This window comes from Squalius cephalus (genome assembly GCF_949319135.1).
Source record: "Squalius cephalus genome assembly, chromosome: 12".
NCBI classification, from domain to species: Eukaryota; Metazoa; Chordata; class Actinopteri; order Cypriniformes; family Leuciscidae; genus Squalius; species Squalius cephalus.
Window position 1 is genome coordinate 13,123,419 of NC_137133.1, and position 69,144 is coordinate 13,192,562.

At 36.9% G+C, this 69,144-nt stretch overlaps 3 protein-coding genes and 2 long non-coding RNA genes across 7 annotated transcripts in view; 3 read left to right on the forward strand and 2 right to left on the reverse strand.

The window, feature by feature from the left end:
- b4galt6 (UDP-Gal:betaGlcNAc beta 1,4- galactosyltransferase, polypeptide 6) overlaps positions 1-16,804 on the reverse strand; it is a 20,393-nt gene extending 3,589 nt beyond the window's left edge. The window contains exons 1-8 of the mRNA XM_079888282.1: positions 15,354-16,804; positions 9,450-9,566; positions 8,560-8,673; positions 6,445-6,566; positions 6,250-6,366; positions 5,815-6,002; positions 3,978-4,100; positions 3,674-3,775 (exon numbers count right to left, since the gene is read on the reverse strand). Of these exons, the coding sequence (XP_079744408.1) occupies positions 3,674-3,775; positions 3,978-4,100; positions 5,815-6,002; positions 6,250-6,366; positions 6,445-6,566; positions 8,560-8,673; positions 9,450-9,566; positions 15,354-15,468 (998 nt within the window). The 5' untranslated portion in view covers positions 15,469-16,804. The remainder of the gene's footprint in view (positions 1-3,673; positions 3,776-3,977; positions 4,101-5,814; positions 6,003-6,249; positions 6,367-6,444; positions 6,567-8,559; positions 8,674-9,449; positions 9,567-15,353) is intronic.
- A 7,009-nt stretch (positions 16,805-23,813) lies between these two features.
- Positions 23,814-32,660, forward strand: ftr63 (finTRIM family, member 63). Its single transcript, XM_079889090.1, has 6 exons — positions 23,814-24,459; positions 30,805-30,900; positions 31,008-31,241; positions 31,331-31,490; positions 31,693-31,737; positions 32,016-32,660. Exons 1-6 carry the CDS (start codon positions 23,890-23,892, stop codon positions 32,144-32,146), a joined length of 1,236 nt encoding a protein of 411 aa, XP_079745216.1. The 5' UTR covers positions 23,814-23,889; the 3' UTR covers positions 32,147-32,660.
- Positions 24,937-29,626, forward strand: LOC307168834. The gene is made up of 5 exons (XR_013822993.1): positions 24,937-25,336; positions 25,566-25,597; positions 25,762-26,008; positions 26,419-26,583; positions 29,143-29,626. It is a non-coding gene; the product is annotated as an uncharacterized lncRNA (long non-coding RNA).
- Positions 32,661-42,518: 9,858 nt separating the features above from the next.
- LOC307168821 (desmoglein-2.1-like) lies at positions 42,519-52,736 on the reverse strand. 2 transcript variants are annotated; one of them, XM_079889085.1, is made up of 8 exons: positions 52,566-52,736; positions 50,248-50,433; positions 50,009-50,151; positions 49,216-49,437; positions 44,667-44,906; positions 44,456-44,583; positions 44,070-44,342; positions 42,519-43,918 (listed from the first exon to the last, which is right to left on the reverse strand). In XM_079889085.1, exons 3-8 carry the CDS (start codon positions 50,085-50,087, stop codon positions 43,019-43,021), a joined length of 1,842 nt encoding a protein of 613 aa, XP_079745211.1. In that variant the 5' UTR covers positions 50,088-50,151; positions 50,248-50,433; positions 52,566-52,736; the 3' UTR covers positions 42,519-43,018. The 2 variants fall into 2 exon arrangements, with proteins under 2 accessions (XP_079745211.1, XP_079745210.1); XM_079889084.1 differs by having other exon boundaries at positions 42,525-43,918; positions 50,248-50,417; positions 52,566-52,692.
- Positions 52,737-58,223: 5,487 nt separating this feature from the next.
- Positions 58,224-65,221, forward strand: LOC307168835. Of its 2 annotated transcripts, XR_013822994.1 has the most exons (4): positions 58,224-58,959; positions 59,061-59,116; positions 59,382-59,477; positions 65,195-65,221. It is a non-coding gene; the product is annotated as an uncharacterized lncRNA (long non-coding RNA). The 2 variants fall into 2 exon arrangements; XR_013822995.1 differs by lacking the exon at positions 59,061-59,116.
- Positions 65,222-69,144: the final 3,923 nt, after the last annotated feature.

Below are 69,144 nucleotides of genomic sequence, written 5' to 3' on the forward strand. Positions count from 1 at the left end.
CACACACACACACGCACGCACGAAAGCCAATGTGAATTAACGGCAAACACACACGCAACTTCTACGGAAGACTTTATTCTCGAAATATTTCGACTTTAATCTCAAAATGCTAGATTTTTTTTTTTTTTTTTTCACTTTTTTTTTTTTTTTACGTTGCGGTTCAGGGCTTCCGTACAATTCCTTAGTGTGCATTTTAACATGACTTTAAACCGTTCGCTATTTTCTGTGCTGCGGACATTCAAAACATGGACACAAAAAGCCACCTCTCATACTGTATAGCGTGCAATACTGAAGAGTTCTCTTCCACGTCTTTTTGCACTTGAACAGACAAAAACATCGTAAACACAGTCGGTTATGTCTTAAGTGAACATAAACAGTAGACAAAGAAAACGCATATGTAACAGTATTTTGGATCTGTGCAACTCTTAAAGTGACAGCAGCCTAATATTCTTGCTGCAGTCTCTAGAATAAAGTTAATCAAACAACAATAAACTGAGAAAATTCACTTGCTATTCTTGACTGAATAACTTGGAACCGTATTTGTAATGTATATTTTACATTTAATTACAGTTTCTGTACCTGAATACCTGAAAATCTTAAAACACTGTTTATCTCAATCGTATCTTTGTTCAATTGTATTTATTTGTAGGGATGTCCCGATACCACTTTTTGCCGAACGAGTCCGATACCGATACTTTCATTTTTGGTACTCGCCGATACCGATACCATAACCGATACCTGAATTTTCACTGCATTTGTAATTTTTAAATGTATTAGTAGATAAATCAAAATAATATAAATCATATTAGTTGGCTTAATTTGTTCATCAAATATATATTTCTTTCAGTTATTTTCATGCTTAATTAAGCCTGCTAAAATGCATTGTATGAGCTTCTGTTACTGTCACTGTTCATTCTATTGCTCTATCATATTTTATCTTCATTTAATAGCACAGCACATATTTAGAGCTGCTTCAGCAGGGCTCAGTGTTGAGGATAGGGTCAGCGGTTCAAATGTTTGTCAAAACCAGTGAAATATCAATTATTTAATCCAATTTTGATACTACAACAAAAACTACCTGCCTGATTAATGTGAATTTAAAACAAGCAGTCAGTCAGTAACAAAGTAAGAACAAACAATCGAATTACAAATAGGACAAATAAATACAATAGAACAAAGAAAGACTACAAATGAAATAAACAGTGTTTTTAGAGTTTTTCAGGTAGATCTAACAGGTACAGAAATTTTAATAAAGTAATCAAATGTGAAAAAAAGCATATTCATTACTGTATAAATTATATATAGATGGATATTTTTGTAAAATTGAAAAGGGTAGCCTATTTAGTCAAGAGCAGTGAGTATTTCTTTGTCCTTTGTTTGATTAACATTAAAACACAGAAGCAGGTTTATTAGACTGCTGCTGCCCCTTTAAGACCGAACGCACCGACCGCATTTGAACATGCTACGTTCATTTGAGATATAACCGACTTTGTTTACTATAGGATACTGGCCAAGACGGGCGTTTTTACATAATTTTGTGTGAATTCGTCAGTACAAGCGCAAGACGTGAAAGACAATAATTCAGTATTGGCGCGCTGAGAGACGCTGGTTTGCGGGGCGCGCGCTTTGGATGTTTGCATTCATGGAACTTCTTGACCTGCACACATCCTGTAATAATGTAGGGAACCACTCGTTATACTTAAATCAGGTAACAGTTTATGTTTTACTTTACTTACATACACGATTTTGTTTTCATCCAAATAACATGTGCTGAGTGAACGATCAGCAATCAAGAGCATTCAACATAAGTGCGCTCTCTCTCTCTCTCTCGTCAGTTAACGTTAATAATAAGCTACATGCCTCGTTTAATTCTCTTTGTCATTGACATCCGACTGAACAAACTTTCCACTGTTGTCTGTTTAAAGGGATGTGCTCGACCAGCTTGCGCGTCTATGCCTCAGTTCACCTCGACAAAGCACTCGCGGCGGCCAGTTTCGTTTCGCAAAATGTACGTGGTATCGGCGAATTTTTATGAGTACTCATAAAAACTCATATACTTTTATGAGTATATGAGGACAGTATCGGCCCGATCCCCGATGCCAGTATCGGTATCGGGCCATCCCTATTTATTTGTGTGATTGCTATTTTTTTTTTTTTTTTTTTTTTAATTACTGATTGTTACTTGTCTTTAAGAATGCTTGGAATTTATTATAGTTAGGCTAGTTGTTTTTGCTGTGGTATTTTTTTTAACTATAGACAAATGTTTATTGTAAGTGTTATTTAGCCTGTTGATTTTTGTGCATGGTATTCAGCTACAATGAAATGTTTTGCAGTAAGACTTAGAATAAATGTGAATGATATCTAAGTTTTTTTTTTTACCTGATTGGAATCGAAATTAGGAATTGATAAGAATCAGAACCGATAAGCAGAATCAGAATCGTGAAAATTCAAACGATACCCAACCCTCTACACAGTACACTTTTATATGGTTGTATTTGAGGTAGGGGTGTAACGGTACGTGTATTCGTACCGAACCGTTTCGGTACAGGGCTTTCGGTTCGGTGCACGTGTGTACCGAATGACTGAATGCAATATTTTGTGTGCGGAACATAGGTACATTTTCGTGTTTCCACACGAACATATTAAGTGGCGGAAGTCTCCGCGTTCAGCGCAAATCCCGCCCTGCAGCTGATTCTAATGTTTTTTCCTATTAGACATTCTCTGGTTTTACCCGTGTTTTACCCGTCGTCACTGTAACAATGAAATAGACAGCAGGGCGAAAAAAAGCTTTTCCGCTTCGTGTGCGCCGCCGCACTCTCCGTTCCGTGGCGTGCGCGCGTGTGTGTGTGTGTGTGTCGACGACCCGCTGCGCTCTCTGCTCAATGTTCGAGTCCGTGTTTGCGCTGCGCGTTCTGCTCTGTGGTTAACGGCCCAAACACTCCAATCATGTACCGATCACGCACTGGAAAAGCAAAGTCCGCTCAAATAAGGTGAAATTTCTCAGTAGTAACTTAGATTTCTGTTTGCTGAGCTGGTATAGTCATGCTGGCAACAATGGTAAAATGACCTGCTCTGATCACATGCTCTGGTAATAATAGCTTTGTACTATAGCTTTGGACTATATTTTATTTTGATAATTATTGAAAAAGTGGAAAAAATAAATCTTAAATTGATTATGTTGATTGATTATTGAAAAATAATAATAAATTAATATATTTGTTTAATATTATTTTAATATAGGGCTATTTTCTGTTCCTGCACTGTAATCATAGTTATTTATTTATATTTTTCATTATATTTTATTATGTGATATTGGTTTGAGACTGAGAGTGTTTTATTTAGTGGAGAACTTTGCAGCAGTATTTTATTTCTTATTCTTTTTTTATTTTATATCTATTTTATTATATTTTATTAAAAAGTGTTTAAAAAAGTGTAAACAACTTGTTAAAAAAAGTTTATAGTAATAAACAACCTGCAGTTTAATGTTTGCATTTCTTTCCCTTACTGTACCGAAAATAAACCGAACCGTGACTTTAAAACCGAGGTACGTACCGAACCGTGATTTTTGTGTACCGTTACACCCCTAATTTGAGGTGCTCTGTAGTGCACCTATTTACACCTACAGTGACCAAACTTCATAGACTAGTGTTTACATATGTGTGTGTGAACTGACCTCCCCAGGAACTGCACTTCTCCTCTGTGGTGATGGGGAATAGATTTGTATTTGCCAATATCACCTTCTGGCCTGGTCACATTGAAACCTGCGTAATGAACCCTGAATAAAAGAAACCCCCCCACACACACACACGTTTCTATTAAATATAAATCTATTTGTTTATGATAACATGACACGTACTTTAGTCACACAGAAATATGGTGAAGCAATAAATTGTTACACAAAAGTAACTGATAGTTATAAAATATGTGTTATGCTGCTCTTAGAAATATGCACATACGTCCAATTAAACATAACTGACCTGTTCCAGAGGTCATCGTCCTCTCCGCCCCAGCCCCAGAATGCATTGGGAAAGCCATTGATCTTGAGGAATTGTTCGACAGTAAGTCCACTTACTCCACCGAAAAACTCATTGTAGGGAAGACTGAAAAAAAACACACACACACACACACACACACACACACACACTTCAACACTCAGTAAACGAAAGTATCAATATGCAATCACTTGTACAAAAAAAAAAAAAAGTAAAAAAAAAATCTTAAAGTTCAAACAAACAAGAGAAGGAGCGGGAAAAAAATAAATAAAAAAGAAGAAACAGAAACCTTACCATCAGGAATCACTTGAAAGCAATAGGCAACAAAAAACAAGCCTTTTAATAGCACAGACTATCATGCTACTTCACAGGGTGATGAGGAGATACAGCACACTTAATTCCTTGCAATATCCCCACAAAGCATTTTGGTTTTAACCAGAATACGTTCACATGAACAACCGTCCTTAAAACTCAACCAAAGCAAAGCTGAACCACGGGATCTTAAATCAGTCTTTGGTCACATGGAAAATAAGGGTAAATTCTCCAACTACCCCAAATACTTTTGAGAGACAATTAGAGCTGCGCTTACACCTCATTACACAAATTACATAATCTGCATAACAAACAGTCCTAAAATCACCACGTCCCAAAACCATTTAAGTCTTACATTACATTAAAGTTATATGAGCTGCTGTGAAAATGCAAAAATATGAGGATGAACTGCTGCAGCCCTGCATTTATTTGACCAAATATGTGAGCTAGTCTCTTATAACAAGACACACATATGCAGAAACAATACACCAGGAAGTGAACTTAAGGATTAAGGGTTTTCAGGCCCTTCACATCTACATTACACAGGTTTCCGAAAGCCCATGAAAATTATTTGGACAGACATGGATCAGATGAATGAGGAAAAAGGAAAATGTTTCAACATTCCTTAATTTTTAAATAGATAAAAAGACTCTAAACCATGGCATGAAAGAATGGAGAAAATAATGGTTAAACAAGATTAATGACATTATTTAGGAAACGCAATAGCCCAAAAAAAATAAAACATTCAAATCAATGCAAATAGACCCGGAATATTGAATAGCCCAAATATAGTGTGAATTTGATGACCTCAAATTAAAGTTGAATTACAAATGCTAATGTTGAGGAAATCACAAATGTTTTCTTCATCTAGTTTTGTCTTAACACTAAGCCAATTAGTTTTGCAAGTAAAAAGGTAGTTCACATGTGATCAGGGAAGTGGCACAGCAAAATACGGCAAATCTAAAGAGGCAACAAATCACAAAAAGACACTTTTGTTAATAGTGAGAAACTGTATTGCTTTCAAACATTATTTTGTGGCATTCAAGATTAAGCTTTGAACATTCTTGAATAGGTTTTTGAAAATTTCCTGGTTTTGATTCCACGAATTAAAAAAAAAAAAAGAAAAAAAACATTTTTTTTCTTCGTTTCAGTGAAAAAGCTAATTTTAGATCTTAATCAGAAAGATAAAACCGCACAAACACAACCAACTAACTAAAATACATATCCTTTCAAATCTGCAAGGGTCTACAGGCGGTGGATAACATCACAACAGTTTATACACACACACTTAAACACGACAATGTGTGCTCTAAAACACTAGAATTGTCTAAAATACGCACTTTGAAAACAATCTGAACTCAACTTATCTGCATTAAAAACCTGGAACATCAAGAGCCGGGCAATAAAGAAAATAAACGTCAAACAATCACAAAAAAGCAGAAAAGGGAATTACCCAAAAGTAATGAAAAGAGAGAATAACTAAAGTAAATCTTTCAGACGGATCACTTACATGTACATGTACTTGTCGAGCTTGGCGGCGAAGTGACGAGGCATCTGACCACAGCCGTAGTAATTACGGTCGTTTTCTGGGATGTGATCGACGTCGTGAAACACCACACAGTCCCAGTCCAGGTCTTTCATGGCCTCTTTAAAGCCCACGTTAAACAGCATGGCACGGTTAAACGGCTGAGTACCCGCCTGAAAGCACATAAATGCATGACTGAAAAAATGCACAGACTAGACTAACTGAATTCCATCCCATTTACTTTCTCAATCATCAGTACATTACTTGTTTCCATATAAATGCCTCTGGAAGTCCACATGTTTATTAATTTTTATTTTTTTATGTTGTCTTATTGTATGTTATTATTATTGATGAGCTCACCAGGAAAAATCCAGACAAATATGTCATGGCAATAAAGTTTTGAAGTAATAGAGCGCATACCTGTTCAATGACATAAAAGGCAAACTGCAAGCGTTGGCGTTGGAGCATAGGGGCGAGATGCTGAAAGAGGATGGGAAGATGCTCATGTCGATTCCTAAAAGGGATTAGTATGGCCACCTGAGAGAAAGGAAGAGGGAAGTCATGCTGATGTCCTGATGACCTTTTTTGAATGATGTAACCACAACAGTGACACACCTTCCAGCGTGGTTTGCAATCTTTGGGCTTCCAGTGGCCTCCAAATTTAATGTCCAGACGTTTGAGCCTCACTTCAATCTCCTCCACAGGAACCTCCGTCATGTTGACTTCCATCTGACCCTCTGCAAGGAAATACAACAGCAAGCAAATAAGAAAACGAGATTTTTGAGAATAACATTTCTGCATGAGAAGAGTAAACACTAGGGGTGTGACGAGATTTCCTGCCACGAGATCTCGCGAGACTAAAATGTGATGAAATTTCTCGTCGAGAAAAAGCTGTCTCGTGATGTCACCATGACGAAGCATGAGGGTGAAATTAGCAGAGAATATGCCACCGCCACATTCACATTACATTATGGTGCCCACCGCGGGACCCCCTTCACTGTCGTTTTGCTGTTTTTATAAAAAATAAAAACCATTGTAAACTATTGCAAACGTCTGCTCACCCAGCACGAGTTGCAGTCGCACACAGTGCAGCAGGAATCACAGTCCACTGATCGTGTGACGATGGCGGACGATTTGTTGTGCAACAGAGCCTAAGTGTCTGATAAATGTCTTATTTTGTAGAATGCGAGCTCAGCACCGCTGCTCCCAATACACAGAGTATGTGCGATCGCGAATCCGAAAGTAAAACGCGAGCTCCCTGATGCTTGCAAATTAGGCTGCATACAAATGCCTGTCTCCCCCTATCAAACCTATCTCTGGACTGTAGTTGTGGTCTCGGTTTTGGTCTCTGTTTGCACTTTGAATATTGAGAGAGTACTTTGATTATGGTTGCACTTGCACTTATCGTTTGCAGTTAATAAGACTAAGAAAAAACTTATTTTTGTTGTTTATACTATTCTTATTTCTATGTTCAATTTGTGGAAAGGAGTTCAATTAGGAGGTCACACACAGCCTCAATCAGAAGTTCTGGAAGTTCATAATTCATGTACAGTAAAGTCTGAAGAGACTCGTGTGAAATCATACAGGAGAGAAGCCAGTCAGTTGAGTTTGTGGCCAAACCTTTTACAGCACTTACATATTGTTGTCTTCCAATGCATTTGTTAATTCATACTTAAAGTAGAATTGAAATGACATTCATTACAAGATTATTGGTTAAAACATTTCATAATGCACCTGCAGACTATTTTTCAAGTGATGAATTTTGTCATTGAGGATTTATCTAAAATATTGTGCAAAAATCTTATCTCGTTCTCGTGAACCCAATCTTGTGTCTCGTCTTGTGAGATAAGTGCGTCGTCACACCCCTAGTGAATACCAGTTAAAAGCTTCTGACAGCAAATTTGATGGGTGTTACTCACAGAGAGACGAATGAGATAGAGCGTACAACTGGGATATCTAGATTAAGAAGCTAACTGGCTAGAAAGTCACTCCTCAAACAGAGGCTGTTTTATGCTGCCTTCAAAGACCCTTTACGATGCATTCATTTGGCCAAAAGCAAATGGACCACCATGTGTATCCCTCACAGAGAAGGCAACCCCATAAACAACTGCACCAAGTTTGACACAAAAAAATAATAATTCCAAGAATGATCGCAGCAAGAAAAATGTCAATACTGAAAAGTAAGGCACAGGCTGTATCCAAAATCACATACTTTCTCAGAGTAGATGCTTAATTTGATTAAGTAATTACTTCATGACTGTTAAAAAAGTATGTTATACTATATAGTATGAATGTAATCCAGAGCCATGTTGTCATTGTGATGTGACCTACAGCATCAGTTGCGTCGCTACCATTCACAAATCCAGAAAAATGTGATTATCTATGTACTTTTTGCCAACTGTTTTATGAATAGGGACATACTTCTCTTTTCACAAACTGTTTTTCCATCCACTACATGGGCGATTTCAAATGCAGCCAAAAAAGTCAGCCTAATTAAAGCAAATAAGTTTACCCTATATGTGCACTTTAGTCAAAAGTATTTGTATGTATACAAACACTCTTGACTAAAGTGCACATATAAGGTAAACTTATTTGCTTTAATTAGGCTGACTTTTCGGGATTCGATACTCAAATAAGTATACTTATTTGAGTATCGCATATTTGGCTTAGCAACATCTAACTGTATTCAAATCATTTGAGTCAAGTAGACAAATTCAACTTTGAACTTACTCATAGAAGGTAACCGTTCAGGACAGGGCAGGTTCTGAGCATATGTGAAGTTCTCAGGGAGGTATGTGGTTGGTTGAGCTATATACTCGCTAGAATTATTTCCATCAGGATAATCTGTTAAAACAAAGACAGACGAAGACATATTAAAGTTACTGTGAATTGCCGATCCCATTTTATTTATATTCATGAGTGAAAAGGTATTCAACGAGAATAAAATGTGCGGCGGCACTTGGTTTTATCCATTGGGAATTGATTGGACAGTGAAAAGAATTGAGCCAGACTGAATGAGTGTCTAAATAGCTCTTTTGCTGTTGGTTAAGATCATTAAACAGCCTATGACACCAGATGATTTGAGTTTCAGAAGAAGAATTCTGACTTCTGAGATTACAAATACTTTTTTTGCCGTGGAACAACATAACGAACAGGCTAGTTCACAGTGAGACCAGGAACACTCATTAAGTGAGGAAATACAGTCAAATTGACTTCATGTTGACCTTGAAGCAAAGGAACAGGATCCACTAAGCCGAAAGTGTACTAAGTACCCATGTCAATGTTCCGCTGCAGCTTGTGGACAGTCTGTGTGATGTAAATTTCATTGTCAGTGCAGTTCTCTGATGTCCGTATAAACAATTTTTTTTGAGCACACGGACAACAACACATGAGCAAGTAATTTGAGCGCTCAAAAACAAAGGTCCAGGATGTAGTACAAACTCACTGAACACATCCATCCGCATTCAGGATCAGTGGAGTATATTTTGAAAGACTTGCATACTAAACTGTGCGCTACACAAAGCAAAATGCGGAACAGTATACCTGGGCCTTTGCAATTGGGTTCAGTTCAAAGATGAGCCTGGTCAATGTTATTATGAAGAGATGTCGTTGACTCTTACCTGTGCCGTTGAGAGTACTGTTCTTATTGGTGTATAGCCTGATCATGTGACCAATGGTCCGCACATTGTCTCGTAACATGATACCCTGAGCCTGTACCATGAAGAAATATGTGTTGACTGAAACAGAGAAAGAGAGAGAGCGTTTAAAGCATTTCCCAAATGATGTAAAGAGGAAACCGTGTGCATTACAGTGTGTTAACAGTGCAATGACCAAGTACCTCAGAGCTGCTCAATTACAAAATGTGTCATATCAGAAATGTGCAAATATCCATATTGTAAACCATTTGTAACTGGACAGCAAAAATGAAAGCTTTTTTCCCCTCCTCCTTGCACTGAGAAGCTCTTAAGAGCAGCATTATTAGAAAATGGCAAATGCTGAAACTATCAGCAGCTATCATTGTAAGCATCAATGGCTGTCTGTGGTTTAGCCTCAGCTCTTGTCAGTGTAATGTAGTTTTGTTTTAGGTTAACTGCTACAATAAGATTATGCCAGCATTCCTGAGTCCAACATTTCCGAGTAGAATATGAGAAGAAATGAACCAAGATAAGCAGAATGTCAACCATTACGCATCAACTGTAGGTCTGAAGGGAAGTCTGAACTGAGATTCACATCCTGCTATGGGACAAACTATGTAAGCAGACAAGTATAAACATATAGACTAATATTTAAATGACTGAATAATATTTTGGTTACTGTATGTAAAGGACAAGCTCGCTTGCATATACATATAAATATTTATTTATATTTAACCGTTTAAAAGTCTGGGGTCATGTTTTTTTTTTTTCAGGATTCTTTGATGAATAGAACGTTTTCTATTATATTCTTGAAATCAGAACCAGTATAAGTGTTCTGTATGTATCAGATTTCACAAAAATAGTAAGCAACAACTGTTTTCAACATTGATAGTAATAATAAATAATAAAGGAACTTGTGACTGAAGGCTGGAGAAATGATTCAGCTTTGCCATCAGATAATTCAATTACATTTTAAAATGTAAAAAAACAGAAAACAGTTATTGGGTTATTCTGTGTCAAATCAATCAAATTTCAGAAACTTCCCCAGCTTTTGTTAATTCCTTTTTTAAGAAGAAAGACAAACATAAATAGTGATGAAAGCCAAAATTTGGATGTATATTTACTGAGTAATTCACCGTTTTTACCTGAGAGTTGGAGCCAAATTACAGAGGGGTAAAATTGACTTTAGAAAGATGACATAATCATTATTTTTACACAGAGATGATATATGCCAACGGTGACAGTTCAAAAATGAAAAAAAGCTCTTGTGTTTTTTGCCCAAAGTTGATTCTGGCTGTCAACCTCTAAATAAAAACACTGGTGGGGAAAGTTAAAGGTCCCGTATTATGCCCCTTTTCACAAGATGTAAAATAAGTCTCTGATGTCCCCAGAGTGTGTATGTGAAGTTTCAGCTCAAAATACCCAACAGATCATTTTTTACAGCATGTTTAAATTGTCATTTTTTGGGGCTCAGAAAAATGCGCTGTTTTAGTGTGTGCCCTTTAAATGCAAATGAGGTGCTGCTGGACGACGCAGGGGGCGGAGCTTCATGAGCTCGCGCTCAGTCTCTCAGGACAATTTCAGCTCACGGAATGATGATAATATCAGAAACTCTCAGTAACGGCGTTCATTTCGAGTCGGACAATAATGCCTACAGAGTCAGAGTGCTGTATAGAGATGAAACAGGTATAGTTTAGTAGTTTAATTACGGTTATTATAACGTATTTGTCATCTGCTTGTAGGCTATGTATCCATTATTTAATAGCCTACAAGTCTGCTGTCTGAATGATGATCAAACATATACTGATGAGTTTAATAAAGTTTATTGTACATCACACAAAAGATGAAGCGTCAGTTTTACTTCAGAAAATCACCGTAAGAGCTGAGTAAACAGTAAGTTATAAGAAGTGCGCAAGTAGCCAGTAGAGTTGAGGGAGCATTCCTGTGGGCGGAGGTTAGTCAAAAACAGTTCTAGTGACGTCATTAAAGAAGGAAGTAGAGGGATGTAGTCCAAACGGGCCGTTCACTGTAGTCGACTTCTGTTAAATAAAATATCTCGCTTGGCATTGAACTTTGAGCTTTATAATTTTACAGATATTATTTATGCTCTAACAGCAACATTACACACTAACTAAAGTTTGAAACATGGGATCACGAAGAACGGGACCTTTAAAAAAAAAAAAAATCTTGCCAACCCCAAACAATATACAAGCTAGCCTATGATGCATTTTAAAATGCACAAAGCTACACAACTTTGACAAGTGTACTAAAGAGGGCCAAAGACGGGCATTAACAACAATACACTGTACATTTTAGATAATACATCAGTTGACATTTGGATAGTTTGAGTTTATCAGTTTTGGCCGATAACTGCTGTACTGATTAACAAAATTCATGCAAGTGAAAATGTCCTGTTCTCGCTTTAGTTAATTTTGCTGAAATAGTGTCAAATTAAAATAAAAACTCATTTCATTAACATTGTTCATCCATCACATATAAAAACTGTAATATTTATTGCATTAATATTTCATATTTATATGAAATTATATATTTAATTCAGCAGCCATATCACCCTGTAGCCCAAGACTGGTTGCCCACTGAAGCTAAGCAGGACTGAGCCTGGTTAGTACCTGGATGGGAAAACCAGTTTGCTGCTGGAAGAGATGTTAGTGAGGCCAGTAGGGGGTGCTCACCCTGTGGTCTGTGTGGGTCCTAACGCCCAAGTATAGTGATGGGGACACTACACTGTCAAAGAGCACCGTCCTTTGGATGAGACATTTAACCGAGGTCCTGACTTTATGTGGTCATTAAAAATCCCCCAAAAATTTGCCCCTTGGCCTCCATCCATCATGGCCTCCTAATCATTCCCAATACTGATAGGCTTCATCACTCTGTCTCCTCTGCACCAGTAAGCGGGTGTGTGGTGGGAGTTCTGGCACAATATGGCTGCCGTCACATCATCCAGGTGGATGCTGCACATTGGTTGTGGTTGAGGAGATTCCCCCCTTCCATATAAAGCGCTTTGAGTACCCAGAAAAGCGCTATATAAATGTAACAAATTATTTATTACTTTATTTAATATTATAATTAATGTTGAAAGTGCCAAAAGTATAATGACACCCAAACACCAAAGCCATTTTTTCTTGTTTACCATTTAGCCTAACTTCTATATGATTTATTTATGGACCTCACTAGCAGAGGAATCCTCACCTTGTAAACCAAAAATGCTCCATTCCACTATATATGGGTCTATCCCGAAGAAAAAGTAGCCTATTTTATATGTAAATTATAACTGGTTGTCCACATAAATGTGTAGTGTCTAGACATTCTGATGTGCATAATGCAAAACCTATATTGTCCATTATATTTCAAATAAAACAATTGTTGTAGTATAGTGTTGAAATGAAAACAACTGCTTTATTTGGCAGTCAGATTTATAAAAAATTTGCTTTGCTGTAGGAAACTGCACTGCAGCAAGTAGGTTTCCAACGTTGATACAAATCTTCAAGCCAGAATATAAACAGCAGCCATTAATGGTACAAAAAAATTAACTCCAAGCCAAGGGACAAAAAAACACATTGGTTCTTCCTAACCACCCAGAGCTCTTCATATATTAGACACAGTCCAGTGAACACTGGTCAAACAACAGTGAGGAAAACATTACCTTTCTTGGGCACTGATTATACAAACACGGCAAGAGCTATTAAACAGGATTTGGTTGCGTGTTGCTGGTGTACTGCATGTGTTGGAGGGTTGCCTGGAGTTTTAGAGTAAGATTTTAGTACAGACACTGAAAAAAGAACTGCAGACCGATGTGTCAAGACCACAATTCCAACACATTAATGTTATTCAAGGCTGTGAAATGTACTTTCTTTGAAATTCTAACACGACAACAGCAGTCAGGCTGATGTTAAATATTACAGCTGGTTAACAGCAACACAAAATTTGTAAAGACATTCAAGTTTGCAAGTCGAGACAAACTGCAAACGGTTTAAGACACACTTGTGCGAGCATCCCAATACAGCTACAGTGTAAAGAGAGTACATTATGAAGAGTGTTTCTTAACTTTCTTAAGTTGTAGTAATGACAAATCAAAGGTTTTGCTTTAAAGTACACTTTAAATCATTATGCTTAATCTTTTGTCATGCTTTAAAGAAGTAGGCTACACTTATTCTAAACTGAAAATGTACTAAATTGCTATTTTAACACTGTTAATTACGAAATACACAACAAGAAGTTTAAATAGAAATGACATTAAAGATTACTATAAACATGTCAGTATATTTGGCACTTTAACCATTTCAAAGACAATAGAAGTAGACCTAATTATGAAATTACATAGTTTACATTACAAGATGTTGGCTAGAAGCCCTACTTGGGTCAGTTCACTTCAACCCAAAATGAAAATTATACCATAATTTACTCACCCTCAAGCTATCCTAGGTATGACTTTCTTCTTTCAGCCAAACACAATCAGAGTTTTATTCAAAAATTTCAAACTTCTTCCAAACTTTATAATGGGAGTGAATGGTACATTCGATTTTTAGGCCCAAAAAAAGCACATCCATCCATCATAAAAGAAGCCTAATCCATACGACTCCAGGGTGTTAATAAAGGCCTTCTGAAGTGAAGTGATGGGTTTTTGTAAGAAAAATATTTAGATTTATAACTTTATACTATAATCACTGGCTTCCGGTAACGGCCGTACACTAGTCTAGTTCCAGCTGAAGAGTGACCTCTGATCCGACGCATGATGTAGAATGTAGGAGTAGCGTAAGCTTAGGCGAGAGTAAATGCCTCTTGGTGTTCAAACAAACCGGGCTGAGCAACAAACTCAAGCTCCTCTGACATTTCTCTTTAAAAATTCTTATTTTAGACTTCTAGCCTAATTCGTGACCAGTGTTTTGTTTTGCTCTTCACTTCCACGTTTGTTGGTCACTCTTCTGCCAGAACTTGACTCGCGTACGGCCGTTACCAGAAGGAAGTGATTATAGTTTATAAAGTTATAATTATGGATATTTGTCTAACAAAATCGCATCGAATCACTTCAGACGACCTTTATTAACCCCCTGGAGTCATATGGATTACTTTTAGGATGGATGGATGTGCATTTTGGGGCTTAAAAATCTAAGTTACCATTCACTCCCATTATAAAGCTTGGAAGAACCAGGATATTTTTTTAATATAACTCTGATTGTGTTTGGCTGAAAGAAGTCATATAGGCTACACCTAGGATGGCTTGAGGGTGAGTAAATTATGGGATAATTTTAATTTTTGGGGGTGTGAACTAACCCTTACACTTCAAGTTCAACTAACTGCATTTCATATCCATTTAAACATATAATATAACATAAGTAATTTAATTGTAAATATCATAATAGCTAACCTACCAACCGAATTAGGGGAGGGAATCTACTTCCATGTTATAACTAGGACACCATTGATAGTTTTTTTTTAATATTTCAAAAACTGGTGGATAAGGCTCAATGACAAATTAACCTTCCGTAGTCATGTGGTATATGAGCAGGTCCAACAAGAGGCAAATTAGCTTTACATAAACACGATAACAGCTCATTATATCTCAGGGAGGAACATAAACTTAAAGTCAAATCTGAATTTACTGTGCTCGAATATCTAACACCGTCTGCGTCTCAAAACCTACAGAGCCGCCTAAATGGATGGCATTGTTGGCATTTCTGAGCATCACAGCAATAGCAATTCAATGGCTCTTTAGTTAGATAGCTCACTGGGTTTTTTAAACAGCCTGTCACTAGTGCTTGTATGGGAGGTGATGATCAGTATCTGGAGTCAGTGATGTATGAAACACGATTAACACGTTTAATCACATCACTCGTGATGCTGGGACTGGGAGTTATCAGACGGACTCACCTATTCCAGGAGCCGCATAAATGAAGTAGAGGCAGGTCGTGGACATGGAGAAGAAAAAGATGAAGGCCATTAAGGAGCGGTTGGACAACCGCATCAGCCGCCTCCACTTCCACATTTTATCCCGGCTACTAGCTATCCGTCACTCCCATAAAAACACAGAACGGAGAAAAGAGATGCTGTTTGGTGGGGTGAAACGGTCATCCGTGGGAAATGGGGAGCTAAATCAGGGTGCTGGTAAAGTCCGCATCGTTCATTCAGTTGGATGCAAGGCCGCAGTGCTCGATCGCTCTCCCAACAAAGTCAAGAAAATTCCAGATCAAAAAAATAAATAAATAATAAAACGTGCTACATCAAACGGCGTCCGGGCTTGGCGTGCGGTCAACGCGATTCATTTTGTTCGGTGCCGCTGCTGCTGCTGGTTTAGTGTGCGGTATGTTTCTAGTGAGCGCAGACACGCCTCGTCGCGTTGATGATGATGATGTTTGGAGATGATGAAGGGAGTGAAAGTGATGGTGATGAGGGACCTGCCCTTCCTCCCTCTTCTCCCCCTTCTCCCTCTTCCCCCTCTCTGTAAAATCTCCCCACGCTCCAGCGATCAGTCCTGCGATACGGCGGCGTGAAAAGGCGATCGACCCGCAGAGCAAACCGCGATGAGCGGGACGGGAGAGCCGGGGATGAGAGTGGGAGAGCCGACAGAAACGTGACGAGGCTCGACCGGGATTCCTTCGATTTCGGTTCTGCTGTCGGTGCAGGTGCAGACACCGTTTCCGGTAGGCGTGACCCACAAAATGGCTGCCAGCTCATGAGGAATGTTTTCAAAATAAAAGCATTCACGGGCCTGTTGCAGAAAACATCCACCTTCAGATAAAAAGGCTGATAAAAAAATCGACATATATGAAACATTTAACAAATTTACAATGTCAGCAAAAGTGCCTATCTTATACCACTGACAGAGGTGCTGAAATATTTTAATTCGTGGCAGATTTTAAGCTTTATTTTGATAAAAATGTTTTTGAGCTCCTATTTTGGTATCTATCTGTATTCAACGTCGCATCTTTAATGAGCAATAAATGCAGAGAATACAGAGAAGAGGGCGAATACTGTGCAAATAAACCACTCATGTTTTCAGCTTGTGAAGAGGCCTACTTATATATTTTTTTACACAACTATATGCATATTTATTTCTGCATTATATGCTAAGACATATACTGCTGAGCATCCTCTCAAAAAAGACCATTGGACATTTTGTCCCCACAATAATACAAGGACCACACCTCAAACTCGGTAAGGCCACCAAACTTAACACAACTGCTGTGTGATTCATTGCTTCAGTTTGTGTGATTTATTTCATCATATTTTTCAAGTGTTTAAATTAAAACAACACAAGGACAGTTTCAGTTCTGAGTTTAGTATATGGGCCATTCTACAGAATTGGTGCAAACTGCTTTCCCACAACCAAAAAAAAAAAAAAACACATTAAAAAAGCATTTAAGTATTCAAATCTTAGATGTTTACTAAGATCATTGAATCCTACAATAATTAAAAGTTAAAAAATATTATATTTTCTTTGTAAATCATGAAACTTTATGTAAAAAAACATGTCACTACCAAAACAGTGTTCTATTTAGTCCATTGGCTGAGAATGATTTTAACCACACCCTACATTTTTGATCAGGAAATATTCCTGTGTCGCTCTCTCTCTCATATCTTCTCTTTCATAGATAGATAGATAGGTAGGTACCATCATTTTGAGTAAATGTGTTAAAAAAGAAAATCTGTGTGTAACTTTAAGGAACGTCACTACCAAACACCTTTTTTCTCCAAAAAGGAGTAAACTTTGTTGGGTGTTATTCCATAAAATTGAGTGTATACAACTGTTCAGGTAACCATGTACTGATTAGCATCTTTGGGCTAGGCTTAAAGGTATCTAAAATTGTCACTGAGTCAGTCACACACAACAATCATCTCTAAACTCTGATAGTCTTCACTGTTCAGGCATACAGGACAGAACCAAAGAAGACACGCTGGGTTACCAGATTGGGTTATGTTGGCATCCGTCTTCATGTGCAAACCCTGAGACTTAAAGGTGCAAAGGGGAATTAGAATTAGGGGTCCCAAGGGAACCATGTGAGGACGGAACTTATTTGGGGGCTGGTGGGGGTTATCAAACACCTTGATTGACAAGAGGGGGACGGGGTGGTTATTCTCACTAATCAAATGAGCTTTATGGTTTATAGCAACATGTCTGATCAATGCATGTTATTCACTGTTTACACCTGCAATAAACCTTATAGCCTAAAGAGCAAAAATGAATTTAAAACTATATGCCATAACATAGTAAAGCACATTAATATTCAATAGCATAATAAACTCAGAACTTAAACTGTAACCTTGTGTTGTTGTCTTGATTTAAACACCAATCACTGAAGAATCATGCAGCAGTTGTGTGGAAACAAGAAATAAATTAATCTGCTTATAACTGTGTAAAAGAAAATATCTGAAAAATACATTCGAGTTTCCATATTGAAGGTCATGTTTCACACGCAAAGTATTTGCCCTGTTATCTGTGTTTAGTAGAATATTTAACTCACTGATAGTGGTGGTTGTAGAGGAAACATACTGTAGTTTCCTCATGTGTTCTCTTGAGTGAAAGACAGTTTATTTGAGAATTGATGTATAGGCTATTGTTGAATTTTCTAACAATTTACTAGGCCTCTAAAGTATGGTCTGTCTTACATTTGTAATTTAAAAATGAAATAAGAAATATTTATTTCTTTGGGTTTTTTTTTTTTATTCAGTAGGCTATGACTTTTTTCACAACGAGCAAGTACATAATTAGATCAGCTCTTCGCCTTTTATCTCAACACCCTTCGCACATAAAACAGCTTCAACCTCAATCTGCACTCTAATCTGACCACCATCTGCACTCATATATAGGGTCTATATGGGCGGATATGGGTTTTTATCTAATGGGCAAAATGAGCACAATTTACATTTGAACATCCGGAAAGCAGCATTCATTTCTGCTCTGACAGCCGCAAGACCTCGCTGAACGATGTGAGTCTCACTCTATTTTTTACAGTCTATGGTCTCACTACACTGAGACACTGATTAAAAAATCAAGAATGGTGAGAACATTGTGCTTGTACGTTTTTACAAACCAAGCTTGGGTCTTCAGCTGACAAAGTTTAAATCCCGTCTGACTAGCGCGCTTCCCGTAATGTTTACACTTTAGGACAGTATAGGCAGAGAGTAGCCTAGTCTTTTGTGGCTGTTTGAACGCATTCGACCACATAAATGTTTACACTACGAAAACAATTTGGTCGAATGCATTTTCGTCTGGAAGTGGTCGAGAGTGGACAAGTTCAAAATGTTTTAGACCCCGTTTACACCAGTATTTAGCGTCGTCCACTTGTGATCCGATCGACCAAAACGCATGTTAATTCCAGGTGTTGTCACAGTGTCTGGTTGGTGTACCCTGGGTGTCCACTAGAGGTCTCTTCCCCATACCGTCAACACCACATCATGAACTGCATTTCCCATAATCCTTTGTCTGAACTCATCACTGATCATTGCACACAGCTGTTCCCACTCACATTGTTTGTATCTGTCTATTTATACCCTGTGTTTCAGTCATTGTCATGAAGTCCTTGTTTGATGTCAGATTGCACTTCAGAGTTTCATTCCTGTTTTGTTTCTTGGTTTTGGATTGTCTTTGTATGGATTTTGACCCTTTGCCTGGCTGGTTTATGATTACGGATTACCCCATTAAACTGCACATGGATCTTACCCTTTTTGTGTGCATCCCGTGACAGGTGTAAACAGGGCCTTTTCTTTTCTTTTTTTTGCAACAATAGTTTGCATCAATAATTTTAAGTCATGAAAACTTCTAATAGCCTACAATTAGGTTCCACCAACAAACTTAATAGCTTAAACTGACTAAATATCAAACATAACAGCATTAAAAACAGGTCTTTCCCTTTACCAAAAACACGTAAAATTATGCTACCTTTTAACATTGCTCTCCTACATTGGTCTCTCTACATTGGTCTCCTTATTTAGTCCTATGCAAAGCATGCTGGGAACTAGAAATCCACTTTCCATTTGTTTTTAAAGTTATCAAGACTATTTTATTAGACAAGTGCAAGTTACTGAAACTTAACTTTTTAAAAAGAATCTATTAAATTACTCACACAATATTAAGCTGATGTAATTATCAACATTATTTTGTCAACAGACAAAATTATGTTTGCAACTTAAAATATTTAATTAGATTTTTTTTTAACTTGCAACCATGCATATTTAATTTATGGCAATAGGTCCTCTGAATTTATTTTTGATACCGTTGAAACTAACACCAGTCTTACAGATAACATCTGTGGTGGTAACACATTCAGACTTAACACTTTATGTGCTTTATGACCTCCAACCAGACTTCCTTGCACAGAAACTAACGACAGGGAGGCTGATCATTAGAAGCAAGACCTCCGTTCATGATCAGATCCTATTTTTATCCAAGGTCGTTCTAAGGTCCTACAAACAAAATGCTCTAGATTTCATATTTTCATGAACAAAGCTTTATGGCTGCTGGAGGAATGCCAGTCGGCAAAGTGCCTTTAAAAGAAGCTGATGCATCACTGGAGATCAAGGTGAAAATGAAAACCTAAGGACACTGGAGAAATGCCATGAGTTTTTATTTTTTTTTATTTGATTGCAATATGACGTTAAATGTCTGCATTGCAAAGGATAGACAGGAAGGGAACAAATATCTTAATTGTGGTTATAACTTCCTACGTGGCAGAAGCTTTTTATCTAAAGCAATTCAGAGACTAACATGAATTGAAGTTCATGTGACTGGGAAGAACATGATAAGACAGGACTGCTATATCAACCGCTGAACTTGTCCTATATGGCTGGTTCACTACAGCATTGAGGTTACTACATAGTCGTTACTGCTCTATGAGCGATTTATTATTATCTGCAGTCTCAAAAAAACATGGTTTCTAAAATGCTAAGAACTGGAAAGCATAACTTCATATTGGTCTGTATGTGTCAACACCTACCAAATCTAAACAGATAGGCTAATACAATACATCTTTTGAACTGACTTCATTAACTTTCTAAATACTAATTTACACCATACATAATACTTCTACTTTTTAGTAATTACTTCAACTCTCACTCATTAATGAGTGTTTCAAGTTAATCTCAACCACTAGGTTTGCTTTTAATGAGAGAATCCAAGCCATTTTTTTGTTTTTGTTTTATAAATGTGTGTGTAATTTTTTGTCATTTTTGCCTCTTCGGTCAATCTAAATGCAAAACTAATAATATTAGGAAATCATGTCTAAAAAACGTCAAAAGCCTCTCAATATATTTATATAGGGAGCTGTTACACAACATTACACAATTTTAAAGGCCTTCGTGGTATGTTGGAATTTTAGTCTATGCAATTCTTTTTTATTGAGGTTAACAAATTTAATTTACCCACTTTTTAAAAAAATTACTGACTTGAAAACAAAGTTCGGTTAGTTGATTTCCAAAGACATTACATTTAGTTGCATTTGGTAAGCTTATCACTGTCACAATCCTCAGTCAGTGACAGGAATGGAATATGCAGCACGATTTTATGTTTTGACTTGTTAGGACTTTTTACCTTTACTGGACAATTCTGCCGCCTTGAAGTCACTCTTCTGGATCGGGGCGAATTACCATCACCCCGTAGACCTCCCAGAAACCTCTGGGCTGACGCTACTGGAGGGACGCTATCAACCACTCTGCTGGAGGTTGTAGCCCTTCGCCATCTCCTGCTATGCCAAACACTCACGTCGAGCCTCAGATCCTACAGCCACCATCAGCGCCTGAGCGGATAGATCCAGTGGCTCCACTTCCGGCGTCAGATCGTCTCGCTCCATTTCAGCCTGTCGACCTGTCGGCTCCACCTTGGCTCCTACCACCTTTGGCTCCACCAGACACCATCGGCCTTTCGACTACACCGGGTTCCCTCATCCCACCGGCTCCCCCTTGGTCAGTCGTCACACCACCTCTGCCACGGACTTGTGGATCTTCCGCTATGCTCCGTTCCTCCACCCCTATGGCTGCAGCAGGCTCCTCCTTCCCTTCGGGTACGGCTCGGTCCTCCATAACACCACCATCATCTCAGTCCTCGGGCAGTCTGGCTCCTCCTCAGACGATCGTCACCGCGGCATTGCCTAGGCCTACTGTGCCAGTGATGTCGCTCTTCTCAACCTGCGCCCTGGGATCCATCGGCTCCGCCTCCGTCGGTCATCCCCCAGTTGACGTCAGACTCTACTCCACCTTGTCTCCTCCCTCCCTTGACTCCACCGTGGGCTGTCGGCTCTGGGTCTGTGCCTTTGGACGGATACCATCGCCACCGGGGTCTCATCATCTGTCATTCCTCCACCGCCTGCTATCACCATCCCAAAGCCTTCTCCTCTTCAAGCCGTAAGGTCTTCAAGCCGTAAGGTCTCGCCATCAGGGAGGGGGGGACGACTGTCACAATCCTCAGTCACCAGACCAGTCACCACAGCAAAATACATTTCCCATAATCCCTCCTGGCTCACACCTGCACACACTCATCTAATCATCACACAATCAAAATCGTTCGTATTTATTTCATCATATGTGTATTTAGTTCCTCTGTTTTCAGTCTTTGATTGTCGGTTGTTGTTTGTGTAGTTATGCACACTGTTATACCTGTCTACCTTTTTGTTTGTTTTCATCACGTTTATATTTGTATCCAGTCTTCATCCGTCTTTATCCTCCTTATCCTGTGACAATCACTGTATTGCCTACTTCTGACCTTTAGATGGAGACACTGCACACTTTATTATAATGTAAATATAGTTAAATATAAATTTAAGTAGCAAATCTCTAAGTACTAATTCAATATTGATTTTATCATCTGTTATCTTTTGTTTTCATTTTGATAAGTTTTCTGAAGGACCAGCTTTCCGCAGGCTTTTGAAAGTGAATAGACACAATGGTCTAACTTTAATAAAAAGAAAGCAGCAATCCAGCTGATGTATAATAAAACCCATTAAAGTGTCATGTCCCATGTTTGCCAGCAGAGATCACTATAGTATGATTTCTAATTAATCATTGTCACCTATTTCTCATCTTTAATTCTCATACTTTTACTTTGCAGTCTGATCTCATTACATACTATTCATTGACACATTTGCAACGTTTAAAGACTTAGCCTATCTACATGACACAGAAGTATGGTACTGAATGATACTGTAAAAAAATGTGAAATTCTGAAAAAAAAAATGTGATTTGTAGGCCACTTTTAGTTTTAGAATGGTCTTTGTTTTGTTTGGTTTTAAGTGATTAAATATTCACTTCTTCCAGCACTCTTTTTTTGCTCTCTGTGTTATTAACCCTCCTATTCAAACTGCTTTAAACTGCTTAACTGGTTACTATTTATTTTTTTCTTTAAATTGTGTGACCTTTTCTCATTTAGGGCAATGAATGCATGCAAAGTTAACACAATGCTGTTTTGGAAAGGCTGTACAATTTTGGTGACTGTGTCGGGGTCAAAAGTCAACCCATTCAAAAAAACAAAAAAAACAGAAAAGCTTTATTGTAGTTTGTCAAAGACTAAAATATGAGAACTTATGAAAGGTAAAGCCCGGGACACACCTGGGACAATTATTATATGTCTATTTAAAAATATATATATATATATATATATATATATATATATATATATATATATATATATATATATATATATATATAATTTCTCATATTTTATGTTTTAGTCTCTGACAAGGTGCAATAGAGTTGTTGTTTTTTTTTCCACTTTTTTTTTTGTGAGAATTAGTCAAATTGATCAAAGTGACCCTCAACACAAATGGGGTACCAGATCTTCAAGAAAAGATAGTTCAAATACCCAGTTACTAAATGAGAATTCCACTGCAAACAATTCAGTCCGCGTGTGAACTTTCCGAATGATTCAGACTGAAGTAAGCATGAACCGATTCACACTGCTTTGATAAACAGACATGATAATAATAATAAAAACTGAAGAATATTAATTTGCGAATCAGTCACCATTGGTTCTGATTTTAATCAGAAAAACATTATGTTGTCACAACATGACACTTGAAAGTCTGTTATGAAATATAATAACCTATACACTTTTCTTGATAGGCCATTGGGTATAGAATCGCTTGCGTCTACTAAATATTTCTCACAAGGGCATGTAAAATTACAAAAGTTTAAATATATTTCAAATAAAAAATCCAGGTGTGGAGTCTTTATGGTTTGAAAGCAGTGTTTAGGAACCATTAGCCTCTAGCTCTGCAGTATCACAGTTTCACTTTTAATATACAAAACAATTTAATTTTCCAGTTCCCTGAAACCCTACACCCACATTTTTTCGTGATAAGTCTGATCTGTCTATACAGAATGCGGAAACTATTTCAACCCTTCAGCTGAAAGAACCTGCAGTGTAAGTTATTGTTGAGCTGTTGTTTGAGTCTCTCTGTCTGAGATCATATGCAGTGAAATGGCAGAAGCCAGTATTTCAGTGGAACAGGACGAGTTCATCTGCCCAGTGTGTCTGGATCTACTGAAGAATCCAGTGACCATTCCTTGTGGACACAGTTACTGCATGATCTGTATAACCGGCTGCTGGAATCAGGATGATCAGAAGGGAGTTTACAGCTGCCCACAGTGCAGACAGACCTTCACTCCAAGACCTGCCTTAAGTAAGAATGTGGTGTTTGCTAAAATGGTTGAGAAACTGAAGACGACTAATCTGCAAGCTACTGGATCTGGAGATTTGGAGTGTGACGTCTGCTCTGGAAGAAAACTCAAAGCTGTCAAGTCCTGTCTGGTGTGTCTGGAATCTTACTGTCAAACTCATTTTGAACGTCATGAAGAATTTCGCTCAGGAAATCCACACAAAGTGATCGATGCCACTGGACGACTCCAGCAGATGATCTGTCCTCAACATGGTAAACAACTGGAAATCTTCTGCCGCACTGACCAGCGCAGCATTTGTTACCTGTGTACAATGGATGAGCACAAAAACCATGACACTGTAACAGCTGCAGCAGAGAGGACAGAGAAACAGGTAAATTACTGTCTTGGAATATATAATTGTTTTTGTGTTGCTTCAGTCTTTTTTTCTGGTTTAAGAATAATTAATATTTGTGCACCAAGAAGGGACAGTAACGAAACAGAGGAGGAGGGTGAACTAAAGCTATGGGTCAGGGTGCTAGTGATGATGTGACGAAGTGGCTCATGCATGAATATTAATAAAGTTATGCACAAAAAACATTGCCCAAAAAAGATTGTTTAATAGGGATAAATAAATCTATGAAATATTAATCTCGCATAACTTAATATCCTTTACTTTTACATTAGTCGAATCATTATTTTTTTGCTTTCAGGATGAGTTATTAAATTATTACTTTTTATTATTTTTTTCTCTACACTGTAAAACTTTACTGTAAATTTACAGCGAATTTCCTACAGAATTGTACTGTATTTCCATAATACAGTATTAGGCTGTATATTTTACAGAACAGCTGTAAATATACAGCACATTTCTGTTTTCAACCCGATAAATTCGTAATACAGTATCATACTGTAAAAGCACTGCATTGTGGGATTGATTTCTTTCGCGCTCAATTCAGTTCAAATGTGACGCGAGCCGACATGTAGCTACTACAGGCAAACTTGATTTGTCAGCGGGATTCAACTGAACAGAATAATCATTCCTGTTAACAAGATAAACAGTGTCTGCGAATCTGTGAGCAATTTTTAAGCTTTTGTGAGCTTCGGTTCGTGTTTGAAACATTAGTTGTCTGTGACGCAGCAGAAAATGGGCGACATTAATGTTACATGAAGACGGATGGAAGAATTTGTCATCTGAATAACCTGCGCCTGTGACGATTAGTGGGATTTAGAGTTTGAGAAGATGGAAAATTGTTCAACTGAGTGATACGGTAAGCCAATATATTTTGTTTTTTTGCGTTCGCATTTCTACATTGTTTTCACAAATGCTTATTTGGTTTGATTTTGCGATCGCGGTTTTCTACCGCGGCCGCGCAAACAATTCACTCTGTTCCACCTGTTTACCAAGTAACTTAACGTTAACTTCGATATTTCACATAATAGGCAACATATACCATGTTATTTGCATGACCTGCTTTTGATATATATTTTTCGTTTCAGGCTTTGTAATCTGATGACGGTCCAGTGCTAATGTAAGTGCTTTTAAGTAGTGTTACAGTTATAGTCTATGTGGTAAAATAAAATAAAAAATGCTATCAAATGCTGTCAGTTCTGTGATTGTGCTTTTGAATCGTTGTCAGAATTTTCAATTTTGCTAGCATAAAAAAATCCATGTTAATGCTGTTTTCAAATGTAGTATTCCTGATTGCCATGCCATATGTTCCTACAAATTGCCTAACAATTCAAAGAGAAGTTAGACGGTGTTATCCTTCAAGCAGATAAGTAGATGATATTCAACAAATCTCATTAATCTGTAATATATGTTTTATGTTTTGGTTCTGTTGATCATGGTTGTGCTGTCCTTTTTAAAAATTGTTTCAGGAATTTGCAACGCTGATGTCCAGCAATCTACATTTGCCAGAGAGTCCACGCCTTATTTCCTGGTATGTAAACATTAAAGGTTTAAGTTTAAACCTAAAATGAAAAGCCATCATTTACTCACTCCACTGCAAAATATGTTTTTCTTAATTAGTGTTTTTTTCTTGTTTCCAGTCCAGATATCTAAAATTCTTACATGAAGAAGCATTTAATTGACAAGTAAAAAGTGTCTTGTTTTCTGAAAGAATAAGTAAAAATTTAGTGAGTTTATGCTTAAAACAAGCAAAATAATATGGCAGTGCGTTTTAGTGTTCTTCTAACCCTAATCAATTTTAATTTTTAGGTGAAAATTTTAATTTATAGAACTATGAATAGATAGACAACTACATCGAACCACAGTGGAACCCACAATAGTTATTTTAATTATTAATATTATTTATTAATTCATTTTATTTTTATTTTTTTTCAATTACAGGTCAATCTCTAAGCAACCAGTGCTGGACATTACGTTTGGAAGGTCAAGGTGTGTGTGGAAAGGATCACAGCCTAACTTCATCGCTGGCCTGGCAGCGCTGTTTGCCTCCTCCTATAACTTCAGCTTGCAGTACAGGAAGAGGCAGCACCTTGAGTTTGTTCAGAGGTTAGTCATTAGCATATTTGCCATTCATATAAATATTAGACTGAATTGTGACTTGTCTTGACAGTATTTATTAAGCTGACTGACTACTGGTATGAACAATATGGCCCTGGTTTCCATACTGGGCTTAGCTTAATTAGTTCACCCAAAAATGAAAATTATGTCATTAATGACTCACCCTCATGTCACTCCAAACCCGTAAGACCTCCGTTTCTCTTCTGAAGACATCTTAAGATATTTTAAATTTATTCCGAGAGGATTTCTGTCCCTCCATTGTAAGTGAATATATACATTTTGGTCCAAAATGAACAAAAACTACGACTTTATTCAACATTGTATTCTCTTCCGGTCTGTTTTCCATCCGCGTTCACGAGTCCACATTGACGCTGCTGACGTGTTATCTGGTGCGTCAATATGGACTCGTGAATGCGGATGGAAAACAGACCGGAAGAGAATACAATGTTGAATAAAGTCGTAGTTTTTGTTCATTTTGGACCAAAATGTATATTCGATGCTTCAAAACATTCTAAATAACCCACTGATGTCACATGGACTACTTTGATGATGTCTTTATTACCTTTATGGACGTGAACAGTGACACGTCCATTGACTTACAATGGAGGGACAGAAAGCTCTCGGAATAAATCTAAAATATCTTAAGATGTCTTCAGAAGAGTTCAGAGGTCTTACGGGTTTGGAGTGACATGAGGGTGAGTCATTAATGACATCATTTTCATTTTTGGGTGAACTAACCCTTTAAGACAGGTCTAGGCCTTAATAAAATTAGGGTATTTAAGCAGCTTTTATAAAAATGTCTAATAAAAAAAAAAACATTACTGGTGTGCATCTTGAGACAAAACAGTGGCAGTCACATATTTAAGATATGTCTGTGCAAGTTGTTTTCAGTTGAAGGATTAGTGTAAATTCTATCATTAATTACTCACCCTCATGTTGTTCCAAACCTGTAAGACCTTTGTTAATCTTCAGAACACAAATGAAGATATTTTTGATGAAATCTGAGAGGTTTCTGAACCAGCCATAGACAGAAATGTCTTTGCAATTTTCAAGGCCCAGAAAGGTAGTAAAAACATTGTTTAAATAATCCATGCAACTACAGTGGTGCAACCTGTTTTGTGCACAAAAAAAAATAAAAAAATAACGACATTATTCAACAATCTCTACTCTTTCACGTCATTCTCCTACGCTGTTGACGTAGTGTAAACAGTGTCAAGTCACCTTCATTTATATAGCGCTTTTAACAATATAGATTGTTTCAAAGCAGCTTAACAGTGATAATAGGAAATTACAGTAACATAGATTGTTTTGGCTTTACAGCAGCTCTAGAATAAAGTTATTAGATCGACTATTTTTGACTGTCAAAATGCAGGCGGACACAGCTTCCGTGAGTTGTTCAAAATCTTTATTTTTGGTAAACTCTGTGTACACAAACAATGTTCTCAATGCTCTGGAGTTCATGTGTAGAGCCCCTGGTGATACTTGGAGCACAGTTTCATGTTGTGTCGAGCCTCCTTAGTGTTTTAAAAAATAGCGATTTTTAATGCTATCATAGTCCAAGCACTCCCATTCAAAAGGCAATTAGACCGAAAACGAAAATACGGTCAAACTTAAGTGGCGTTTCCATCCTAATTATGCTTTTAAATGAAAGTTTGCCTCTGGTAGATTAACAAAAAGACCCTAGGTTGCATTTTGGCGAGAGTTACCCTTTAATACACTCCGGCCTACTCATCCTCACAAAACAGTGTAGGAGAATGACATGTAAGAGAAGAGGTTATTTTGGGGTTATTTTGCGCACAAAAAGTATTCTCGTCACTTCATAATATTAAGGTTGAACCACTGTAGTTATATGTTCTATTTACCAATGTTTTTACCACCTTTCTGGGCTTTGAGAGTTGCAATGACATTGATGTCAATGGAGGGACAGAAACCTCCCAGATTTCATCAAAAATATCTTAATTTGTGTTCCAAAGACGAACGAAAGTCTTAAGGGTGAGCAATAATGACAGAATTTTCATTTTTGGGTGCAAACATGCATTTTAGTCTGGTAAATGTCATGTTTAACATTATCATGTAGTCATGTATGCAATAAACATTGCAAGGCTTGCAATTAAAGTTAAATTATTTCTGTCACAAAGGTTTGGGCTGGATTCTGGCAATGTGTGCTCTATATAAACAGAGTCTATGGCTGTCTTTCCACTGATACTCTGATGGGACCTGATGAGGGGATGATATTAAAAGTTGTAGAATAAAACTTTAAATCTGGCAACCCCACTTCCAAAAGTTTAGTTAGTTGACAGTGCGCATGTAAACAGACACATTGAGTTGATGTATTTTAACCAGGGCAGAAAAAATATCAGTTATTGATCACAACATCCAACATTGCATTTTTTTTTATGTTGTTCAGTTTTATCCAAACAGATTAGTCGTTAAAACCGATATCTGTTTTTTATTTACACATCTTTTGTGCTGTCTCTCTCTGTCAAAATATATAAACTCAGTCCATAATATTTCATTGTTTTTTTTCCTTTCTTTTCTGCCTTTTAGACGATTTCCTGACATCAATCCTGAACGTGGATCAAAAACAAAGAAAGGACAAGTAACTTCAAACAAAACTGGCCAAGTTGTGCAAAAAAAGAACACTGTAAGCCTACAGGTGTCCTCACTTCTGCGAAAACTTGAAGACTTTGAATGGGATTTCGTTTGCACTTGTATGGACTTCAAAACAGAAACAGCAATTCACTGCCATTATAAAGCTTGGAAGAGCCAGGACATTTTTTAATATATCTCCGATTGTATTCATCTGAAAGAAGAATGTCATATAGACCTAGGATGACTTGAGGGTGAGTAAATTTGAGCTAATTTAATTTTTTGGCTGAACTATCCCTTTAATTAAGTGCTAAGTGTTACCTGTTTGTTGTTAAGTGTTAAAATTGCATTTTATGTTTAAAAAAAATTCAGCCAACATGTTCACAGAAGGCAATTTTCTGATCTTTGCTTTTAACCAAAATAAATGTTTTAAAACCCAGACAATGTTGTTTTCTTTTTCCTAGTGTGACTACTATACAATTTATTGCTGTAGACAAGTTTAATATTGTAAAAGTATGTGGTGTATTTGGTAATTACAGTGGAGTACTGTAAATGCTGTTTACTGTACTAGTGCTGTAAAAATACAGTATGTGGCTGGCAACCCAGCTGCCAGTATTTTACTGTAAATTTACAGTACAATGTTTTACAGTACAATACTGTAAATGCTGTCTACAGTACTAGTTCTGTAAAAATACAGTATGTGGCTGGAAACCCAGCTGCCAGTATTTTACTGTAAATTTACAGTACAACGTTTTACAGTACAATACTGTAAATGCTGTTTACAGTACTAGTTCTGTAAAAATACAGTATGTGGCTGGCAACCCAGCTGCCAGTATTTTACTGTAAATTTACAGTGAAAAGTTTTACAGTGTAGGGTTAAGCCTCTCTGCCTCAGCCACCTGAGATTGGCAAGTCTTAAAAATTATCCTCAGGTTTTCCCACTCAAAATTATCCTCAGGTTTTCGGATAATGTGTTGTCATCTATGAGCACTATTACTATTATTGGGAATTCAGAATCTCTAGGGTTCCAATAACCTGCTGTGCAGCAGTAACCACCAGACAAGACTTCAGACAATGAATATGCTTTAAGTCACGACTAGAGTTTCTCAAAGTAAACCACAGAGACCAAGAGATCACAACAGTTTATAAAGAATAGGTGCACGGGCAAAGGGAACATTATATAATTACATACATTTTCTCTAAAATAAAGTGTTCGATATGTACAATTCAGCAAACTCCCCCGTTACTGGGCAAAAGCAAATTAGACTTTTGATTAGCTCTGCTTGTTGCCGAGTTAAATGTGTTATGTATAGTTATAGTAATAGTTAGAGGTTAAAAATAAATTCAGACAGCCATCCAGTCCATTTAGATCTCAAAAGCATAAAAATATTATTCCTGCAAGAATAATAAAAAATTCCTTCACAACCATCATTCACAAAAGTCAATATTGTGCAACCACAGACACAGACCAGCATATCTTCCTATTGAGTGGTTAAAAGAAAGAAATGCTTTTCGTTTTTATATATATATATATATATATATATATATATATATATATATTGATTTCATTCAGAAGAACATTTCTTAGCTTTACTGTCGTTTCTATGTCACGGTCACCAGAAACATCTGGAACAAACACTAAGAAACTTCCATCAGAGAATCTGGCAGAGAGAGAAAGATCTTCAGGAGCTGAGAGAGGTTGTGAAGACCTATAAGGTGAGTTTGGCTACCGGTAGAAAAGTATGGTTTCAAACTCTCCTCCAGTGAGGATCTCAGTTCACTTCCAGTCTCACTGAAGCTCACTGTGTAATGTGTCCTGACAGCGCTCTGCACAGACAGCAGTGGAGGACAGTGAGAGGAACTTTACTGAACTGATCCGCTCCATTGAGAGAAGCCGCTCTGAGGTGACACAGCTGATCAGAGATCAGGAAAATGCTGCTGTGAGTCGAGCTCAAGGACTCTTGAAACAACTGGAGCAAGAGATCGATGACCTGAGGAGGAGAAACACTGAGCTGGAGCAGCTTGCACACACAGATGATCACATCCATTTCCTGCTGGTAACTGAGCCTTAGAAAAACATAATCACTATTTGTCTCTTTATCTGTCTACAGTTTAATGTTGTTTGTTTTTGTATGGCTTTCTGTAGAGTGTCGAGGCTTGCTCTGTTTCTCCTAAAACTACTGTTGTGCCCAGAATCAATGGCAGTTCTCACCTCTTATATGAGGATGTGGGAAAATCTGTCCTTCTGCTAAAAAAGAAACTTGAGGATTTCTGCAAAGAAGAGATAAAAAAGACATCTGATAGAGGTACAATAATGGATATGTATATATATATATATATATATATATATATATATATATATATATATATATATATATATCATTTAAAACAAATGTTTTTGTGAAGCATCTAATGAACCTAAGTATTTTGAACATTACTTTATTTGTGAGCTTTATCAGTTTTCTGTTTACATAAAAATAATACTTTAAATGCTGTTGGTTTCCATAGTGGCACACATTGAGATCATTTCCATTTCTGAGGAGAGCATTGAATGTAAGTCTTACTAATATAATCTTTGATTCTCCCATTATACTCTTGCAACTCATGCAACATTTTTGTATCAAGTGATTATTCAAATCCTTGCATTAAGATAGATGCACAATTTTCTAAACCAGCTGGTATATAAACTCTCTCAGTTAGGAATATCTAAAACTGTTTGTTTTCCTCATTGTCACTATTTCGAGCTAATAACTAATGAAATATGCCAGTGGTTTGTTTTCAAAGCTTTTATTACTGCAGTTTGACATTAATATATTTGCTTTCCTTGACAGTGCCACGACCCAGACCCAACCCAATGCCAAGATCACTGCAAACGCCAAAGTTAAAGCAGAGATCCTTATCAGTACCAGAATCACAACCAAGACCTATCCTGCCGAATTCAAAGTATTGGAACTTCACTTAACCGTGAGTCACAGGCCAGACTCTCCACAGCACCAAGGTAATGGCCCAGACCATCTGACTCCTGCTCACCAAGACAAACGTAATTTCTTATGCTGATCAATTATGATTTGTGACATGATTTGTGTCTAGATAAATTCAAAGAATTTTTTTTCCTATTATATATATAATTTTCTATTATATCCTACAATATTCTCGATATAACCCCATTATTCTTTGGAATTCTGCAATATCTCCACCATTATGTGTATGTTGGAAATGTAGGCTATTTACCATTTCTTGATTCTTTATGATTTTTTAAATATTAATTAAATTATATCATCTATTTTATCTGTAATTATGTATCTAAAGATTTGGTAGTGGGGCAGTTTATTAAAACAATATTTTAATTATGTGTAGCCTATATAAATGGTGTTTTCTTTTTTTGGAATTTGAGGTTAATCCAGTTGTCTTTATATTTAGAAACAATATTTTACTTATTAAAGTTCCTGAAGTGCAAATAAAGTTTGGTTAATGTGAATAATAACGACTTGGTATTTACTTACATGGCAATCTGTTCTGTATTATAAAGTGTTTTACTTAGTGATAAACCACTGCTAACCATTCAGTCCATGAGTGAACTGTCTGTATGAAGCAAATAATCGATTTACACATGTTGCTAAACCATTTGACCTAACAATAATAATACATTTTATTTATGGTGCGCTTTTCTAGTACCCAAAGCGCTACAAACAGTGGCAAATAAAACAAGTAAAATACAGAATTTCAGAAATGATACACTACAAAGAAACACCAAATAAAAATAAAATAAAATAAACATTACAACTAATCAATATAATAAAGTACTAATCATATTAATCTATGTAAGGGTTTTTTATTTTTTATTTTTTTTAGCTACTTCTTGAAACTGGCTAATGTGGGAGCATTTCTAACAGTAAGAGGAAGTGCATTCCATAACCTGCGTGCAGCGATAGAAAATGATCTCACTCAAATATTTTAATCTACAAAGTGCCAGCTGAAGAGTAAAAGAATCAGAAGAATGAAGAGAATGAGAAGGTGTGTGTATAGGGTAACTAAGTCACATATATAAGGGGCTGTTCAATGTACAGCTTTGTATGTTAGAGTAAAAGTTTTAAAATCATTGCGCAACTGAACAGGAAGCCAATGCAGATTGTAAAGCAGGCCTGTGATGTCCTGACATGAGAGATTTCGCACTGGGTAGTTTTAGGAACTTAGTTCTAGGAACTAGCCACCAGGGTGGTTCCCTGAGAACAAATGGTTCCCTTTGGAACATTTTCCTTTGAGATGAGCAAAATCTGTGCAGAACCGATCAGTGATCACCGCGAGATGCATGCCGATTAAAAAATGTGCCCGAGTGTGCTCCTCACTGAGACGCATAATGCACAGGTTGTGTGTGTCCTCATGAGTCAAAAACCTGGGACACAGAGGCACACACTTCCTGAAAAACTTGTTTGAGTGCTTCTCCATAACAATCGCCTTCAACACGCAATAGCATAAACAAATGTTACCTGAAGATAAGAAAGCTGATGGCGTACATCACAGACACCCACAGGCACTCCGGTGATGATGTTGTAGACTGTCGTCGGCCAATGAAATTGTCATGTCTACACACATGCTTCAGGTACCGGTCATACTGATGGCGTTCACCATAGCGTCAATCCAAGATGGAAAATCTTCACTTATCTATGCAGTTTCTTAACTTTACAGCTTTATTATAAGAGAAATGGATTTACTTTTAGTTAATAAAAATACAAGTGTTTATTTTTAGTTATAGCTACGGAGCCCCTAAAGGGACATGGTGAAGGAAAAAAATATGAAATGGAAGAAAAAATAGTTGCGAGCGAATGCAAAGTTTCTCAGGGAAAAGTTTCTAATTTTTCCTCCCATCACCATGTCCCTTTAGGGGCTACAGATACAATTTTTGATTTTAGTAATGTATTAGTAGCTAAATGTTCACGTTTATGTTAGCTAATGTAGTTAACTAAAGTTATGGTAAGTGTTACCAATATTACAATATTTTGTGTTGAAAAAAAAATGATTCTTTGAAATTTGGTTCAGTTAAAGGGTACATAACATGCACAGTTTCACCTAATCTCATGTTAATCTTGAGTACCTATAGAGTAGTAGTGCATCCTTAATATCTCCAAAAAGTCTTTAGTTTTATTATATTTATAAAAGAAAAATACAGCTTTCCGATTCTCTCCGGAAAAAGCCGAGGTCCTGGAGGCGGAGCTATAGAGTCAAGCGGTAGTGCCTGATTTCCAGCAAAAGACAGAAATCTGATCCAGTTGTACTTACATGAACGGGGTCTTTTATCACTGGGACCGCTCCACGTTTTAATAGCAAACGATTTGCAAATCCAGCGTCGACCTGAGCCTTGTTAATAAAACATTCGTCACTGAAATGGCCAGAACACACAACCGCACTTCCTACACTCCGTTGCTGCCCCGGAAAAACAAACTGCATCCACTGTTCCTGTTACACTGGGTTCTTTGGAAAGCTGGACACGGTAAGCTATCCCTCACATCCAAAAACACACTTTTTTGGAGACATTCTTGAACAATTCCTATGCAGCGCTGGCTGCCGATGATTTCCTGTTGAAGCGCGTTGATGTGCGCGGTCTCGCTCTCCTCTGGTCGACGTGCGCGCAGGCGAGCTTTTCCGAGAGAAATGCTCATATAAGGAGTTCCACTCTTATCTGCGTCATTAGATCCACGATCGGAAAAAAAACAGCCGAAACTTGTACCAACCCGGAAGTAAGATTTTCAGCACAGAAATTCTCCGTTATTCGTCCAAAATATTTTTTAAAACTTTGCCCATGTTTAGCATGAGAATCCATCTCTTTAACACTGTAAACAACTCTGAATACATGAAACACCATTGTACCCCCCTTTAAGGGTAACTATTAGGAAGTCATCTGTTTAATAATGAAGTTTAAATACTCTGATTGTATTTCAAAATACAAAATATCAGTAACATTAAAACATTTAAAAAAAAAAAAAAAAAAAATTGAAAGAAGTCTCTACTCACCATGGCTGCATTTATGATAAAAAAAAAAGTAAAGTAAAACCAATAATATTGTAAAACTGAATTATTACAGTTTAAAATAACTGTTTTCTGTTTTAATATTTCAAAATGTAATTTACTCCTGTGGTGGCAAATATGTGCTACATTTTTTCAGGATTCTTTGCTGAATAAAAAAATTCAAATGAACAGCATTTGAAATAGAAATTGTAACATATAAATGTCTTTACTGTCACTTCTGATCCAGTTAATGCAGCCTTGAATAGCTTGAATACTTTCTTTCAAAATAAAATAATCTTACGTTTGAATGGTAGTATAGTTCTGTAAATTGTGTAAATATTTTATGCCAAGTATATCCATTGACGTAGAACTACTTCCATGTTATTTATTCAGATCAGTCTGCACTCTGCACCACTTTCTTTCTTCTGCTGAACATAAAATAAGATATTTAGAAAAATGTCTCAGTGTTTGTTTTTATTCATATAATGAATGTCACTGTGCCTGAAGGAGAATGATAATTCTTCATCAGACACCGATTATCACTTCACAATTTTTCTGCTTCCCCTGATTTAAACCACAGAGATTATCTCACATTAAGATCTCACTTCTGACTTGGGAGATTGCTATTGTAGAACTTTAGGATGACCACACATCTGGACACCTCAGGATGGTTTGTGCTGACTACAGTTTGTTCGTCTATACCAAAATCACATACACATAATGTTCAACATGTTTGTTATGTTCTGTTGTACATATTGAATAGTAGCTATTGTATGTTTACTGTTCTTGGAATGTGGCTAAGGGTCATCTTAGGTCATGTCTTATAAAAGACAACACGCCCATAAAAACCACCACAGCACTTTCAGCATACTTTCAGCTGTAGTGTTGAAAATAAAAATTGTTTGGTATAAGTGGAGAAGAATGGATTTGTCGTGATGGAAGTGCAAAGTGGCTCCATATCGACTGTTCCAATCACAATAAGACTTATTTGTGAAATATACTCATGGACGTGTGCATAAAATTATTGCACTGATAAATTGCAGTGTTCATTAACTCATTTTAGTAACTAATAGCATAATTCAGAATTATATGCAAAAAATTAACTAAGAAAAAAGCCTCAATTGATACATATTTGCTTGTGTAGGGAATAGCTGACCAGACGGAGATGAGAGAGAGAGTAGAAATGGCCATTACGTGGCCAAAACGTGCAAAAAAATTGCAGCAAAACAATTACTCGTTACTGAGAATTTTATTTTTTATTTTTATTTTTCTTTATTATTCACATTTCACAGTATCTCAGAAGTTTCTTTGGGCTTTAATGGCCACCAATTTTCCTCTGATGATTGATCAAGTTTCTGTTTGAAAGGCATGACAATACAGCAGGACAAACATGTTGTTTTCATGTTTTATGGGGACATAGAATAGATTTTTATACTGTAAACTGTTTTAAACTGTGTATTCTATCCCCTTACACAAACCCTAACCCTAAACCATACCCATCACAGAAAAACGTTTTGCATTTTTACATTTTCAAAAAACATCACTTGATTTATGAGCTCTTCTAACCTTCCCCATATATAAGGACGGATAGGAAATAATTTTATATTAAAAACATAAAAATACATTTTATTTAAAAAAAAATAAATAAATAAATAATATATATATATATATATATATATACTATTTAAAAAAAATACACTCTGTAGCTATGGTTTAGCATGGGGGAAACCAAATCCCACGTACCAATTAATTTATATGGGGGAAATAATACAAATCTTACAGATGTGGCTATTGAAAGAAAACATATTATTCTGACATTTTGTAAAAAAAGGGCAAATGTACATTTTGAAACTTTATCAATAAAACTTAAAAGAACTTAGAGTGTTTTTTTTTTTTATTTTTTATTAAGTATTAAACTAATTAAACTAACTTTTAATCATCTCAGTATTGGTTGTAGACTATTTAATATCCAGAATTAGTTGTTATAATGTTTGGTTTACTTGTTTTGTGATTAAAGCACATTAATAGACTAGTAGTAGTACAACCCATTGGGAAACATGATGGAATCACCACACTTAGAGGATGTTCCCCCAGATTTTTTTACTTTATAGCAAACAAACAAATCACAGATATGACATAAAACAAATATTTAATAACTTAACATTCTGGCTTCATGAAACAAACTTCAAACAAATAAACTTATTTTTATTATTATTAATGGCATGTGTTTTTCCAGAGCAAGTATAGGAAAACAATATGGAATCATCAAAAAACAAACAAAGAAAAAACAATTATCAATTTGTTGCTATTCTTGAATTCTTGAAATTCATGGACTTCATTAATGAGAAACAATATTCCCCATCAAGCTGGTTCCAAGTTTCTCAAATAGCGGTTGACAGATCAGTTTTGCGGGATGGAGCCCTATCGTGGACCAGCGTTTTTAATTTCCACCAAAAATTTTCAATTGCACTGAGATCCAGACTGTTTACTGGCCATGTCATTCAGTTGAGATGCCTTTCCTGAAGAAAAGCTTAAACACTTTTTGCTCTGTAGCAAGATGTATTATCATCCTGAAAAAATAATTTCATCATCACTAAACCTATTTTCTATCGATGGAATGAGAAAAGTGTTCAAAAATGTCCATGTACACATGTGCATTTACTGCAATCATAAATGAGTTGGGAAATTTGATTGTTTTCTTCAGGCAATCATCTTATCTTTCATTAGAGCGGCACCTGACACGTTCCAGCATCATCTCCTTGGCTAATGCAGATTGCCGATTCTCCACTGATTTTCATCCAATCATCCACACATGATTGCTTCTCTTTAACATGCTGTAACCTTGTTTTCTTTAAGTACTCAAACAATTCGTTTGGCTTTTCTATATGTAAATCCCATTTCATTCAGTTGGTTTCTTACAGTTTTGTCACAAACATTGACTCCTGTTTCTGTCCATTTGTTTTTAATTTGTTTTGTTGTGTATTTTCTATTTTAAAGGCATATTGCTTGAGATTTATATCCTTTATCGTCTTCCTTGGTCTGCCCTTATGTTTTATAACCTTTATAACCTTCCTATAGTTTATAATTGCACTTTTAGACACAGCTGACTCGGAACAAACAACTTTAGTCACACTCTGTGTTGAAATTCCTTGTTGTAAGAGTTTTATAATCCTTTCCATTATTTCAACAGACAACTCTCTTGTTGGGGCCATATTTCCTTTCAATTAGCCAAGTCAAGCACGGGTCTGTGCTTAAGGTCTGCAAGCGGCACTCTCTTTTAACTGCTGTGCTGACTAATTAGCATTTTAGACTTGTCCCAGTAGGCCTATGTTTTAAAATAGATATTAAAAGATGATTCCATATTTTTTTCCTCAACATTGATTGATTCCATTGTACTTTTTTCCTCTACTTGATCTGGAAAAAGACATACCATTAAAATAATAAGTGGATTTGTTTAAGACAGCATTTGTTTTCATGAAGCCATAATGTTAAAACCTTTTTTTGTGTGTGTCATATGCATAAGGTAAAAAAAATTGGGTGAACATCCTCTAAGTGTGGTGATTCCATAATTGTTTGCCATGCAGGGGTTGTAGTAAATCATTTGAATTTTGAAATTGAAATTTGCACCCTGTTGACTTCAATGGGGCAATATTTAAAAGCAGGTTTAAATATTGCCCCATTGAAGTCAACAGGGTGCAAATTTTAAAAAGAGGATAACACGGTGTAGGCAACACCGATTTTTGTCGTTGTTCTCTGTACTGACAGCACTGCAAATTTACAAAAAAATGAGCTCAATATTAAAATTGACCGGAGTTCTCCTTTAAGAAATCATGTTCATTTCAAATACTTATATCACTGACAACAGTAGTATGGCTAGGATATTGTCATTTAAAAAGTGGACTTGCAGCCCTCAACTGATGTTGATGTTGTCATTTTGTGTTTTGGCCTGACGCGCCTCCCTCCACCTATCTACCAATCACGAAGTCAGTAGGGGAGAGTGGGGTGATTTGTGCCAGGGGGGGAAGTAGTTCCACCCTTGTTTCTGGAAAACCATAGAATAAATTGGTCATGTGACCACATAATTTTGAAAAGCAATCACTTTTACTCGTCCTCCAAAGAAGAGAGACACATGGCATGAGAGTTAAGCATATTTTAGTGCAAAAAACTGTTTTTTCCCTTTCAAAGTAAAATTTCTATGATTAAGGTTTTTTGATTGTAGTGTCTGAAAAATTATAGACAAGTTTGAAAACATTTCACACATGTTTTAGTGCTTTAGTAGGCTACACAATGAGTCTATACAGTTAGCATGATGTTAGCTCTTAACTGCTGGATCATGCTAGTTTTTCAAACTTGTGGGTCTGGGGTGATTTGTGCCAAAGGGCCTGGGTTAAGTTGTGCCAGATCCAGACCACCTAGACCTACATACTCACAGGGTATAATCTTGAGAAGTGAGGAGATGGGCATGCCTCATCATTGTTTGACTTAGGCCTGCCTGTTATTTGTTTAATTTAGCTAACACTGATTTCAGTTTTGAGTTTGCACTATGTTATTAAAGAGAAGTTTTATTCCGTTTTTAAGTGGCCTATGTCACAATAGGATGTTTAGAAATTAGCCTAGTCACTTTATTCTTATATGTTACATAATTGAGAGACAGCGTTATGTCAACAGGCATCTATTGCCAAAGCCTTTTTGCCTGAAATGATTCACAAATATCATATATTGTGTTGCTATGGTGCTCTAAATGGTTGCTAGGGCGTAGCTTGATAGCTTCACAATGATCCTGAGAGACTGGTTGGTCGTCTGAGTAAAATGAGCCCGTCCCCTTGTCTCTATGACACTGTGATCCAGAGTTATGTTCAATACAAAATCCCTATGCAATTGACCATATAGGAAAAACGCATGCTATGGTATTCCAGGGTGACAATATCTAAATAAACCTTAAATTAGTCATTTTGTATTGAATTTATCTTGCTTTCATATAGCATTATGGTTCATAACATTAAAATGTTCTGTTTTACTTCAGAAATCACTGGCACAATTTACCCCCAATGTATTCCCCCAAAGGCACAACTTCCCCCGCACCAGGGGCAAGTTGTGCCATGAGACCACTTTTTTTCCAAGAGCTATATTTCTGAAACCATTTATTTCAGATCCAAAGTTATTGTTCTCAGGGATGCACCACATCCTGAAATATATGTACATCCTTAAGTTGAAGGCATTACTGCCATGGCCTCACTTTAAAGTCACTTTGAGTAAAAACTGGCACAACTCACCCCACTCTCCCCTAGTGTTTCGGGATCCGGGTTGCAAGCTTTGCTCTAACCTACCCTAACTCTAGTCAGATAAAAATGTCTAACGTTACTAAATCAAAAAGACCTCGTTATAATTCAGAAATTCGTCGTGACAAAGTCCGAAATAAAACCAGAATTTGTATTGGAGATGCTTTTGAAAGATGGAGACGGCTGAAAACGGAGAAGAATTTGAACAGACACGTTGCTAATTTTCTCCTGGACAGGTAAGATTCATCTATGCTTGGCTAACTTGTACTTGTTGTCAATGGACATTTCATATATTCATGACAGTCGAACAAAGTTATGCATGTTCGTGCAAAGTAACGTAACATTAGCTCACATGGACGTATGCTGACATTAGCAATGCATTATAGGAGCCCGTTTCTCTGTCATTATGCTGAGACGCTGAGGAAAACAACATTAGCACGCCCATTATGGCAATTTGAAACGTAATTGAGACAGAAGCCTAACTTTACCCAAAGTCCTTTTAGGCAAGTCGTGCCACTCGGCCGCCATCTTGGTAACGCCTCCGGGCAGCTATTTCGGACTAACAAGACCAGGCTCCTATCTAAATGAATGGGCAGAGAGTCAGAACTGCACTTTCACTGGTCACCGGGACATAAAAAACTGCATACATAGAAACAGCAGTAAAATATGATAAAAATCGCTGAAAAAGTTTGATGACTTTGCCCAAAAATAAGGTTTAAAACGCCTTTTTCCCCACAGGTTATACTTTTACTACGCATGCGCAAGGGTTCACGTTCACGACACCAACTTCATTTACGTCTCTATCCAGAATGCCGGTGTTGTGCCAAGCACTTAAAGGAGCTGTATGTAAGAAATGTATTTCAATTAATCATAAAATGGCCCTGATATGTCACTAGACATTAAGAAATCATGTTCATTTCAAATACTTATATCACTGACAACAGTAGTACGGCCAGGATATTGTCATTTAAAAAGTGAAGTTGCAGCCCTCAACTGATGTTGATGTTGTCATCTTGTGTTTTGGCCTGAAGCGCCGCCCTCCATCTATCTACCAATCATGAAGTCAGTAGTGTTTCTGCATCCGGGTTGCCAGCTCTGCTCTAGTTACCACAGCTGCAGCTACAAAAGTGTCAGCCTACGTTCCTGCTGGATCCTGCAGCCTATCTGGCAACCTCAAGGGGGGGGGGGGGGGGGATACACCGCTCTATACAGTAATTTGAAAGTGATTGCAGTACCAGTTTTGGCCACAATCTTACATACAGCTCCTTTAAACAATTATTTTAAATGTCTGAAACCTAAAATAAACATTATGTGGTTAAAACACTGAACAGTTGTGATATAGCCTATGACAAGCGCTGAGCGCGTCCGTCTTTGGCTCAGCGCCAGCCACAGCGCGAAAGCACAGGTTGAATATGGCAGTTATGTCACGTCACTGTACATTCGCTCCTTAGTGGTCAGCTGCTGACTGTTAAAAGCAGATGATTGGCTTTCCAGCGGGAGGGGCGGGACATGTGCATACAACCGCCATCTTTGCCGTTACGGGTTTTCCTTTTAGTTTTAGTTGTATTGAGGATTGAGGAAGTGGCATGTCTCTTATTTAAATTGTCTCTGCTTTACCTCAGAAAAAATGATTCGTCATTCGTTCTTCACGTTCAGTATATCGTGGACTAGTTACACATGCTGCAAGCAGACGTTTCTGCTGAATCCTGCAGCTTATCTGGCAACCTCGAGTCAGGGGGGAGGGGATACACCGCTCTACAGTATTTTTAAAGTGATTGCAGTACCAGTTTTGGCCACAATCCTACATACGGTTCAGTGTAAGTTAGCATGTGTACCGTAAGTTATTAACTGTGAGACTTCACGTTAGCTACACCAAAGAGTATAGAAGACAGACTTCTGCAACCCTCTCTTTTCCCACCTTTTGTCTTTTCTTCCCTCTCTCACTCTCTCTTCTCTCTCTCCTTCTTTCTCTTTTCAGCTCCTACGTTGTGAAGTACCATTATCACATAGTAAACACATGCACAGTGCACACACATAGACACACATTCCTGTTACCCAGTGTTCATTCCTGTTACCCAGTGTTTATTCCTGTTATTAAATTGTATTTTTAAAGTACCATTATCACATAGTAAACACATTCACACACATATTGACAGACATTCATGTTACCCAGTGTTCATTCATGTTACCCAGTGTTCATTCATGTTACCCAGTGTTTATTCCTGTTATTAAAATGTATTTTTCTTCTAAAAAATAAAAGTTAAACCATTGTTTTTATCAGTTTTGTTTGGTCCATCATTTATGCTAAATCACAGTATAGACATTCAGTTAAATACAGTAATTCTACAGCAGCTTACTGTTAAATTACAGTAATACGATAGACTAACTGTAATTGCACAGTAAAATACAGTAATTATACAGCAGCTTACTGCTGTGAAGTCACAGTAAACAGCTGTAAACACAGTAAACATTTCACAATTATTTACTGTAAAAATGATACGGTAACTTACTGTGAAAGTCATGTAACTGGTAACCTGCAATTTATTGTAAATTTACAGTGAAATAATTAACAGTGTACCTGATCCCCCTGTATTCTCCATATAATAGACATTTTGAGATCCACCATGAGTGGAAACACCTTTTTTGAGGGACCCCTGAATCACCTGGCCCCCTTGTCCTTCCACGACCATCAGGCCCTGAGATCCAGCAAGTGTCCCCTGAAGGACTTGACCGCTTGAGGCTCCCCCATCCACCAAAAACAGTTGTGATCCAGACATATTACTTGTGTGCAGCATTCCGGTGTTGAGAGCCTGAGCAGAACCACCCCTGTCCAAAAGCACCATTCTCTCACCACGATTCAGGGTATTCGCCACTATATCGGTGCCCTGGACTACAGCCCCCTCGGCTACTGGGCCACTGTTCAGCACGTACATGTTCTGTCCGACTCCCATGGTGGGCCTTTCAGTGAGCAGTACAGTGCTGGGCTGTGGCTCGACCATGTAGTACATTTGCTGCGGTTGCGCCACGTAGGTTGGAGCCGGCTGGACACTCGTAATCACTGTGGGCCGGTTGTCTGTGACAAGCACGTTCTCCACAAGACAAGATGATGTCGCAGCCATGTTGGAAGTTATATTCATTGAATTTGTAGATAGATCTCTGTTAGTGGCTATATTCCCTGTATTTATAACATTGGTTGTTGTAGATGCCACCTCGGCACGGTCCACGACGGGTTTAGGAGCGGGAGGAAGAGGAGCGGGGACCTCAGTCTTTCTACCTCCGCATATTTCAGCGAGTGTGGTGAACTTTGGCCCCAGGTCATTCAGAAACTCTAGGTCATTGTTATCTTCGAGTATGCTGCAGCATCCGACAGAGCCAACAGGGGAGCCCTTCCCCTCATAACCATACACCACGGGTTCATTCTTAGCAAATCCATCCTCCACACCTCGGCTTTTCTGTAACACACATAGAGCAATACATATATGTGATCCACATAGATAGATTAGACAGACAGACAGACGGATAGATAGATAGATAGATAGATAGATAGATAGATAGAAAAACAGGTAGATTGATTGTTTACATTATCCAGTAGGTATATATTACCTGTGAATAGTATTCATCCAGGAACGTTTCTGACACGGCCATATCGTCAAAATCTCCAGCCACTTCTCTACTCATAAGGGTCTCATTTCTCCTAATCGAGTCCATGTAGCCCATACCCATTTCATTGTAGCCACGACCACCAGATATAGAATTGGAATCCATGTAGCCTACTGCTGTTCCACCTGAACGACCACCTGAAAACTGCATACCACCCACACCTTTGGGTTTAAAACCAATCATCGGACCATCAGTATTGTCAGGTACCGGAACATCCTGTCAGAGACAAAATGGTTTGATCTATTTAGCTTTATGACAAAAATAACATCTCAATCCTGATAACATATCACACCTGTTATGTAATTCAATAAGATGTTCAAATTTCTTACCCTGTCCTCTCCCTGGCCCTCAGTATGGTAAGAGATGAGATGCTCTTTAGTGTCATAGGGCATGTCTGTAAAAGCTCCTGCCATCCCAGCAGCTCCACACTGACAGAGCAGCAACAGGAGTGGGATGACTGTAACAGAGGAGAAATACAGCATTTATTTCAGCACCATAATAACTATAAATCATAATCTCTCTGTGAACTTGGTTACTTACGCAATAATAAAAGCAAACCAAAGAAGAGCAGCCCAATTCCAGCAGCTCCAAACGTTGACCCCTTCTTAAGCATTCCTGTTCCAGTTCGGTCACAACCCCCCTGGGTTGTACAGGTACACACTTCCACCACTATTTTCTGAGGTTCTGGACATCCCAACCCCTGCTGGTCCTTAACATCCACCATCAACTCATGTTCTCCCGGCCACAGCTTTTCATGGGTCCTGAAGATGGAAGTGGTATCTGATGGAGAAGAACAGCAGATCTCAAACACAGAGTCAGTAATAACATCCCGATTAATAGACCTCTGACAAGTACTTAATATGTTTGACTTCTTACAACATAAAATACCTAAAACAGTTTAGACTATTTGTTAGAAATAGTTAAATACCTAAAAACATTTAGACAAAGACCCCACAGTGACACTAGATAGATAGATAGATAGATAGATAGATAGATAGATAGATAGATAGATACACTGTAAAAAATTTATCGTAAAATCAACAGTAACTTACTGGCAACAAATATCCAGCAAGCTTCAGTATTTTACTCCACGGTAAAATTACTGTAAATCTGACAACAGTACTTCACAGCATACCGTATAATAACTTACAGTATATTTATACTGTAAAATTAATTACAGTTCTTGTTTTTGCACTGTATTTTAAAATACAATAGTTAACAGCATACTGTATAATAACTTACAGCATTTTTATACTGTAAAATTAATTACAGTGCTTGTTTTTGCACTGTATTTTAAAATACTGTAAAGTTACTATGCAGTATAATTGATTATGGTATTTTTATACACACAACATATAACCAACTGCAATCTGTTACACGCTTAAAAAAAGAATGAAAGCTAAAGGCGTGTATGCAAAAAATATTTCACACAGTTGTATTACTGATTATTAGATGTTACGTCAATTATGACAACACACAGAAGTCAGTTTAAAATTCTTTATTAAAATTTAATAAACTAGAAACACTCCAGACTTGGCAGGGCCAAGCAAAGAGCAAAACATCCTCAGCACGCTGCAATCTTGAACAACTGTACACACTGAAAGAAATGAAAAACATATTCAACACTGCATAGACGTACACACAGAGATTACTTTAAAGGAGAACTCCGGTCAATTTTAACATTGAGCTCATTTTTTTGTACATTTGGAGTGCTGTCAATACAGAGAACAACGACAAAAATCGGTGTTGCCTACACCGTGTTATCCTCTTTTTAAAATTTGCACCCTGTTGACTTCAATGGGGCAAGTACTAAACCTGCTTTTAGGCTCTTAACATCCTTGATGTGTCATTACAAGTGCACAGGTCATGTGAGTGATTCCTTCAGAGTGAACACGAGTGAATCTGACTGCAGTAGATGTGAAAGATATGAATAAAAGTGATGTTATTTCAGCCAGCGCACATACCTGTATTTACATCCTGTTTTCGGCTGAAGTCCAAAGTAGTCGGTTGTCGAGTTCGGGCGCATGATTGTACGTACTAAACCTATGCGCGTGAACTCGACAATCGACTACTGGACTTCAGCCGAAAACAGGAAATAAATACAGGTATGTGCGCTGGCTGAATAAACATCACTTTTATTAATATCTTTCACATCTACTGCAGTCAGATTCACCGTGTTGACTGCAGGAATCACTCACATTGGCTGTGCACTTGTAATGACACATCAAGGATGTTAAGAGGCTAAAAGCAGGTTTAATACTTGCCCCATTGAAGTCAACAGGGTGCAAATTTTAAAAAGAGGATAACACGGTGTAGGCAACACCGATTTTTGTCGTTGTTCTCTGTATTGACAGCACTCCAAATTTACCAAAAAATGAGCTCAATGTTAAAATTGACCGGAGTTCTCCTTTAATGAATTTTAGTGCATTATTCAATAACTGAAATGACTTACCTCTGTTTTTAATGAAGGAGCAAAACTCATCCTCAGCACGCTGCAATCTTGAACAACTGGACACACTGAAAGACATGAAAAACATATTCAACACTGCATAGACGTACACACAGAGATTACTTTAATGAATTTTAGTGCATTATTCAATAACTGAAATGACTTAACTCTGTTTTTAAAGGAGTAAAACTCATCCTCAGCACGCTGAAATCTTGAACAACTGGATTTTTACCTGTAAGACAAAGAGAAACATGGATCAGTTAAAACATAAAAAGGTTACAAAATAATTCCAATATGTAAAATCAAAATAAATAATTAGAAAATAAAACAAATTTCAAAGACCAAAAATTACAAGCTAACAAGTAAATTGCAACTTAAAAATATCAAAAAAGTTAACATATTTTTTGTAAATGAAATAATTGAATGCTCATATTAATTATTCAATCTGTGCATTTAATTTATTACTTGTAAAAAAAGGTGGCTAGCATGAGCATTTTAAGAATAATATGATTGTTTTACAGCTGATTTCATGTCTATGATATTTGTGTTCAATAGAATTTGAATATTACATTTACACTAGTATATTTTCTTTTTTTTTTAAATAGAATGTAAGTTTCACAAGGTGAGATTTGTGTCATGACTCATGAAAGGAGTATTTTTTAGCAACATTTTGTATTTAACGTGATCTAAAAATTAGAAAAGGTTAGACTTTTTAATTGATTTATAGAGCTAATAAAAAATCTGATCTTTAAAATGTCGATTTGAGCCGTGCAAAGAGCATGAGTGCTTCCCAATACACAAATTGATGCATCCTTATTTTCTCACTCCGTCCTTTCACCCCGAAACTGCGTCTTCCCTCGAATTTGGGTGTCGAAATTTTATTGAATGCTGAATGTTGTGCTTGTTCAATTTACGCAGCTCCACCGTTAATGATCTAGCACTCCCTTAGCACCTGCGTGGCTGCGTTAAGAATTCTCTGGCGCTGCCCCACGGGGATTAACGTTATATTGGTCATTTTCGTGAATATCAAACTAATATCAAATATACAACTAAATTAACCGCAGTCCGTTGGCAGTGGGTTTTATCCAGACATTAATAAACTAATACAGTCCACTTGAATTAGGCTAGTGAATGAAAACGAATGAGCAAAATCGAACTGAAGGACTTGTGGATGCCGAGACGCGGGAATTCATTCGACGGGACTTTCACTGCCTGTGTATTCACTTTAAGTGTGCATCGTACTAACGTTATAAAATGTATAATATGACTAATAACACTGTGGTTGTCCATTCAATTCGTGTATAACATAACTTACCGGTAGGGTTATGTTATAATGTTATTAACATATTGTTGTATGAGGCCTCGATCGCGACAAGCAACACGCACACGGTGTAATTTACACACAAGTGTTCAGAAACAAGAACATTTCGATTAGCTGCTACTTTGTTCTAAACTTGAAAATAATAACTGACATTAACATCAAACCTTGTGATAACTAGTATTTGGCTAACTGGCTAGCTGCTAGAATGTTCGCGCTAACCTTAACGTTACCTTAACTTTACCTTTATATCAAACTCACCACCGATTAGGATACTTAACAGTTAATGGTAAAACGAATATCTTCACATTTGTAGTGGTGAAACATTTAGAAATACACATTTTTAAGATTTTGAATACAATTTTACATCTTACCTAGCTAGTTCTTGCTGGTTCTGCGTGCTCGTCCGAAGTCCCTCTCAGTCTCAGTCAGGATGAAATGGAAAATTCGAGACGAGTGTGACGGCTGACGGTTAGATGATGGTTGCCAGGTGTATATCCCGCGTGCTATTCCCTCTTTATGTAATTAAGTGTGTAAATCGAAAGCAAAATAATAATAATAATAATAATAATAATAATAATAATAATAATAAATCATGGAAATCGATTTTTATCTATTTACATTGCCTATATTATTGATCATTGGATGGGACTACATCTCCCATCCAAACATTTTAGGCTATAATAACCTTTGAGATTAGTTGTGTTTGTGAAAAAATCTGGCAACCATAAAGAAAAAAACGAAAAAAACACCCAAGCAAATTTAAACTTTTTTTAACTATATGCTAAATGCCTTAATCTATGGGTTACCTTATGAAACGATGTATTATAAAATTCCTAAGCTGAAATAACCTCAATAAACCAAAAAATGTCCTCTGTCAGGCTTGACTGTTGGAATATTACTGTCATCAATTTAACAGGAGTATAAGAATTACTGTAATTATTTTCTTTCCCCCACCAAAGAAAAGCATAAATTGACAGCAACTTTCCTGTAAATAGTTATACGGTGACAAAGTTGGAAATACAGCAAAAATGATGTAAAAGCTATAAAATTGACAGCAACTTACTGTAAACTGTTTCTACAGTAAACTTTCACTGAAAATACAGCAATAATACTGTGAAAACAACAGAAATCATTTACAGTGTAGATAGATAGATAGATAGACAGACAGACAGACAGACAGACAGACAGACAGACAGACAGACAGACAGATAGATAGATAGATAGATAGATAGATAGATAGATAGATAGATAGATAGATAGATAGATAGATAGATAGATAGATAGATAGATAGATAGATAGATAGATAGATGCTGTGTACCATTTAAATGCTCAATTGTCCATTTCCCCTTAGTTCCTTCTGGGACAATATTGAAGGTGAATGGAGCTCCATTGGGTGGTGCATCCTCATCCACTGCAGTGACTAAGACCGCGTCCTTATCAGTACAAAGTGTCTGGACTTTGCTTGTCAAAGTGGGGCAGTGGTCATTAAAATCCTCTACCTGGATGGCAATGGTACCCGTTGCCGTCTTAGAAGGCAAGTCTATAAGAGACAAAAAAAAAAAACATCTTTTTAAAAACAATTATATTTTATATTCATATTTTATATAGACATTATAAAAATAAGATAAATAATAATAAACAAATATAAATAACTGTTGTCGAGAAAGAACAACTGTTGTCTGTTTTAAAAAAGGACAAGACATTTTAAAAGAAAGAAAAATATAGCAAAAACATTAGAGAATATAAATTGCTATATTAAATTAAATACAAAGTAACGTTAATTGGTATTTTACAATATAACTTGAAGATGGTTACAGTACTTCCAAACATCACTGACTCAGTAACTATTGCTGATAAATGTGAAGATGCCTCCATCTTCAGGACATGTTATGTATCTGCAATATCATGTGGTCATTATATTAAACAATATGCCACACTGGAAGTGTGATTTGTCAATAAGTTATTGAAGTATACTATCATATATTTTTGCAACAGTTCAAAAATACTTTTTATTTAATAGGCTAAATACTAAAACATTAGAACAGCTGGCAAATCCACATCCTTATAAAACAACAAAGATTAAAAAGTTGTCTCTTTTCTCTGGAACTTGCCTTGAGTTACGCAGTAAATGGTGCCGTAGTAGGTGCCGTAAACTAGATACTTGGACTCGCGGTCAGGAGCCTTGTTCATTCGAATGGCCCCTGTAGTCTCATCGATGCTCAGCCAGTTATCTGGGTCAGATGCTTTAATATACCTATAGGAAAAGTTAACATAGTTCAGGCTCATTTATCATTGATTTAAATGCTGATTTCTCTTCATTTTTGATAAAACTGTTTTGATGTAAACGTACTTTACGTTGGTAGCTTCCTTTCCTGTGTCTGTATCAATAGCCGGGTACCTTGCGATTATCTCTTTGCTGTTAAAAATCTCGCCTTCTGAGATGGGGATGGCTTTTGTTCGGGGCGAAAACTTGGGTCCTTCCGGCTGGTTTTTCACATTTATCTTCACGTTGCGGACGTTCTTTATAAAAGAAGCACTTCAGAAATAGTTGAAATTGCATTTATTAGGACTCATGGGATATTATAAAAAATAATCCAAGCTATAATAGCCTATAGGTAATAGCCTAGCCTACACATTTTTAAATTGTATATATTGCTGCCATAATAACCATTTCAAATGTTTACGTGCTTACTTCTCTTTCCCGTTTTTGTACACTGAGGTGGAGCTGCGATGAAATATTGTTCTTGGAAATACGTTTCAGCATTTCAGTAATGATTTTTGTATTACAAGATCAATTTATTTTTTCGGCAAATTGTAACAAATGTGTTATGCAATAAAAAAATAAATAAATAAATAAAAAGAATTAGATGAATATAAAAAATAAATAAATAAATAAAAAATAGGCTAAATAATAATCTTATGTACGGTGCTCGGCAGTGATCAAAAAGCATTTAAAAGTGAATTTTGAATCTCTTCTTGCTGATATTATGGATTCGGACGGCACTAAAATCACCGACTTACCCCTTTAAATGTTTAAAATACCGTACGAGCCCATGAGAAACACAGTAAGGTTTCACTGGCCTTTAAAAGCGCTCTTTAATTAAATTAATAATGGCCTATAATATAATATAATATAATATAAAAGGCCTTTAATATAACATAATATATATATATAAAATTAAAAATCTAACAACAATCAGTGTAGGCTAATGACAATTTTATTCTTTCCATGAAAACTATTTACCTCAACAAGGCGACATAATGAACAACACTCGTCTCATTCATGGAGGTGGAAAAAGTTCATGCAAGATTTGTTGTATTAAAATTTCAATGCAAAAGAAAAGGCACGAGAGTCGGCTGTTTTTGTCAATTTTAAATTTTAATTTAAAATGTTTGCGATTTTAATATAGCCTAGGCTACATGGTTAAATATTTGACCACTTGCTTGAGCAACTTAATAGCCTATATAAATCTATATAGAAGTAGCACTGAATAATGCGTTGTTTCGTCTATTAAAGGGTGTATAGGCTATGTGTACAAAGAGAATCGCAATGGTGACAAAACTTTTTTTTTTAAATAAAAGTTGCTGATAATTTCTGGATTTAAAATACAAATAGTGAGTAAGCCTATGTTTTTGTGGTACAGCCGTGGATATGCTGCGTTTATAACTGCACTGCAAACGCAGCATAATGTGAAAGCACTGCACCACATACGCACTGCACACGGAGTAGGCCTATGTGTGAAACACGGGCGTAAGGTGTAACTTAGGAACGACGTAGCGTTAAGAAGGTTTCGGGAAACGCAGCCCAGAATAGTGCTTCTTTCCCTTATAAATATAGAGTATGCTAAAGTATACAGGGATTCATACCTTTTACTTACAATTGCTTTGTTAAATATAATACACATTTTCAGTAGGCTATTATGTAGCCTACTTTTCTACTTAAACTAAAAAGCATATTTGACAATAAATTTACATGTATTGTTTGTCTTTTAAAACATAATATTATTGGTAACATTTTACAAAAAAATGGTCCCATTAGTTTAGGTTAGTTAATGCATTAATTAACAATGCTCAATACATTTGTTACAGTAGTTATTATCCTTTGTTAATGTTAGTTAACTGTTCGTTGTTAGTTCATGTTAGCGCACGGTTCATGTTAGTTCACGTTGGCACAATATTTAGGTTTTAACAGCAGCATTTATGCCTTTTCTGTTAAATATTAACAGCGCAGTTTTTCTTCTCAGGTAAATTGATCTGGTTTTGGTACTATTTAGATATTTTTATTGGAAAACAAGACAGAAATACTGTTGCACTTTATTTTAAGGTGTTAATTATATATTAGTCACAATGTAATTACTGTATACATTTAAGTACTGAATAATATAAATTAACAACATGCACTTACTATAGGGTCATGGTTTAAGTTTGGTTTAGGGTTAGTTGTATGCAATTATGCATAATTTATTGTTATTACAATAGTTAGTACATGTAACGTGTAACAAATAAAGTGTTACCAAAAATACTGATTAAGACAGCATATTCACACACATCGCATTTGACAACCTTTCACAACATACTCAATTGGTCCATTTTTTTCAAATAAATAAATAAATAAATAAGAAAGAAAAAAACAGTGTTTAATGGTTGCATCCATCTCTTTTTACATACCTGCACTGTGAGAAGCAGCAGCAATGTCTGAGCCAACAAAGAGTGAGGGAGCATCTTCTAGGAGAACTGAAAGAAATCTGTCAATGTTAAGAGTGTCGTCAATGGCTTTTCAAACTGTATGCGCAATGTTCTTTTGCAATATATAGGCTAAGGCTCAAACCATATTTTGGCACGCCCCAAAATGAAAGCCTCATCACGTGTCTCTTTCACCCTGGTTGAGGAATGATATGGTAATTATGATAGAGGGAAACTCTGTTCCTGCCTAAAGGGAAAGAAAGAACACCATAAAGCCCTTTAAATGAATTATTTTTCTATTTTTACTAAGTTACATCACAAGAAACGTGTGGAATTGTTCTTTAAAAGTTTGGTTGTTTTGAAAGTTTGTATTAAATAATGAATGAAATAAATTAAACTGAAAGTAAAACGTTTGTTGTTACATCAGTCCAGTTCTAAGGAATTAGCAGGAGGGGTTAAAATGAAACCAGTCAGATTAGCTACAGGTTTTTAAAAATGTGGATGTTTCAAGTTGTCTCTGTGTCCATAATGTTGTTCTCGCCAATTGAAACAAAACTGGCCAACTGAATTCTCTGAGACCAAACTTGTACAGTTCAGTTTTGCTACAGGAATGTTTTGGTTGACATTTTCCCACGGACAGATACAACATTACACTGGATGACATCAAAATGACGGTTTATTGTATTTTGGTAGTCTTTTACAGTCAAACATATCAAACATTTATAAAAATGACCATTTAAAAAAAAAAGTTCTAAACAGCCTTATGCTGCTTTACAATATATTGACCCCTGAAAAATGTTTCACTGTCGAAACCACTTCCATATTTTCCCATTACTATGTAGCTATGAGTCCATTTCTGGGAAAGTTGTAACCCACTGCCCATTTTTGGGTACCAAACCAGAGCTGTCAATAGAAAAAGCCCAGCACCGCAACTGTAGTATATATATAATATATATATATATATATTTATTTTTTAACATTTAATTATTGCTCAAAGGAAATGTGCTTCAGTTATTGTATAGCTAAATACAAATGTTTTGAAATAATTTTTTTTTTTTTTTTTTTTTTTTTACAAATATATGACTCTTTTACATAACATTCATTTCATACACATATGCATTATTGCTTGGAATGTGTGTTTGGTCTTTGTATTTAAATGCACTGCAAATGAAAACCACAAGCTTCTAAACTAGCTTCTTTTTGTTTACAAGTGACTAAAAGAGGAATGCAAAAATTGCAAAATTGTAAAAATACAAACATACTCTGATCTATCCTATAAACACCTTCCCAAAACATACAATGTAGTTCACCTGATGCCAAAAGTGATTTATTAATTGTCTTTTCCAGCTCTGTACATTTCAGGATACTAAAAAACATCTGCCCTTCTGGCTTGGCTGATCTTTGCATTTAATAGGTGGTTCCTGTACATCATTACTAAAATAGCTTTGAGCTGATTTGAATAAACTGCACTGGAATGGCCTCAGGGCAACCAGAACTGCATAGTATTGGCAAATAATAGTCTTTACAGAACACACACACTGAATGCAAACATGCACACTGTAAAAAATTTATTGTCAAATCAACAGTAACTTACTGGCAACAATTATCCAGTAGTTGCTGTATTTCATTCAACAGTAATATTACTGTAACACTAAATACAGTACTGTTAAGCATTCTGTAAAATTAAATACATTATTTTACTGTATTTTTTTACCATGTTAAAACACAGTATTACACCGTTGATTTGTAATAATACTGTATAGTATTATACAGTTATGAAATGTTATTTTATGACTTTTATAGTGCTATTATTATTTTAATATTTTATTATAGGAATATTATTTTAATATAGGAATATTATTTTAACTGTTAATGGGAAATAGAAAAAAGAACAATTGAAGCTTTAACTGCACAACAAGGTTTATTGTGTATTTTTAAACAATACATTAGTAATAATAATGTAATATAACACAACAATAAAAATCTGCTTTAAAATAAGACTAATGAACAATATATAATTAATAATTAAAATCAGTGAACAATTCATGTATTTCAATTCATGCAAAAATGATCCTGAACAGGTAAAAAAGAAACTTAGAAAGAAAGCAAGACAGGTGAGGATGAAGGCAGGTGAGGAGGGTAGTGATGGTGTCAAGTGGAAGAAGAGCGACAACACTTCTGATAATCCTGCAAGGAATGATAAGCACAAATCAATCAGAGGCAAAACATACAATTAATAATCAAAAAAACCTAACTCACATTATCAACACCTTTTTAGGAGATTTTTTTTTTTGCCTATGGTATCCACCTTATTTTTACAGTGGGCATGGCCATTTGTAAATGAAATGTGTCTGGCTTCCGGTGTCATCTGCTTACAGTTATTTCTAGCAGTACAAAAAAGCTTGTTATGCTTCTTGATATTTTGATGTATTGAATTTGTCATAATTGTCAACAGTTTATAGCACAAATATTTTTATCATTTACAGCACTTTGTTATTCATCTCGTTATTTCCATATAGTGGGTAATGAACCGGAAGTCTCGCACATTCACAGAAAATAGCTTAGGTAGGCTACTTTAGTTTTTACATACAAGAAACACGTTCAACATGGACACGCAAACGGTTTTCTGTGGTAACGAACAAATACTCTGTAAAAGAGAATGAACATGTCCTGTATCAGAAGCTAAAGTAATAAATATTGAGAAGGCAATGGCCCATATTCTATATCTCTGACTCCAAACAATCGGTCACTGATCAGGGCTGCGTTTCCCCAAAGTATTGTAACCTTAAATTGATTATAGAACAATTACCACCAATGGTCTCTACGATCAATTTAGGCTTACGATGCTTACTATAGTCAGTTCCTTTCATAGTCATGTCTGTCGATTTGATTCTTACTCATTTTAATGATGAAAAAGACGTGCGTGAGCTCACGCCGTGAGAGGCTAATGTGAACGCTGAGCGGCAGCGGGTTAGATTAAATTAACGCAGATATGAGGTGTGTCTCAGGTGTGTTTAAACTAAATAACTCCCACTTGATTAGGACTAACAGTAGCTGCTGTTCATTTCTCTGCTGTTCGATTCTCGATTTTGAATCAAATTTCATTAAGATATGCATAGATTTGATTTTAGATTTGATCATATATTTTAATTCTATTCTATGCATACAGTATATCAAATTGAAATTTGATTCAAAAGAGAATTCCCAATTTCAAAAGTACTGCCTCTTTTGAATCAAATCGTGACCCCAAGAATAGATTTGAATCGAATCGTAGAATCAAAAAGATTCCCACCCCTATTACATTTCATTATATGAATATACATATACATTTCAGGACAACTTTACCTGTTGTCTTCATTATTTAATGTATGTTTGAGAACATTTAAAACTTAAAAGAAATAAATATTTGACATTGATTGTGATAATTATCAACACTGACTGATATGAAACATTTTATCAAGATGATTCTTTACCATATCACTCAACCCTATTTTTACCATTTCATATTTTAATTAAAACTTATTTAAAGAGATGTTACAATTATAATATAAAAATATGAATTCTTTGACTTATACAAGGCATATTTGTTAAATGGAAACTGTAAAGGGAACATAATTACATTTTAAAACAGACTATCAATTTGAAAAATGTATGGTTTAAGTCATTTCCACCCTTTTTGGATTTTTTCTAAATACAGATTCAGACACAAATCATTTCTACAGATATGGACTCCACTGCACATCCCTAATATTACTCTTACCTTAATGATTGTGCCAATCATATTCTGCAAAGTCCCTGATGTAAGATGCAACGTGTGGATTCAAGGCCATGGTCTTCCTCCGAACAACCTTCCCACTCTTTCTGCTCACCTGGAACTGTGATGTGCATTTCGAATTTTCAGGATTTATCCTGACAAGAAACCTACAAAAAAATAAAAAATATTTTACTGAATCAAGAGTGATCACAATATAGCATAATCTGTAATAAGTCACATCACAATAGGGGATAAGCTCTAAACCATCACTTGTGCAAAATAAAAACCCATTGGTGTTAGTGTTACTAATAGAAATCAATTTGTAACAAAAGTGTATGAATGAACACTGAATGAGTCAACTGCACAAGGTCCTGGCAGATCGCCAGGTCAGGTCCTCACAGGCGTGTAAAAGAAAATTCTGATTTAGACGAAAATAAGCGCGAATAAATCAATAAGAGGAATCGAAAATTTAATTTTATAACAAGAATCCGAATCCTAACCTTGGGTATCCGATTTCAGGATATTGATCGATTTGATATAAACCGTATGATATAAAATAATGAACGCGCGGGCACTTCCACCGACTTAAAATGGTAAATAACAAAATTATTAGATCATTCTGACCTTATAAGAGGCTACATATGCAATTTATGTTAATAAAATCACATTTATTAATCAAGTAGGCTAGCTATCAACAAGAAGGAAATACTTCTGACTTAAACGAGGCGTAGAACATAAGCCGCGGGCAGTTCTTCTTCTAAACTAAACGTTAACCTGCTACTATTTAGTTTGCATAAAAAAATAATAATAAAGATTCATCACTAACCAGATATTTATGGCGAAAACTTCGCCGACAGACACAGCGACGCGATGCAAAGGCCTGCGCTCTCAAAGTTAGGCTACTCAGGGAACTAAAGATTTCTTCATAAAATGGCAGCTTGTGGTTATTTTTCGCGGTCATTTCGTACTACTCTATTTAAATTTACAGTAGGTTAACATGTCCCAAACTACATTGAAACATAGAGTAGCCTATCATACTGTAGACAGCTTATAGTAAAATGTTGAGAATAAATTAAACATCGAAATCGTGGTCAGCTATTCTCTAAAAAACTTTAAAGTTATTAGCTAGAAGTTCGAACACACATATTAAGATTTATTACTTACCATATGACGAAGTTCCAGGTCGGCAGAAAAGACGTGACGATGCACTGAGTCACAACAGAAAAACTCTTTCAAAGTAAACGCGCTCTCCTGCACCCCCACTGACAGAAATTAAGACTGTTAGACTGGACCAGTCCTGGAAATGTTTTTTGTAAGGATAATGTTAGTAGTCCTGTGGAATTGTGTGTGGTGTTTTTCGCGGTCAATTTGCACTGCTGTATTTAGATTTACAGTAACTAATAATTTCCCAGAATGCATTGAAAATCTACAGTAACATACTGTCAACTGAGTGCACAGTACATAACTGTTGAAAATACAAAATAATACTGTGAAAGCAACTAAATCTACAGTAACATACTGTACATAGGTTATACAGCAATAAACTGTTGAGAAAAACAGTATAATGCTGTGAAAACAACAGAAATCATTTACAGTGCAGTAACGCATGTCACAAATATGCAACAAAAGAAGGGAGGGAAAATTCATGTATAATGCACAACAAATACAAAGGAAGTAAACTCAAGGGCATTAAAACCAGTTTTTCAAGCATTAATTTGCATATTCTCCATGACCTAACATGTTGACAACATGATACTCTAATGATTTGCATGCATGAGCTAAAAATTGCTTTTCAAGACTTTTTACGGCTTTCTAAACCCTCTAACACTTTCACAACTGTACACGTACTGTAACAATGACCTGGCGGTCCACCAGCGTTTTTTGGGCGGCACAAAGTCAGCGGCTTGACACGGTCGGACCTCCGGCGGTACACCATCGGCAACCCGACCAATCTGAAAATCCCGTCGGTCTGCCAGCGTTTTTTGGGTGGCACGCCACCAGCGGTTTTCCGCGGCTGGGCCACCGTCGGCACACCAGTGGCAAGCCGATAGACGGTCCACGTTTTTCTGAGCACTTACATGACATCTTTAATTTATAAATGTATATTTGTTTTAATTTATTTTTACAGTTAAAAAGAATCTGAAAGCACAAAATAAAAAAATGGTGAAACTGACCTAATAGCTGTAACTATATCAAAAGCAAGTGTTGGTGGTATAAAAAAAATACTGCCTATGAGCATTTTTAGCACGCGTTCAAATGAAATATGGGGCTTGAGTGTTCGTAAAAACAATTTAAAAAATCTGAAATTATAAAAAAGCCACAATTGTCCCACTATCACGTGCAGGAGTGGTAATTTGCACCTATGAATGGGTCATAGAACTTCAAAATGAGTTTTAAATTCATGATTTAATAATGAGATTTTTATTCAAGTAAGGTTCTAATTCTAGATGTTTATGTTTGTAAATGCTGTGTGACTGTGACGCGTTATAATGTGCGTGCGCGTGAACACTCGAGTCGCCTTCAAACACTGGAGCGGAGATGAGTTGCCATGGAAACGGCGCGGCACCGCACTACCTCAACTGTCAGCAAAACTCCGTCTCTCGCTGTTGTTTTCACTGCTTTCAGGTGAGTTTAGCCTCTAAAATCACACAAATAATACACACAACTGTTCTTGACACTGCTCTTATTTGTAATTGACACGCTTCTGTTGAATATTTACTTTATAGAAATGGTTTAGTGTCTTCGAAAAAGTCCGTTAGCATCTCAACCGTTTTCAGAAGAGGTAACTTAACGTTAACGTTAAGGTTAGGCTAACTTTATAGCTTGCTTTTGTTTATGAAAGTTTGGGCCTTTAATCACATCTTATGTGTAGATGAGAGGTTTTGATAGTTTTGTAAAGATTTTGCTTGGAAGTGAGCTAATTTATTTAAAATAAACGTACTGTTAATCGGTGACGTCACTTAAGTTAAGTTACATGGAGTGCTAAAATTAGCTGAAACTAGCTCAATGGTTAACAAATATTGATAAAAATTGTTCTGTGATTTCAGCAGCAACAAAATAATCCCTCTACAACAGAGGGAAGCTCCACGACTTCAACATTTCTGAAGAAAGCTGCTGCCAGAGAAGTGGGAGACACAGGTGAAGTGAGGAAGCTCTTTAAATAACTTCATCCATTTCATATCTGGAGAAGATGTTATTTTTCCCAAAAATACTAGTTAATGTTATCACATTGGACTGAAACTTAGTGACTTTTTGTTCACAAAGGGTATGACTGCTTCTCAAATATTTGACAATTTTTGTTCTTTTTTACTACACTTGTGGTGTTCCTGGTCAAAAATGACTGGCCTACAAAAATAGCTTATAAATCACTTGTTATGCTATATTATCACCCAATTTTGGATTCAATCTTTTGTCAACTTGTTCTCTTGCAATTAGGACTGGTTTTATATTTCTATTTGCATCTGATTAATCGTAGGCCTCATTTATCTGAGAGAAGGCATTTATGAATAATTTTGGAAATATTAAATAAAATATGAAAACATTTGCACTGTTATATCAAACTATTCTACTTTAATGTTTCACAAGGAAGTTTGATTTGTTTTGTGTGTCTATGAATGTCAGATGGATGAATTAATATTAGATGCAGGTCAGGGTAGGATCAAGTTTCTCTCTGTGAAAAAGAATGTGTGTAATACTTAAAATAGTTTGTGTGTTTTAATGTGTGTGTGTGTTTGGGTAGCGTCTGTATGCATTTGGGTAGTGTGTGTATGCATGTATCGACACATGCACAGGTCCAAGGGCTCGATGTTTGCAAGCACACATGCACATATGTGTACATGAACATAATGCACATGTTCATATTTTACTTAATATTTCCAAAATTATTAATAAATGCCTACTCTCAGATAAATGAGGCCTACCATTAATCAGATGCAAATAGAAATATAAAACCAGTCCTAACTGCAAGAGAACAAGTTGACAAAAGATTGAATCCAAAATTTGGTGATAATATAGCATAACAAGTGATTTATAAGCTATTTTTTGTAGGCCGGTCATTTTTGACCGGGAACACCACAAGTGTTATAGGGTTTTGAACACAACACAATGGGCCCTATCTTGCACCCAGCGCAATTGACTTTGTACACCGACGCATGTTTCATTTCCCTCATTCCCTCATTTCATCTTTCCCTCCACAGACGCACGTAGGTAAATTAGGGAATGAACTTGCGCTCCCCGGGGCGGTTCAGCGCAAAGAGGAGGCGTGTTCCGGCGCAAACGTTCCCTCATGCTATTTTGCAGGTTTAGAAAACAATTCCGCCACTGACCGAAAAAAAATAGTTTAAAGTCAGTGGCGCGTTGCACATGATATTCATATGCTATTTTAAGGGCGCATGCTTGGCCGTAATCAATGAAACGTGAGCACAACGCACACACACTTTGATTCTCTCATCTACACAGAAGCAGCAGTAAAGGAGCAGGGCTACATAAAGTCTATACTGGACTTCCCTTCATCTTTTACGCGCATTAATATCATCCTTATGGAAGAGTCCTGGTGGTAAGTTGGGGTTAGTCTTGAGCAGGAGTAAGTGCTGTGGGGTAAGAGCTTCCAGATCATTAATATCATTAGAAGGCATGGTAATAGGCCTACTATTCAGAATGGCTTCACATTCACAGAAGAACATCTGAAGACCTTCCTCATCCAAGTTTTGTTCTCTCAGTGTAGCACCCATGATTTTCCTGATGGACCGGATGATTCTCTCCCACACCCCTCCATGGTGGGATCCGGATGGTGGATTGAATAACCGTCTGATGTCACGTTGGAGCAAGCTGTTCTCGATTTGTGAAGTATTCCACTCCTTTATTGCCTTTCTGAGCTCATGATCAGCTCCAACAAAGTTGGTCCCATTATCAGATCTCATCTCCTTCACCTGACCTCTTCTCGCAATGAAGCGACGCAGAGCTTGAATAAAGGAGTCTGTTTCCAATGATGTTGCCATTTCTATGTGGACCGCACGACAAGCAAGGCAAGTAAATATCACCCCATATCTTTTTACAGATGATCTTCCACGTTTAATGCTGAATGGCCCAAATAGATCCACTCCAGTTCTGGTGAAGGGTGGCTCGTCTGGTACAACTCTGTTTCTTGGTAAGTCCGCCATCATTTGTGTGCCTGATGCACCATGTTGTCTTCGACAGATAGTACACCGTGACAGCATTCTTCTGATTGACGAGGGAGCATCGATAATCCAGTACTTTTGACGTACATGAGACAAGACATGATTACGTCCACTGTGTCCCAGCCGCTCATGCGAATCCTGGAGAATCAGATCAGCCACACGATGGTACTTAGGCAGGATCATCGGGTGCTTGGCTTTGGCTGGCATGGATGCTCGATTGAGCCTCCCTCCCAACACGAAGGATTCCCTCTTCAAGTTGTGGATTCAGTCTGAAGATTCGACTACTCTTCTTGATGGAGTCCTTTCTCCGAAGAGCAGATATCTCTTCCTGAAACCTACTTTGCTGACAATGGCTGATGATATCCGTCTCAGCTTGTCGCAGATTGTCCACGGTCAGGTAAGTCTGTTTGAGACTCTTTTTGTAGCTCAACATCTCCCTGTTCACCCATTGTTGATCACTGTACAATCCATTCATCTCCTTTCTCTTCCTTGACAGGTTTACCAGGGTTCCCTTGAGTTGTGTGAGCCTTCACAGCCTTCTTGAGGTGTATCCATGAAGAATAGATTTGAATTAGTTCTTGCATTGCATCAGTGCTTTCTTCTGCTGTTTTAGCATTGACAAGTATGCCTTTCTTGACCTCAGGATCTTCAGCTGTGAGCTCTTCTAGGTGATCATGTTTGTCTGGCCATTCCCTTTCAGGTTTACTGAGGAAGACAGGCCCTGCAATCCAAACTTCGTTCTTCATGAAGACACTCACCTTTTGTCCCCTGGAGGCGCAATCAGCAGGATTCAACTGAGTGTTGATGTAGCTCCATTGCTGCACTTTTAATGCTTGCAAAATTATGGCAATCCTGTTCACCACAAATGTCTTAAATCTGATGTTCTCATTTGCTAAGTACTTGAGTACGGCAGTACTGTCCGTCCAAAACCTGGAATCTGACAGTGGCAACTGTAGTTCTTTCTTCAGCATGACATCCACCTTCACAGCTAAGGCAGCCGCCGTCAGCTCCATCCGCGGGATAGTTGGTGGTTTGAGAGGGGCAACCCTTGACTTTCCCAAGACAAATGAGCAGCATATTTGGTTGCTACTGTTCTTCTGGACTAAGTAAGTAACAGTACCATAGCCTGTTTCGCACGCGTCACAAAAGTGATGCAGCCGAGCTTGCACTGTTTTCCCATACTCAGGTGGTTTAAAGCACCGATCCACCTTAAAGTCAGTGAGCTGTTGAAGTTCTTCAGTCCACTCTGTCCATTGTTGTGCAAAATGTTCTGGCACATTGTCATCCCAGCCTGTTCTTAGTCTACACAATTCTTGCAGGATGTTTCTAGCAGGCAGTATGACTGGCGACAACATTCCCGGTGGGTCGTAGACTGAACTCATCGTAGACAGGATTCCTCTCCTGGTGAGAGGCTTCTGCTCTATGTGCACGTGGAACTTGAACTGATCTGACCGGATACACCACTGTACTCCCAAAGCTCTCTTGATGGCGAGTGAATCCTGGTCAAGATCAAGATCTTTGACTTCTGTTGCCCGGTCCTCAAATTTTTAACAACACATTTCGATTGTTCGTCGTCCATTTTGTCAGTCTAAAACCTCCTGTTTGACAGATGGCCTTCAAGTCTTGGAGTAGTCTGACTGCTTCTTGTTCAGTGGCAACTGATCTCAAACAATCATCTAGATAAAAATGATTTAAGACTGTATCCACTACTGCTGCACCAAACATGTTCTTGTTGTCCTCGGCACACCTTCTCAATGCATTACAAAACACCTGTAAGCTCGATAAAGTCATCACCTTCTAGGCTACTCACTTCTAGGTCTGATACAGCTTTGCATGAGACTGTCTTTTGGTCTCCCATAGTAGTGAGTAGGATGTTCAAATTTTTTCCTTGCAGGTGAAGGTCGTTCGCCAGCTTGTTAGTGCAGAAGGAGGCGTTACTCCCTGGATCCATGAATGCATAACAAGTCAACACCTTGTTGCCTTTCTTTGCCTTTACTCTCACAGGAACGATGGCGAGGACACTACCTGTACCCCCGACCCCAGTCTGAGAGCATGCTTCCCCTGCATCCACGAATCCACTGACAACGGTTTGCTCTTTCTTTGGAGACTCCTCATTTTGCTTCTCCTGTGAAGCCTCTTCCTTTGGTAAGTCTTTAAATTTCTGCTTTATGTGTAAGAGCGTAGGGTGTGTCGCTGAACATATCTGACAGCTCTTCTTTTCTTCACAGGCATTACTCATGTGTCCTCCTATAAGACAACTGAAACCAAGTCCTTTGCTCTTAAGGAATTCAAGCTTTTCTTTGTGCAACTTTCTTTGGAGTTTCTTGCACTGTTCCATGGTATGATCTCCCAGACAGAAGATACAAGGTTTCATGAAGGCTTTGTCCATGTTTGTTCCCTTCTCCTGAGCAGCACCAGCAGCATCTTTCTCAGCTTTTTGTTCTTTTACTTCAGTGGCTAGTGTTGTGATGTTTTTCTTTCCACTTGACCTTTCAGTCTGACGCTTTGTTTGTCCTGAGATTTCACCAAACACAGGGTGTGCTGCCATTTCAGCCTGTGTGTTGACAAATGACACTACGTCTTTGAACTTTGTCCGCCGATCTTGCTTTTTCTGAATGTCTATGGCGACACTCCTGAATCTCTCTCTCAGCCTGTGGGGGAGCTTTGAGATGATCGTGCGCATGTTAGCAGCATTTTCCATCTCTTCTAAGTACTGCAGATCTGACATTGCATTATTGCAGTTTGTCAAAAAGAGGGCATATGCTTCAAGTGCCTTGGTGTCATCTGCTTTAATGGCAGGCCAGTTTAAAGCCTTGTCTAGATATGCCACGGATATCTTATATTAATCACCAAAGCGTTCCTTTAGAAGTCTCTTGGCTTCAGGGTAGCCCTGATCTGGATCCATATGAAAACAGCTGCGCACTAAGTCATTAGGCTGTCCATATGTGTGCTGTTCTAGATAGTAAAGCCGATCTTTGCTGTTTTCAGTCTTACTTTCTATGCGGTGCTCAAAGGCTCTCATGAAGAGACGTTTTTTTTTACAGGTTCCACTTGCAACAGTCATGCAGCAGCAACGACGAACTCGTTGAGACCGTTAGCAATCCACTTAGCACTCACCAGCCATGAGCACAGCGCATGATAAGGCTAGTAGTCGAAAGTCGGCTAGTTTTTCCGATTTACAAAAAAGAATGTAAGCTGACTAATACACTTATTTTAGTTGCTAATGAAATAAAATATTCTTAATAGAAGTAGCTAGAAGTTAGCAGTTAGCAGGTAAGAAAACCGTTCGCTTCCACAGCTCTCAACATCTGAATCACATAATGAGAATCAACGTAATGTAGCCGGAGTTTGGCCGGTTCTTAAAGAGGCAGTACACTATTTTACCATATGTACTAAATCCTATAAGAACATGAATTCTAGTATGCTTTTAACCTTTTAAGTATTATTTAACATTTTAACCATTACATGAACTTCTAAATGAAATTATTTACCTTTTTAACATTAACTCTTATTCACATTACTATGAATTGTACTTTGGCCTCTACACTAATTAAGAAATCATTTTCTGTATATTCTCTCTTTTCTGCATTTCACCTCTGCTGTAGCTTCTTTCCTTTTAATAAAACCTGTCATTGTATAATAATATTGTAGGCTCTGTGACAAATGGTTTGTTGTGTTCCTAGATCCTTCCATGCTGATGTCCTGAACCGTAGCAGAGTGCGCTATCAACCAGATGACTAGTAAGTAAAACCAAGCCAAAGAAAAATGTACACTTGTGGACAATAAAGGAACTAAACTAAAACTTCAAACATACTCTAATGTTGTTGGTAAAAATATATATTTGTTTTGTAAGAAGTATCTTATGCTCACCAAGACTGCATTTATTTAATTAAAAATACAGTAAAAACAATAATATTGTGAAATAATATTAAAACATTTAAATAACTGTTTTCTATGGAGAAGCATCACATTATCCTTCAGAATTCATTCTAATATGATGATTTGATGAAACATTAATGATTATTATCAGTGTTGAAATCAGTTGTGCTGCTTCATATTTTTCATTTTCAGGATTATTTGATGAATAGAAAGAAAAAAAAAAGCATTTATTTGAAACAGAAATCTTTACTCTCAATTAAATGCATCCTTGCTGAATAAAATATGAATTTCTTAAAAAAAAAATTCTATTGAACCCAAACTTTTGAGTTTAGTAGTGTAAACTACCATTTATATGTTCGGTCTATTTAACAATTAATCCTGGAGAGAGAAAAAAGAAAATGGATTAAACTGTTACACTGGTTTTCACAGAAATATTAAGCAGCACAATTGTTTTCAACAGAAAACTCAGAAATGTTTAGGACGTTTGCATTGTGAGAATGTATAGTATTCAAATACAAAAATGCTGACTTGTTAGGTCATGTTTTCTCATTAAAATCAGATGATTTCCTATTAATTCAATTGAATGTAAGGGAATAACTCTAGAATAACCTTCCTGATAATGTTTGGGGCCCAGAAACATGATCCTAATTTAAATCTAGATTAAAGACACATCTCTGGAGCCAAGCATTCAATTTACACATCTCATAATCTTGCACTACAGTTAATGTGATGAAATAGTAAAAAGTGCACATGATCATCTTTTGTCTGAGATAATATGTACAGCAGCAATGCTAATCTTGCTCCTGTTGCTTCCCTGTTTCTATCTCAGGATGCTCAGCAAGTTCACTAGAGATTACAGCAGCTCCAGTGTGCATCCAGCCTCACTTGTGAAGACTTCTAATGACACCAACACTCACAAAGACTTCAGATGATGGCAACTATAGATGGACACAAAACTGCCAGATATTATCCTTATATTGCATTGGCCCGGTTTCACACACAGGGCTTAAATTAAGACAGGATTAGGCCTTAGTGAAATTAGGATATTTAAGTAGCTTTTTAAAATGTACTTTAGAAAAAAAAAGAAGGAAAAAAAACATTACTGGTGTGCATCTTGAACCAAAACAATGGCACTGAAATATTTCAAGATATGTGAGTGCAAGTTGCTTCCAGTTAAGACAGTTCAAACATGCATTTTAGTCCGGGACTATCTTAAGCCTTTTCTGTGAAACCGGGGAAGGTTTGCATGACAGTTTTGCTGACAAATAAACAGGAATATCTCAGTACACGTAACTCAGAGAAACATTGTTCTAACATATTACCAACATTGTAAGAATAGCGGGTTGAAAATCTGCAAACTTACCCTTTAAAAATGTTGAAGGATAGCAATTAGGACTTTAAACTCATGATTTGTATTATCTTATGGACATTACTTTGTTGCCAGAAGATGCTCTCCAGTGAGTAGCAGTCGCCTCTGGCTGATTAAAGGATATTTTGCGATTGTATAACCTTGAACATGCATTTTTTGTAAACCTGCTATGGAACGATTTGTATTGTGAAAAGCACTATATGGTTTTACTATGGTACAACTGTACCAACCATGTTATTATTTTTTATTTTTTTTTAAACCATGGTTCAAGTAGTAATATACATATGGTTATAGTCATGATTACCATAATTTTACTGCAATTATTACAGCAATATAATATTCAGCAATAATATTGCTGTAATAATTGCAGTAAAATTATGGTAATCATGACTATAACCATATGTTTTTAAACCTTTTTGTTGTGAAACCATGGTTCATTTTGTTAGCAACTATGGTTTTACTGCAAATGCTGTGGTAAAACCATGGTTCATTTTTATAAGGGTACAAATTATCCTACAATGTACTTGACTAATAGTCACATTGGATAAAATAATCTGATAAATGTTATGCAAATGTATCCATTTCATCTGTTCACTGAAAATTAATTTAATAAAAACAAATTTGCAACTGCTATTGAGACTGGTGTACATTGCTTCTTTTTTTTATCCATTATAGTGTAAGGGCATTTTGGTTAGCATGAGTAACTGATTATTATAAACCGTGGACCGACCGTGGTCCGCCAGAAAACACTTATTATAAACCAGCGGCACGATAGCGGACCACCGTCGGGAAAGCGGCGGCGGCCGCTGGAGGTCCGCTAGAATAACGATGAGCAAAACGCCAGTGATCCGCCAGCGGCGTCCGCTGGTGGGCCGCCAACTTTGCCACCGGTGGTCCGCCACTGGCCCGCTGGACTCATGTTAGCTTTATGTCGGATAGCTAATGCAGGAGAAAGCTTTCAAAAGAGACGCTGAAGTTGCCTGCTTTCTTCTCGACAGGTAAGTCAATGTTAAGGTCTTAATTACAGGCTTTTTATTTTTATTTTTTTATTAGCCTATATAGATCAAGCGTTTCCCAGCGGGGTGACACGGCACCCTGGGGTGCTTCTGGCGAGAGCAGGGGTGCTGTGTAAAAAAACAATTTTTTACCATCAATCTCGGATCGTCGGAAGTCTCTAATAACAACAAATAATGCGCACAAATTTATAATAAAAATGCAAATCATAAGTTTTCGGCGTTGAATTGCGGAGGTTGCGTTTGCGTGTGATTTTATTCCCGTGCCTTATTCCCAATGCGTCCACATAAAGCTGCCTATTTTTCATTGATGCGCTTACAGTCAAATACACACGAAAACATTGTCACAACGTCCGTCTTGCCGCGTATTCACATAAACACATCGGTTATGTCCGTGCTGCTGTCAACGCAACGCGTGCGATTAATATTTTTCAGTTTAACACGTTAAAAATATTTAACGCAATTAAAGCAGCATTTTTTTCTGTCATGCTCTGGCTAGCGTTATATTATATAATCACGTTATTCTTCATGCAAATGCTTCTAACCATGCAAGCGAGAAAATACAAAAGAGAATGCGCTGTCTGTGATGCTGACACGACTCGCGCCAGACTCGACTTCTCTTTCGCGCTTTCGCTTTGAGTGTCCTCATGAGAGCAGTCTTAAATTAGTTAAATAAAGTCTTAAATGAACGTTAAGAGTTGTGAGAAAATGGGACGCGTGTGGGATCCACATGTGACAGTGCAGCAGTGACATCAGAATCAAATAACACTTCATTCATAAAAAGATGCCATTAAACAATTATTTGAAATATACTGTCTTTATGATGTTTCTACATTAATTTGGAGATTTACTGTGAAATTATTAGGCTACATAAAATATAGTAAAAACAAGCTATCTTGTGCAATTATAACAAAATTATATATTATATAAAATTAAAAATGTTTAATTCATATATTCATTTGTAACATGCATGAACGAAGAAAAAAAAAAGGAACAGGAAGAAGAAAATCTTATGGTAGCCTACCTGTCATTTATTTGTGCACATCAAAAATAAAAATAAAAAAACCCCAGCACATTTCAAAGTATAGTATCAAAGTAGTATCGTGACAACACTAGTGTAGGGTGCCACACATTTTTTTTTAAATTTCAAAGGATGCCTTGACTGAAAAAAGGTTGGGAAACACTGATATAGACAGTAGAACATAGTTAAAAGTTAAACAGGCTCTTTGATGAATAGCAGCTATTGAGTAAAGTAGAGAAGGCCCTATAAACAAGGTTGTAAGTTTTGTTTGTTCAAAACTGTAACATTCGTTTGTTCGTTGTGTCAAGTTGTAGTTTGTTTGAAATAACAAACCAGTTCACCTGAAGGAAA

Excerpts from the sequence above, each read along its gene's own strand:
- LOC307168821 (XM_079889084.1), bottom strand. The coding sequence starts at position 52,619 with ATGCTCCCTCACTCTTTGTTGGCTCAGACATTGCTGCTGCTTCTCACA. Across the intron at positions 50,418-52,565 it reads TGCTGCTTCTCACAGTGCAG|AACGTCCGCAACGTGAAGAT; the intron begins GTATGTAAAAAG and ends TCTTTTATAAAG. Across the intron at positions 50,152-50,247 it reads AAGGAAGCTACCAACGTAAA|GTATATTAAAGCATCTGACC; the intron begins GTACGTTTACAT and ends CTTTTCCTATAG.
- ftr63 (XM_079889090.1), top strand. The coding sequence starts at position 23,890 with ATGGCAGAAGCCAGTATTTCAGTGGAACAGGACGAGTTCATCTGCCCA. Across the intron at positions 30,901-31,007 it reads AGGTTGTGAAGACCTATAAG|CGCTCTGCACAGACAGCAGT; the intron begins GTGAGTTTGGCT and ends GTGTCCTGACAG. Across the intron at positions 31,738-32,015 it reads TTCTGAGGAGAGCATTGAAT|TGCCACGACCCAGACCCAAC; the intron begins GTAAGTCTTACT and ends TTTCCTTGACAG.